The 71,340-nt window shown below is 40.6% G+C and overlaps 4 protein-coding genes across 8 annotated transcripts in view; 3 read left to right on the top strand and 1 right to left on the bottom strand.

The window, feature by feature from the left end:
- Window positions 1-12,302, top strand: part of LOC117506711 (WD repeat-containing protein 82) — a 15,442-nt gene extending 3,140 nt beyond the window's left edge. The window contains exons 2-9 of the mRNA XM_034166276.1: window positions 288-385; window positions 2,603-2,669; window positions 2,792-2,891; window positions 3,027-3,143; window positions 3,275-3,430; window positions 9,609-9,678; window positions 11,551-11,693; window positions 12,081-12,302. Of these exons, the coding sequence (XP_034022167.1) occupies window positions 288-385; window positions 2,603-2,669; window positions 2,792-2,891; window positions 3,027-3,143; window positions 3,275-3,430; window positions 9,609-9,678; window positions 11,551-11,693; window positions 12,081-12,110 (781 nt within the window). The 3' untranslated portion in view covers window positions 12,111-12,302. The remainder of the gene's footprint in view (window positions 1-287; window positions 386-2,602; window positions 2,670-2,791; window positions 2,892-3,026; window positions 3,144-3,274; window positions 3,431-9,608; window positions 9,679-11,550; window positions 11,694-12,080) is intronic.
- An 18,711-nt stretch (window positions 12,303-31,013) lies between these two features.
- glyctk (glycerate kinase) lies at window positions 31,014-46,281 on the top strand. Of its 2 annotated transcripts, XM_034166273.1 has the most exons (5): window positions 31,014-31,088; window positions 43,498-43,899; window positions 43,980-44,131; window positions 44,215-44,390; window positions 45,242-46,281. In XM_034166273.1, exons 2-5 carry the CDS (start codon window positions 43,544-43,546, stop codon window positions 46,133-46,135), a joined length of 1,578 nt encoding a protein of 525 aa, XP_034022164.1. In that variant the 5' UTR covers window positions 31,014-31,088; window positions 43,498-43,543; the 3' UTR covers window positions 46,136-46,281. The 2 variants fall into 2 exon arrangements, with proteins under 2 accessions (XP_034022164.1, XP_034022163.1); XM_034166272.1 differs by lacking the exon at window positions 31,014-31,088 and having other exon boundaries at window positions 43,098-43,899.
- Window positions 46,282-50,787: 4,506 nt separating this feature from the next.
- tcta (T cell leukemia translocation altered) lies at window positions 50,788-59,872 on the bottom strand. 2 transcript variants are annotated; one of them, XM_034166274.1, is made up of 3 exons: window positions 59,535-59,872; window positions 59,398-59,449; window positions 50,788-51,576 (listed from the first exon to the last, which is right to left on the bottom strand). In XM_034166274.1, the coding sequence occupies exons 1-3, from the start codon at window positions 59,743-59,745 to the stop codon at window positions 51,534-51,536; spliced, it is 306 nt and encodes a 101-aa protein (XP_034022165.1). In that variant the 5' UTR covers window positions 59,746-59,872; the 3' UTR covers window positions 50,788-51,533. The 2 variants fall into 2 exon arrangements, with proteins under 2 accessions (XP_034022165.1, XP_034022166.1); XM_034166275.1 differs by having other exon boundaries at window positions 59,365-59,449; window positions 59,535-59,868.
- Window positions 59,873-61,163: 1,291 nt separating this feature from the next.
- On the top strand, window positions 61,164-70,130 carry mon1bb (MON1 secretory trafficking family member Bb). 3 transcript variants are annotated; one of them, XM_034166268.1, is made up of 6 exons: window positions 61,164-61,222; window positions 61,875-61,969; window positions 63,970-64,554; window positions 68,014-68,806; window positions 69,048-69,195; window positions 69,682-69,909. In XM_034166268.1, exons 2-6 carry the CDS (start codon window positions 61,891-61,893, stop codon window positions 69,907-69,909), a joined length of 1,833 nt encoding a protein of 610 aa, XP_034022159.1. In that variant the 5' UTR covers window positions 61,164-61,222; window positions 61,875-61,890. The 3 variants fall into 3 exon arrangements, with proteins under 3 accessions (XP_034022159.1, XP_034022161.1, XP_034022162.1); XM_034166270.1 differs by lacking the exon at window positions 61,164-61,222 and adding an exon at window positions 61,229-61,344; XM_034166271.1 differs by lacking the exon at window positions 61,164-61,222 and having other exon boundaries at window positions 61,891-61,969; window positions 69,682-70,130.
- Window positions 70,131-71,340: the final 1,210 nt, after the last annotated feature.

The following is a 71,340-nucleotide window of genomic DNA, read 5'->3' as shown; positions in this document are numbered from 1 at the left end:
ACACTCACACCAATGTCAGGGTGCTGCCAAGCAAGATGCTCACTACACACCACGAGCAACTTGTGGATTAAGGACCATGCCCAAGAGCTCTTAGTGATTGGCCGGTCAGGCTGGGGTTTGAACCAAGGATCCTATGGTCTCAAGCACAATACTTAACCACTAGACCATTACCTCCCCAGTAAATATCAGATTGTCTATAGAAAGCTTTACCTATTGTGCTAAGCGTTTGTGTCTGCTTCTTGTGAATCCTTACTTAAAAAAATGGCTACTCTTCTTTCTTGTGACAGACCCAAGCGGACTCTGTATAGTAAAAAGTATGGAGTGGATCTGATCAGGTACACACATGCAGCAAATACTGTGGTCTACAGTTCCAACAAAATTGATGGTATGTTGATTCTTACAGATTGCATTTTTGTATTGTTATATAGCATAAATATGTTCCACTTTGTGGAAGAGCGGTATTTATTTGTGTTATGAACTATTGCTAAAAAATACACACTTTTTGGCTTTTTGTTTACTGATTAATATGAGAAATATCTTTCTTAGGTCTTTTATTTCATGAATGTTTGTTGAAATTGTCCTGAACTCTTTTGTGTGCTACATGTTAAGTTTTTGTTACCAGATACAACCTTCTTTTATGCATTTGCCATCTGCTCTGCAGATGTGATCATCTTGTTTGGGCTTTGTTTGAGTCAGCTTTCCACTATGTCAATGCAGTGGTTCTCAAATGGTTTGTCATGCCAAAACTCAAGTTACCCACTGTTCCATTCTCTGAAAAATGGTATATAGTCATTAATTAGGGAATAACCCCTTTGCATCTGATGATTTGCGGATGTTAATGCTGGATTTTTTGCGACCGTAAAATCCAGCATTAACGTCCGCAAATCATCAGATGCAAGGGGGTTATTCCCATTCTAATCCAATTCCAACGTTTGCACGGTTCATTTTTCTGTAAGTAATTTGGTCAGCTCGTCAAAGCTTAAAGGAACAACAGCGTCTTCATGCCAAACTGGAAATTCTGTGAGCAGACCCACAGATTTCTCTATCTCGTCAGCTGCATTGAGTTAAATCCATGGTAAATCCATCAATCAATCCAGTTTAATGCATTAAATCCACGCATTTCTGCATTGTCCCCGCTGCTCTAGTTTCTGTCACTCTCAGGTGACAACACAATTATTTACATCTGTGTAGCAGCGCATGCAGTCAGGGTGCAGACTAATACATTAAATGTGAAACAGTCAAATATTTTGCTAGCGTCCATGCAATATTTTATGGTCTGAAATCTCACACAATTAACCAGTCAGATTCATGCAAAAAATGTAATTGAATTAGAATATATATTGTGGGGCACACTTGAACCAAAGTTTAGTTTTATAATTTAATAAAATTAAATTTTGATTCAAGTGTGCCCAACACTATCACTCCCTTCACTTTTACTAGGAAAGATAGAAATGCAAATTATATTTTGCCCAAGCTGACAGCTTTTTGACATAAAATTTAAAATACTTTGGGGCTGTCAAGATCAAGATCCACTGCATTTCATCTTGGTTTGACTTTAGCTGTTTGTTTGTTGGAGCACTCCCTGCTTGCTTTTCCATCAAATCTCTGTCCTTCTGGTACTTGTTGTTTCACTGTCTGAATAAATGTTAACAGAGTTTGATAACCACTGTGTTGATGTGTAAGTGTAACTTGTTAGGGAACATGTGGGATGTTTTTATGTATTTAATATGCATCTTAAAAAATTGTTTAATGGTGCATTTGAACTTGGGATAAGTGATGTGGTCTTGGAGAAAATATGTACGAGGTCTGTGAGAAAAGTATCCAACCTTTTTATTTTATGCAAAAAATATATGGATTTGATTCATATGTTTTTACGTCAGCCAAGCTTGAACCTTCGTGCGCATGCGTTTTTCGAATGGTTTCCAGCTGCCTGTCTCTAACAGTTTCTGAAAAAATTCTGATGGAAAAAAAGCCCAAATCATTCCGCCATTTCCTCGCAATGAAACGACGACGAGAGGGGTGGACCAGTGCTTAATCAAAGCCTGCCCACAGGCGAATGACGCAACCGACAGGCGTGGAAAAACTCACGCATGCGCACGAAGGTTCAAGCTTGGCTGACGTAAAAACATATGAATCAAATCCATATATTTTTTGCATAAAATAAAAAGGTCAGATACTTTTCTCACAGACCTCGTATATGAATGATGTAGGCATCATTCATTGATCCTCGTCACCACTCAGTAACACTGAGGCAGTTGTTTAACTGCTTTTACATCAGAAGCTCAACATTTTTGTTGCACGACAGTATCGGGATTATCAGATTTGTCTCTGTAATCAGACTGTGCTGACAATGTCAAGTCACTGGACTGTTGCTGAATGAGGGGACACAAAACTGGCTTTGGTCTGAGGTAGTTGTTTGTACAGTTTGAGGGTCTGTGATTCTGCCCCCACACAGGAGCTAACTGTACAAGTGACTGCCTTGCCCAGGGTCAAGTACACTCATCTAACCTGCACCCAGTAATCTTCAGGTTTGATTGCTTGTAAAGAATTTGATCTTTGTATTTTTATCTTCATTTTAATTGTCTCTTTGTTATTGTTGAAGATACTATCCGGTACCTTTCCCTTCATGATAACAAGTACATCCGCTACTTTCCTGGGCATAACAAAAGGTGAGGAGTGGACTTAAATGGTTAGACAGCCATTGCTCTTCCATTTGACTCATTCCAGTTTCTGTGTTTGCTTTACTATATTGATTTGTAATTTGTTCTTTTCATTTTCCCCTTTTGTCCAGAGTGACGTCTCTCTCCATGTCTCCTGTGGATGACACATTTATTTCTGGTTCGTTGGATAAAACAATCAGGCTCTGGGATCTGCGGTCTCCAAACTGCCAGGTAAATAAATGGTCCTTTAAATGTGATTTGATGAACAAGGATTGGTGACATGCAGTTTTGTTTCTTGTTTTTTTTTTTTTTGTTTGTTTGTTTGTTTTTTTGCACTGACCTTGTTTTGCCACCTGCAAATTTTAGGGTCTGATGCACCTGCAGGGGAAGCCAGTGTGCTCCTTTGATCCTGAGGGTCTCATTTTTGCTGCAGGAATAAATTCAGAGATGGTTAAGCTGTATGATTTGCGATCTTTTGACAAGGTAAGAAGTGTGTGTTGATGTGAGTCCACAATCAAAGCTGAGATTAGGAGCAAAACTGTTTTAATGATTCCAGTATGATGTAAACCTTTTAAATTTGATAGCAGGACAATTATGTTTCCTCTTGTCCACAGGGTCCCTTTGCAACCTTCAAGCTTCAGTATGAGCGAACCTGTGAGTGGACAGGACTTAAGTTTAGCAATGACGGGAAACTCATTCTGCTTTCCACTAATGGTGGAGCCCTTCGCATCTTGGATGCTTTTAAGGGTGCTGTGCTACATTCCTTTGGGGTAAGATTCCCTGCACATCATGCACTATAATTTAAAATAAGGCAGAAAGCATTCACTTCTAGTTGACATAAAATAAAATAAAAAGATAACATGCACCTCATGGAGACTTGGGTACCACTGACACAGCTTTGTGTCAAACGAGCGGTTACTTAGTTGGACTCTGATGTGGAGTATCACTTGCACTGTGAAGGAACATCTGCAGTGACATTTTGGCCATGTGGTGCTTTTCTCTGTGCTCCAGTAAGTCAAAAAGACCAAGGGGATGTCCACTTATGGTTAGTTTCAAGAGGTGGGGATGGATCAGTTTTCTGTTAGGGTGGTTGCCATCCAGGACCTAAGACTATTCCATCCGGTTGTTAAGCGCTGACGTAACGCATCACGTGATAAATCTATTTCCGGGTCCAAAGACCTCCAAGTTTAAATCAAATCAAATCAATTTTATTTATATAGCGCCAAATCACAACAAACAGTTGCCCCAAGGTGCTTTATATTGTAAGGCAAAGCCATACAGTAATTACGGAAAAACCCCAACGGTCAAAACGACCCCCTGTGAGCAAGCACTTGGCGACAGTGGGAAGGAAAAACTCCCTTTTAACAGGAAGAAACCTCCAGCAGAACCAGGCTCAGGGAGGGGCAGTCTTCTGCTGGGACTGGTTGGGGCTGAGGGAGAGAACCAGGAAAAAGACATGCTGTGGAGGGGAGCAGAGATCAATCACTAATGATTAAATGCAGAGTGGTGCATACAGAGCAAAAGGAGAAAGAAACACTCAGTGCATCATGGGAACCCCCCAGCAGTCTAAGTCTATAGCAGCATAACTAAGGGATGGTTCAGGGTCACCTGATCCAGCCCTAACTATAATCTTTAGCAAAAAGGAAAGTTTTAAGCCTAATCTTAAAAGTAGAGAGGGTGTCTGTCTCCCTGATCCGAATTGGGAGCTGGTTCCAGAGGAGAGGAGCCTGAAAGCTGAAGGCTCTGCCTCCCATTCTACTCTTACAAACCCTAGGAACTACAAGTAAGCCTGCAGTCTGAGAGCGAAGCGCTCTTTTGGGGTGATATGGTACTATGAGGTCCCTAAGATAAGATGGGACCTGATTATTCAAAACCTTATAAGTAAGAAGAAGAACTTTAAATTCTATTCTAGAATTAACAGGAAGCCAATGAAGAGAAGCCAATATGGGTGAAATATGCTCTCTCCTTCTAGTCCCTGTCAGTACTCTAGCTGCAGCATTTTGAATTAACTGAAGGCTTTTCAGAGAACTTTTAGGAAAACCTGATAATGAATTACAATAGTCCAGCCTAGAGGAAATAAATGCATGAATTAGTTTTTCAGCATCACTCTGGTGGCAGGGGTGGTGGCCAAGTGGTTAATGCACTTGGTTTCAGTTCGGAAGGTTCTGGGTTCAAATCCCACCCCTGCCACATTTCTCCATGTAATGTGGAGTTGCGTCAGGAAGGGCATCCGGCGTAAAACCTGTGCCAAATCAACATGTAGATCCACCTTGGATTTGCTGTGGCGACCCCAAGTGCAAACAAGGGAGCAGCCGAAGGGACTTACTTACTCTGAGACAAGACCTTTCTAATTTTAGAGATATTGCGCAAATGCAAAAAAGCAGTCCTACATATTTGTTTAATATGCGCATTGAATGACATATCCTGATCAAAAATGACTCCAAGATTTCTCACAATATTACTAGCGGTCAGGGTAATGCCATCCAGAGTAAGGATCTGGTTAGACATCATGTTTCTAAGATTTGTGGGGCCAAGTACAATAACTTCAGTTTTATCTGAGTTTAAAAGCAGGAAATTAGAGGTCATCCATGTCTTTATGTCTGTAAGACAATCCTGCAGTTTAGCTAATTGGTGTGTGTCCTCTGGCTTCATGGATAGATAAAGCTGGGTATCATCTGCGTAACAGTGAAAATTTAAGCAATGCTGTCTAATAATACTGCCTAAGGGAAGCATGTATAAAGTGAATAAAATTGGTCCTAGCACAGAACCTTGTGGAACTCCATAATTAACCTTAGTCTGTGAAGAAGATTCCCCATTTACATGGACAAATTGTAATCTGTTAGATAAATATGATTCAAACCACCTCAGCGCAGTGCCTTTAATACCTACGGCATCCTCTAATCTCTGTAATAAAATTTTATGGTCAACAGTATCAAAAGCAGCACTGAGGTCTAACAGAACAAGCACAGAGATGAGTCCACTGTCTGAGGCCATAAGAAGATCATTTGTAACCTTCACTAATGCTGTTTCTGTACTATGATGAATTCTAAACCCTGACTGAAACTCTTCAAATAGACCATTCCTCTGCAGATGATCAGTTAGCTGTTTTACAACTACCCTTTCAAGAATTTTTGAGAGAAAAGGAAGGTTGGAGATTGGCCTATAATTAGCTAAGATAGCTGGGTCAAGTGATGGCTTTTTAAGTAATGGTTTAATTACTGCCACCTTAAAAGCCTGTGGTACATAGCCAACTAATAAAGATAGATTGATTATATTTAAGATCGAAGCATTAATTAATGGTAGGGCGTCCTTGAGCAGCCTGGTAGGAATCGGGTCTAATAGACATGTTGATGGTTTGGAGGAAGTAACTAATGAAAATAACTGAGACAGAACAATCGGAGAGAAAGAGTCTAACCAAATACCGGCATCACTGAAAGCAGCCAAAGAGAACGATATGTCTTTGGGATGGTTATGAGTAATTTTTTCTCTAATAGTTAAAATTTTATTAGCAAAGAAAGTCATGAAGTCATTACTAGTTAAAGTTAAAGGAATACTCGGCTCAATAGAGCTCTGACTCTTTGTCAGCCTGGCTACAGTGCTGAAAAGAAACCTGGGGTTGTTCTTATTTTCTTCAATTAGTGATGAGTAGTAAGATGTCCTAGCTTTACGGAGGGCTTTTTTATAGAGCAACAGACTCTTTTTCCAGGCTAAGTGAAGATCTTCTAAATTAGTGAGACGCCATTTCCTCTCCAACTTACGGGTTATCTGCTTTAAGCTCCGAGTTTGTGAGTTATACCACGGAGTCAGGCACTTCTGATTTAAGGCTCTCTTTTTCAGAGGAGCTACAGCATCCAAAGTTGTCCTCAGTGAGATATAAAACTATTGACGAGATAATCTATCTCACTCACAGAGTTTAGGTAGCTACTCTGCCCTGTGTTGGTATATGGCATTGGAGAACATAAAGAAGGAATCATATCCTTAAACCTAGTTACAGCGCTTTCTGAAAGACTTCTACTGTAATGAAACTTATTCCCCACTGCTGGGTAGTCCATCAGAGTAAATGTAAATGTTATTAAGAAATGATCAGACAGAAGGGGGTTTTCAGGGAATACTGTTAAGTCTTCAATTTCCATACCATAAGTCAGAACAAGATCTAAGGTATGATTAAAGTGGTGGGTGGACTCATTTACATTTTGAGCAAAGCCAATCGAGTCTAACAATAGATTAAATGCAGTGTTGAGGCTGTCATTCTCAGCATCTGTGTGGATGCTAAAATCGCCAGGAGGACGATAGATAAAAAAACTGATTTTTGGGACTTCCAATTTGGATGGACAAGACTAAGAGTCAAGCTTTCAAATGAATTAAAGCTCTGTCTGGGTTTTTGATTAATTAATAAGCTGGAGTGGAAGATTGCTGCTAATCCTCTGCCTCGGCCCGTGCTACGAGCATTCTGGCAGTTAGTGTGACTCGGGGGTGTTGACTCATTTAAACTAACATATTCATCCTGCTGTAACCAGGTTTCTGTAAGGCAGAATAAATCAATATGTTGATCAATTATTATCATTTACTAACAGGGACTTAGAAGAGAGAGATCTAATGTTAATAGACCACATTTAACTGTTTTAGTCTGTGGTGCAGTTGAAGGTGCTATATTATTTTTTTCTTTTTGAATTTTTATGCTTAAATAGATTTTTGCTGGTTATTGGTGGTCTGGGAGCAGGCACCGTCTCTATGGGGATGGGGTAATGAGGGGATGGCAGGGGGAGAGAAGCTGCAGAGAGGTGTGTAAGACTACAACTCTGTTTGATCCTTTTAAGGATTTACAGTTTAAGTTTAGCTTGTGTTTACATCACCAAAATAAACCAGCGCTGGAAACTGATCAACATGATAAACAGTGACATTATACAAATCAATGCATATGTTACATAAATAACACTTTCCTGATTATGCTACATAATAATCAATACAAATCCCGCTTTTGCGGGATTGCTGGTCTATTGAGCATGATCCGTGGCCACAGCGCTGACCGCAAAGAAAGCGCTGCTCGCCTTTTTCTCCAGAGCCTGGAGCCAGAGCAGCTCTGAGCTTAACTTTATGTGGTGTGATCGTTTTAGACAATGAAATTGATAATTACAACTGTAGTGTTGTCATTCCCTTCGCCCGTGCTGCAATCAGGTTTCGTTTTCTCCATTCGTTTGTTACAATAAAATAAATAAAGAAATACATCTTAAGAATAAAGAAATCTGAAAAATTAGGCATGTCTTATTAATTGAGCTAGCAAATATCCACGTCAAGAATTATTGACATGTGAAAAGAGAATACAGTGGTCCCTCGCTATAACGCGGTTCACCTTTCGCGGCCTCGCCGTTTCACGGAGTATTTAGTCCAATTTTGCATGCTTTTTTTTTTTTTTTTTTTTTTACAGTGTTCTGTGTTCTGCGTGTCTGTTTATAAGAATATTCTCGCCCAGAAGGAAAAAGAGCGCCAACAACTACTCATAACTGTGTTTGTCACTTGGAAACAGACACATGCAGCCAGGTGTGAGTGGAAAAAGGCGCAGCGTCAGAACGCAGAGGCGCGATCTGTGAAATACTGGTCAGTCACTATTAATAATTTCTTATGTGTCCAACCTCGTACGTTGATCGTTAAAATTAAATTCGTTAGTTCTAAAAGCCATCATAATTATTTATAGGAAAACGTTCTATTTTTATTTCTCACACAAATGGGCCTGAAAACAGTTTGGTCTTATTTTTCTACTAAGGTTTGAACTTTGAGAGTGTTTACACACGAGAGAAGAGTGAGAAAATGTTCATGCCTGATTGAGAAAAGTGTATAAAGTGGTTTTACAGGGGTTTTACAGCTTTAAAACGTCTATAATAATTGTAAAAAATAACGCTGACTACGTCGCGGACTTCGCTTTTTGCGGACTATTTTTAACTCCCGCGATAAACGAGGGACCACTGTAACACTTTTTTGATTATACTACAAAACAATACGATGGCCGCTTTTGACGCTCTATTGGCACGCGTCGTGATTGGTGGAGTTCTTTTTCTTTGCCGTCCTCCTAACTTCCATGTCGTAAAATGAGGGTGTGTCTGAAGCGGAGTCTGAATATTTATGGGCGTGTTTATTATAATTACGATTGTTTTCACCCGCCGCATTTATCAAGGTCACGTCAGCGTACGCTGGAAATGGGCAGGTGCGCATTGCTTGATACATGTCACACGGCAACTTTGGTGTACTTCAAATTTACACCGTAAATTTACGCCACAAGTGCGCAACGTTGATACATGAGGCCCATTGTGCGCAAACCTCCGTTCCTCCCTTCTCCGCCTCCACCTCCGTTAACCGCATTCGTCTGGCTCTATGGTTGGAACACTTAATAAAAATGTTTTTTCTTTTACTTTACATATTTTATTATGCACAGGTAAAATATACATGTCTGTTTGTTAATAAAAAATTATTTATTACAATAAACAGGATGCTAAAGTGCAAACTTCACTTTCTCCCCAAACGACATGAACAGGAAGCGATCGCAGCTCGCAGCAACTCCCATTGAAAATAACGGAGAAACAACCTGAGCGTCTGACATTTTTACACAAAACAAACACAGTTACAACGTCTAAAAACCCAGTTAATATATCCAGGAGAGTTTTAGGCACAATATACAAAGAGTTTTATGTTGCGATGTTAATGCTGTTGTCCGTGTACAACGGTGTAAGTGCAGCCTGATCAGATCGTCTCAGTGCAGTTCTCAATGTTAATGACAGCGCCTTTTTTGTTTGGAGCTGGAAGTTGAAAATCACATGATGCGTTACGTCACACTTAACAACCGGATAGTGTGTTAGGTATAGTGTAATCATGGTGCTTAAGACTTTTGCACAGTAATGTATTGGTGTTATCACTTTTGCTGTGAATATTGAGTGTAAGTTACTTGTTTGCTCACAGGGCTACAACAACAACAAAGGCGTAACACTGGAGGCGTCGTTCACACCCGATTCTCAGTTCGTCATGATTGGTAAGCATCTACTGCAAATTCTTTTTTTTAAGTTTGTGCTGAACTTTAATATTAATACATCTTGAGACCACTCTATTCCAGTTGATCTGCTTGTTTGGTGCACGTACAGCCACCTGCTGGGTATGAACGGGTACGGTTAGAATTTTATGACAACCAGGATTGATACTCATACTTTTTATTGATGCAGATACATATTGATGTTTCTCCTGAACTTTTCTATAAGTTTAAGAGTAGGCAGAGAAACAAAACCATTGGAGGACAGGTCCACTGTGGCACCAACACCGTGAAAGTGTGCAGTGTACAGTGATGCAACATTATTACTGTTGGGAAATGGGCGAAAGAAAACTAATATATTTCAATGACACACTCACCATTGTCGTTTGGTTCCTTTACTGGTGTACTTTGTGTTAAATGCAGAAGTATTCACCAAATAATTTTAGAATATTGCCCTTCATGTAGCAGCACGGTGGATTAGTGGTTAGCACTATTGCCTCACGGCAAGAAGGTCATAGGATTGATTACCACTTGTGGCCTTTCTGTGTGGAGTTTGCATGTTCTCCCCGTGTTTGTGTGGGTTCTCACTGGGTGCTCTGGTTTCCTCCCACATCCAGAGACATGCAAATTAGGTGGATTGGAAACTTTAAATTGTCCGTAGAATGAGGGCTGTATTTTACATTCTCAACGTATTCTCTGTAGACTGTAACCTGAGCAACATGAAACGTGGAAAAAAAAAGCTTGCTGGTAGAACAAAGTCAGTGTAATAAAACAAAAGTTGGCAGTTTATTCTAGTGTCTGTTTGAATGCATGTTTTTTGTTTTCATCATTAAGTTTTAATGCAAAAATAGTCCTGTACATTAGACCTATATTCTTATTTTGGGCATGATCCAAATATGTACTTGATCGGTATCGGCCTTGATTGGTATCGGCAGATCAAAATTTTAGTGATCGGCCTAAAAAATCCTGATCGGTGCACCTCTGCTTTTTGCTATAAGGTATGTTATTGATATTTTACCATGATTTTCCAAATATTCTACAAGTTTTAGCTGTGGTTTTTGAAATGCTGTAACAGTCTTTTCAGTCTTCATAAATTTCATGTAGTTTAATTGTTCTGAGTTAATGCATAATTTGGTTTACAGTTAAAAGGAGAATCACTCCAGGTCCTACTTCCACGTCATATCTGTTATTTCAACATCATCATTGACAGGTCAAATAAAAGGTTGAATATAGGATCATTTAAATATCCACTAATTTTGAGATTTGTTCTTCCAGGAGATGCTGAAAAAGTATCATTAGATAAAATTTAATTCTGGGGCCTCGGCTCCTGGGGAGCTGTACACCCCCCCCCCCCCCCCCCCCCCGACCCCCTGCAAATTTTCCTCGGATTTCACAATTTTCATTTCACAGCCCTGCAAAATGTTTTGTAGCTGTGCAAAAGAAAAATGTGGGAGGCATGCTGCTGGACTGAACACGGGTAGTGACACGAGGAAGCAGCAGATACGCTGTTCTCTGGTAACTGTTGACAGATTGCAGTACCATTTGTCAGTATTTTGGTGATGTCCAAACAGGAACTAGTATTGGTTTATACAGGATTACTGTTTGACTAGTACACACTCTGTTTTCACAGTGGGCAAGTAAGTTTAATTTATTTGTTTTCCTTGTTTTGTTTTGGGGATTGTTTTTAAGCCTTTATGAAAGTGTTTACATCAGACCATATTTGAAATACTCGACAAGATTAAAAGAAAATTTTGAAATGACGTTAATCAGAGATCCACTTCACCCCCAAATTTTGTCTGCTTTTTCTATTTTTGGAGTTATTATATGCACAGCCAGTCACTTAGTTCTTAATTTTGTCACCTGGTTCTCATATTTCAGGCTCTGAGGATGGAAAGATTCATGTTTGGAATGCGGAGAGCGGTATGAAGGTGGCTTTGTTGGACGGGAAGCACACGGGGCCGATCACATGCCTGCAGTTCAACCCAAAGTTCATGACTTTTGCGAGTGCCTGTTCAAACATGGTGAGACAGCTGTGTGGCCTGCGGCGGTGGTTCACATCTTTTCTAGAATGTTACTTCAATCTGCATCAGGCAGCACCTCGATTCTTTTGGAAGACTTGTAAACGTGCACACATCTGATAACTTTAAACCCCCTTTGTCAGTTTCATGAATATGCATCCCAAAATCTCAGAGTTTGAAACCATATCCATGTTGTGACATCACATGTCTCCCTCAAGTGTCAAACGTGTGCTAAATTTATATTACAGTTAGGCTGCATTTGTGTTTGCTTACGTATCTCATGGTGCAAGTCTGGCATGGGGCTTTGCACTCTTCTTGCAAATGCCTGTGTGGATGTAACATGACAGGAGTCGTCTTGTGTTCATTTTAAAAGCCTTTCTTGTCTTTCAGGCATTCTGGCTTCCCACCATTGATGACTAATGATGGCAGTGAAGACAAAATTAATGCTGAAGGCCCAGGTCAAAGCTAGGTGGCCAACAGGGGTCAGCAGAGACAATAATTTGTAAATCGCTGGAAGCACAGGGAAAAGTTTTGATTGTAAATATATGGTTTGCAGATTTTTTTTGTTTATTCTTTTATACTATTTAACATTAAATGTTTCTTTGTAAGAGATTAGTTTTTTGTCTCCCCTCCGTGATGTTCATCTGTGCAAGTATTACTATCAAATATTACTAGATCATGTAATGGAGATTTTGTCTACAACTGATGCATGAGTTCAACCACTGATTCAACTCTTTGAGATCAGCTCTTGGAGTTCAACCATTGGTTTTTAAGAATAAATTACTTTTTTAAAAAATTGTGTTTTAGGTTAGGAATAAAAAAAATAGTTAATTACCACCCACCTCATTTTGGCTTGTCAGTATCTCACAAATAAAAAGTGAAATTTCCCATCTATGCGATATACAGGCTTAGAAGGGGTTAAAAATGTATAAGATGATACAGTGAACTGTCACTTTTATGAATGGAAAATATTTTTTGTAACGTGTTGGCAAAGTGCATATTCATGGTGCGTTGTAAGGAATCATTCAGATTGTCACCAGTGATAGTGTTATTGGTTCTGTGTGTCTGTGTGTGATCCGATTTGGGTTAGACTTTGTGGAATGATTGAGGGACAGCCAAGGCAAGGAGATTTGAATTTGAGGGTAAAAAATCTGCTCACAGGGTGAAGTCATTTTGGCTCAATGCTTATGTATAGGGGATATTTACACTCAACAAAAATATAAACGCAACACTTTTGGTTTTGCTCCCATTTTGTATGAGATGAACTCAAAGATCTAAAACTTTTTCCACATACACAATATCACCATTTCTCTCCAATATTGTTCACAAACCAGTCTAAATCTGTGATAGTGAGCACTTCTCCTTTGCTGAGATAATCCATCCCACCTCACAGGTGTGCCATACCAAGATGCTGATTAGACACCATGATTAGTGCACAGGTGTGCCTTAGACTGCCCACAATAAAAGGCCACTCTGAAAGGTGCAGTTTTGTTTTATTGGGGGGGGGGGGGGGGGATACCAGTCAGTATCTGGTGTGACCACCATTTGCCTCATGCAGTGCAACACATCTCCTTCGCATCATCCGTGAAGAGAACACCTCTCCAACGTGCCAAACGGCAGCAAATGTGAGCATTTGCCCACTCAAATCGGTTACAACGACGAACTGGAGTCAGGTCAAGACCCCGATGAGGACGACGAGCATGCAGATGAGCTTCCCTGAGACAGTTTCTGACAGTTTGTGCAGAAATTCTTTGGTTATGCAAACCGATTGTTCCAGCAGCTGTCTGAGTGGCTGGTCTCAGACGATCTTGGAGGTGAACATGCTGGATGTGGAGGTCCTGGGCTGGTGTGGTTACACGTGGTCTGCGGTTGTGAGGCTGGTTGGATGTACTGCCAAATTCTCTGAAACGCCTTTGGAGACGGCTTATGGTAGAGAAATGAACATTCAATACACGAGCAACAGTTCTGGTTGACATTCCTGCTCTCAGCATGCCAATTGCACGCTCCCTCAAATCTTGCGACATCTGTGGCATTGTGCTGTGTGATAAAACTGCACCTTTCAGAGTGGCCTTTTATTGTGGGCAGTCTAAGGCACACCTGTGCACTAATCATGGTGTCTAATCAGCATCTTGATATGGCACACCTGTGAGGTGGGATGGATTATCTCAGCAAAGGAGAAGTGCTCACTATCACAGATTCAGACTGGTTTGTGAACAATATTTGAGAGAAATGGTGATATTGTATATGTGGAAAAAGTTTTAGATCTTTGAGTTCATCTCATACAAAATGGGAGCAAAACCAAAAGTGTTGCGTTTATATTTTTGTTGAGTGTAGAATGGATATTATCAGTTATCAAGTTGTTCACCAATGAATATCAGGGTGTAAAAGCCATATTCATTGGTAAACAACTTGATAACGATTTTATCATATACAGTGGTCCCTCATTTATTGCGGGAGTTACTTTCTAAAAATAACCCGCGATAGGCGAAATCTGCAAAGTAGCATTATTTTTTACAATTATTATAGATGTTTTAAGGCTGTAAAACCCCTCACTACACACTTCATACACTTTTCTCAAACAGGCATTAACATTTTCTCACTTTTTTCTCCTGTGTAAACACACTCAAAGTTCAAACCTTAGTAGAAAAAAAAAATGTTTTCCTATAAATAATTATGATGGCTTTTAGAACTAATTTTAACGATCAACCTACGAGGTTGGACACGTAAGAAATTATTGACAGTGACTCACCAGTATTTCACAGTTCCTCTGACCGCGCCTCTTCGTCATGGTGTTGCTTCGCTGTCCGGATTGGCTGATTACTCAGGTGGTATGGAAAATATTAGCCGCCCGCGAAAAGGGCGTATTGCAATTTATTCTTTAGTGTTTTATCCAATCATATTGGCGTATCATTTATAGGTACAGTGAGGAAAATAAGGATTTGAACACCCTGTGGTTTTACAAGTTCTCCCACTTAGAAATCATGGACGGGTCTGAAATTTTCATCTTGGGTGCATATCCACTGTGAGAGACATTATCTAAAAAAAAAAAAAAAATCCGGAAATCACTGTATGATTTTTTTTTTTTTTTTTATTTATCTGTATGTTACTGCTGCAAATAAGTACTTGAACACCTGTGAAAATCAATGTTAATATTTGGTACAGTAGCCTTTGTTTGCAATTACAGAGGTCAAACGTTTCCTGTAGTTTTTCACCAGGTTTGCACACACTGCAGCAGGGATTTTGGTCCACTCCTCCACACAATCTCCAAATCTTTCAGGTTTGAGTTTCAGCTCCCTCCAAAGATTTTCTGTTGAGTTCAGGTCTGGAGACTGGTCAGACCACTACAGGACCTTGAAATGCTTATTACGGAGTCCCTCCTTCGTTGCCCTGGCTGTGTGTTTGGGGTCATTGTCATGCTGGAAGACCCAGCCATGACCCATCTTCAATGCTCTTACTCTGAGGGAAGGAGGTTGTTTGCCAAAATCTTGCAATACCCATCCATCCTCCCTTCAGTACGGTGCAATTGTGTTGTCGCCTTTGCAGAAGAGCACCCCCAGAGTATGATGTTTCCACCCCATGCTTCACGGTTGGGATGGTTTTCTTGGTGGTGTTCTCGTCCTCTAAACATGATAAGTGGAGTTGTTTCTAAAAAGTTCTATTCTGGTCTCATCTGACCACATGACCTTCTCCCATGCCTCCTCTGGATCATCCAGATGGTCACTGGTGAACTTCAAACGTGTCTGGACATGTGCTGGCTTGAGCAGGGGGACCTTGCTGCCCTGCAGGATTTTAAACCATGACAGCATCATGTGTTACTAATGTAATCTTTGTGACTGATCCCAGCTCTCTTCAGGTCATTGACCAGGTCCTCCTGTGTAGTTCAGAGCTTTCTCAGAATCATCCTTACCCCACAGTGAGATCTTGCATGGAATCCCAGACAAAGGGAGATTGACAGTCATCTTGTGTTTCTAACACTTTCAAATAAATAAATCATAACAGTTGTCTTCTACCAAGCTGCTTGCCTGTTGTCCTGTATTCCACCCCAGCCTTGTGCAGGTCTACAGTTTTGTCCCTGGTGTCCTTAGACAGACAGCTCTTTGGTCTTGTCTATTGTGGACAGGTTGGAGTGTGATTGATTGTGTGAACAGGTGTCTTTTATACAGGTAACAAGTTCAAACAGGTGCATATAATACAGGTAAAGAGTGCAGAATAAGAGGGGTTCTTAAAGAAAAATTAACAGGTCTGTGTGAGCCAGAATTCTTGCTGGTTGGTAGGTGTTCAAATACTTATTTGCAGCAGTAACATACAAATACATTATTTAAAAAAATCATTGTGATTTCTGGACTTTTTTGTTTTTAGATTGTCTCTCGCACAGTGGACATGCACCTAAGAAGAAAATTTCAAACCCCTCCATGATTTCTAAGTGGGATAACTTGCAAAACCGCAGGGTGTTCAAATACTTATTTTCCTCACTGTATATGATAAATCAGGAAATTGGTTACAAATGCACACTTGTTAGTAAACACTAATATGAAGTCATGCATCACCTTTGTGTTGACATGACATTTGGCCTTCAAAGGTCAAACTCAAGGTCTTATATGGATATGACAACATTTAACCTGAAAACTGATCCATACTTCACTTTAAATGTATGAGTGGAACATAGAAAGAAATACTGAAGTATAGTGACATGCTTATGTTATGAAATTACAGGGAGAGGGAAATGCTATACATCCACTCATTTTCTATACCTGCTTATTGCAATTAAGGATCACGGGGACTGGAGCCTATCCCTGCAGTCATAGGGCATGAGGCAGGGCAACATGGACAAAATTGTTGGTATCCCAGTGTCCCGAAAATGTTTGCTCCTTTTGATGAATTCACGGTAAATCCCTTTTGCTGCCAGTTTTTTTTTTTTTTTAGACAAGTTGGGATGGAGGCATAAACATTTCCAAGTCAATGACATGGGCGGCACCAGGGGGTGTTAGAGCTCCCCCTGGATTTGTCATAGCACCCCCAAGAAAATAATTCATTTAATTTAATTTCATCCCATGTTTTTAAGGCCTTGTCTACACTGAAACTGAACTTCTGCTATACAATCTTTTTCTTTGTAATTGTCAAAAAGTGTTCCATTCAAGAAATATCTGTTCTCACAGTTGTGTTGTAGTACATATGCCAGGCCTGTATGTAGCGCTATAATACTTCTACAAAAAATGGAGAAGACGACGTGGAGCTAAAAAAATGTAGCAACGAAAGCTAAAACTTGAGAAGCCGGTTTCGCAAATTAGTCCGCCCTAACTCCACTGTGCATGCATCATTTTGCAGCTCAGCTCCTCATCCCAAAGCAATCAAATGGATTAATTGGATTATTAACCATCAAATGACATGGTGAAACCTCTTAAATCATTCTAAAGTCAGTTTTAAGCAGAAATGAGGCGATACTTGGTGATGCTTTGAAATGACGGGGCGGTGAACGAATCAGCTAGCAGCTCGTGTAGCCGCAGCGCTCTGATCACTTCCTCCATTTTTTATTATGAAGTAATGCTGAATTTATATAAAGTTGATTGTTGTACAAAAGCTTCAGATATCTGTCACTGAGATTTATGATGACTGAAGTGCAGTTTTAAGCAGAAAGGCAGGGCGGACTGAATTTTCAGTGGGGACCATTTGGTCAGTGACGCAGGTCATTTCATCTGACCAGGATTCATCATCACAGCTGAAAGTGGAAGTTACTTGTTAAGGTTTTTTTTAAGAAGTCCCTCAGTGTCTGTCTGCACTGGGTGAGTTTCTCAGCTGGACAATAGTATGTGTTTGCAGAGCCGGAAGCTGTTTACGGCTGCACTGTCAGGCTGCACACTGCTGCTTCTACTTAACGTTGATTCAGAGCATTTCTTTAGAGACTGCGCCGCCACATTTGATTTCACTCCAAATACAGTGCTTTGTCCCACCGCAAACAAGAAGAAAACAAAATATGCTAAATTACACTGTTACAGAGGTAAGAGAGTGACATCATACTTTTAGTTTTCCACAGTAAGACACTTCTGGCGTTTTCATATTTATGTGATGAGATAAATATTTCACTCATAAAATAAACGTTCATCAAACTGACTGTTTTATGCAAAATGAGTGTAACATGACATTCAATGACATCATGTTCCACAATGTCATGATGATAAATTTCATTTATAATGCACCTTTCATTAATATAAATTCAAAGTGCTACAGGAAAAAATAAAACCAAGGATAAACAAGAGAATAAAAACAGAAAATCTTAAGATGAAAACAGCAGAACAGAATAAAACCAAAACAAAATAATAGAATAAAATGACTAAGATGCAACAGATTCAAATTATTGAGACCTGTGATGTGATAGGCCTGTCTAAACAGGTGTGTCTTGAGGCTTTTTTTAAAAGCTTCTACAGTCTGTGGAGCCCTCAGATGGTCAGGGAGGGAGTTCCAAATATGAGGGGCAGCTGAACAGAAGGCCCTGTCTCCCATGGTGTGAATTTTGGAGCGAGGGGGACAGAGAAGATTAGTGTTTTATGCACAGAGGGAATGCGAGGATGTGTGAGGAGTGAGGAGGTCTTTGAAGAATCTGGGGGCATTGCCATGGATGCAGTGGTGGGTGATGAGAGCAATCTTAAAATGGATTCTATAGGTGATGGGAGTATAGGTGTGATGTGTTCCTGTTTACGCATGCTCATCAGAATTCTAGCTGCACTGTTTTGAATGTATCAGAGCCTTTGAAGGTTTTTTTTTTTTGTCAGCCCAAAGAGCAGGGAGTTACAGTAGTCAAGCCGAGAGGAGACAAAGGTATGGACAGGTTTTTCCAGCATCAATGATGACATTGTATTGTAGTGAGTGTAGTTTGAAGTTGCTGAAATTGATCGGTTTTTGCTGCCCAAATATCCATGAGTGGAATTGGAAAGAAGTGGAGTTTGTGTCACCTAAAGAACTACCTTAGGAACAACAGTGGGCATAGACAAACCAGTGACTTGGTGTCACTCCTGGCAATTACCCCTCAGAGAACACGGCCTCTGGACAGCGACCAAATCGTTGATGGTTTTGCTTTTAATCACAACAGGCGCATTGTGCTGTTATGAAGACATCAATGGTAGATGAAAAATTTTCTCTCTGCCTGGTGTTACCACTTTTCTCCTGAGGCTATAGGCTACATGTGTAGGTCTGTGGATATTTGTATTGAACAGTAGCCTAGGTGTGCGTGATTTTGGTCATTCTGTATGTAAGGCGAGAGTCCTGTAGCTGAGGATATCTGACTGTTACTCCACCCATGGAAGGTGAATGCTTCAGTCCATCGGGTGAGCAGCTGCATTGCATCTCAGGGTAGTTTCAAGGCTTTGGTGCATTTGGTTTGTCTGTTAGTCTCAGGGTGGAAACCCGAGGAGAGGCTGACCGAGGCCCCCAGGGCATGGAGCACAGAAACATCTCCACACCTGAGAGGTGAACTGGGGAACTTGGTTGGACACTATATCCTGCGGGATGCTATGCAGAGGATGTGGTGAACCAGGAGGTCCACAGTCTCCTGGGCTGACAGTAGCTTTTCTAGGGCTATGAAGTGGGCTACTTCGAGAATCTGTCCACGGGTGTGAGGAATATGGTCTTCCTATGGGAGGCCGGCAGTCCTGTCACAAAATCCAACCCTAGGTGGGACCATGGGCGTCCCAGGAAGGGGAGAGACTGGAGCAGACCGGCGCTGGGCCTATGAGGGGTCTTCCCACGAGCACATTCTGTGCAGGCCTGTAAGTAACTGCAGACATCAGCTTGGCAAGAAGGCCACCAGAAGCGACGGTGAATCAAATACAAGGTTCTATGGACTCCAGGATGACATGCCAATTTGGAGGAATGGAAGAACTGGATCATGGCTGAACGTGCTTCAGAGCGCACGAAAGAGTGTCCAGGAGGTCCCCGCCGGGATCAGGGTGGTGAGCGAGAGCCTCTTGAACAGTCTTGTCGACCTTCCACGCTAGAGCCCCCACAACTGTGGACTTAGGGACAATGAGGTCCTGTGTCTCAGATGTCGTGACAGCAGTGGGCTGGAATCTCTGGGAAAGGGCATCTGGCTTGCCATTCCTCTTCCCTGGTCTATATGTTATTGTGAAGTAAAACGAGGAGAAAAACAGCGCCCACCTGGCTTGCTGGGAATTCAATCTTTTTGCTGTTTTCAATCCGGGGATTGTGCTTCACTACCCAAGGGTGCTCTAGGACCACAGGAGAGGTGGAAGGAATAACAAAGAACTGGATTTGTTCACGATGGTTACCAGAAACAAGCAATGTGACTGGTTCGGTCTGATGGTCACTGACTGAAGCGGGGTTCCGTCTAAGGCGGAAACAGGAAGAGGAACAGACAAAGGAAAAACAGAAATTTGGGCTTTGGTAACAATTTTCTCGCTGAGAAAGTTGCCCTAAGCCCCGGTGTCCACCAGTGCAGAGACGGAAATGGACGACGTCCCAAAAAGGATCATCACCGGGATTTGGGTCCGACCAGATGATCCACCTGTGAATTTAGCCTGACTCACCCATAACCCGGTCTTTACGATTGAGCCTTCCCTTTTGGCCTAAAGGGGCAGTAAATGCAGACATGTCTCTTAGTACCGCAATATAGGTATGCTCCAGCTGCCAGTCTGCGTTCATGTTCTTCTGAGGTCAGTTTGGCCCTGCCGAGTTCCACAGGCTCATCTACAGGGAAAGCTGGTGAGCTGGAGTGGGGAAGCACAGATGAGTACGGCTCAGACGGACCCGGTGGAGTATGAGGAGGAGTCCGAGTGGAGGCTGTCCGATCTGATCTGGCCCTTTTCTCGACATCTTTGTATGCAACAGTCTAATCGAATTACCAAAAAAATAAGTTTATCCGGGTTCTCTGGGCCATCATGGACTACTAACTCGTCTCTAAGTGGATTGCAGAGGCCCCTGATGAAAATGCTTCGAAGAACTGCTGAGTCCCAGCCAACCTCCACAGTGAGGATGCAGAAATCCACTGAAAACTCAGCTGCACTCTCGTGCTCCTGAGAGAGAGAAGACGCTGAGCTACGGAATGAGCCTTCATGGGATGGTTAAAAACGAAACAGAGTTCTCTGGAAAACTCAGAGAAAGAGTTGAAAACAGGATATTCGCTGCTCCAAAGAGCTGTGGCCCAGGCTTGTGCATTACTGCGCAGCAGATTCGTCATGTAAGCGTCTCGGCTGCTGTCAGTGGCGTACCGCAAGGGTTGCTGAGAAAAAAACGAGCGAACACTGCATAAGGAATGCAGCACAAGTTTCTACACAACCGGCAAATGGGTCAGGATGGCATATAAATGGATCGGGAACCGGAGATACAGATGCAGATGCAGGATCTACTTGCGGTGCGGATGGAGACACAGAAGCCGGTGTGGCGGAGGAATCTGAAAGTTGTGCAGCTAACTGTCTGAGGTGTGAGATGTGAGTGTCTGACTGCATGACCTGAGCGGCGAGTTGTGAAATGAATGAGTCTGAGTGTGTGACCTGGACAGAGAGATTCTGGACCTGGTTTCCCATGGAGTCTATGGTCTGCTGGATTTTTCCCAAGAATTGTCCTTGAAGATTGAGAGCCTGCTGAATGGGGTCTCCTGCTGAGTCCATCTTGCTTGGCTAGATACTTCTGTGATGGTTAGAGGTCCAGTTGGGACCAGACCGGTCCGGTTCAGGCTATGGACCTAAATGCTGGGAGCAAGGAACAGAACGGGTTGTGAATGACCAGGTGGGATGCACAGAACCGAAAGCAGGAACTAGAAGAACGGAGGAAAAAGATGGTGAGTGATTGCACTCGTAACACAGGATGCCCTAACAGTTCACAGGAGGCTTAACACAGAAGTGTTCACAGTTATGGAAATAATATTCTACTTTTAAGAAATATGGTATACTGTTCAGGAATCATTCACAGTTCAAGAGTTATCTTCAGAGTAGAGGTGGGCAGATCGATCCTAATATCGATACCAACGCTGGTATTGATATTGAACGATCCTCATATAAAAAGATCGATACTCGAGCTTTTTTCTCTCCCACACGCACTGACTGATCAAAGTCTACTCTCTGTCTGTAAGCGCTGCGCTGTGTCACACAACACGGAGCAGCACATCCCCCCCGGTCTTTTGTTGTTTTATTGTTGCGCCATCACATGGCTCAGCAGCACCAGCCAACAGCCATGCAGGTAGGCTCAGCCTGGCCCGCCCACTCAGCGCTCTCCTCAAGTCATCCCTCTACCTCAGGAGATTTTGTTTTAAGTGTTTAAGGATCAATACCAAAATTCCCGGTATCGCCCACTTTTACTTCAGAGGTCAAGTGCCACACATCTGGAACACAGTTCCAATTAAGTGGGACTTGACAGCTTGGAAAGTTCTTAACAGTTCAATGTCAGAGTTCATACAGTTCTTAGGAAGAGTTCTTTAACATGCACAGTCACAGGCAGGGATGAGTGAGAACAGAATCCCATGGAGACATGAAGGAACTTAACTGGAGCAGGGCAGAGCCGCATGCTCTGAGCTGAGAGCCATAGAGTTCCAAAGTAACATTGCTGTGCAGATAGCCTGGAGCCAGGAACCAGGGCAGCATGGGAGCCATTCACAGTAGTGTCTGGAACACCAGGAAAGACAGTTCGCTCTAATACAGGAATTATAGAGATGGCCAGGTTACCTTCAATTCAATTTAAAAAGGAATTCAACATAAAATTTAAATAAATAATTAAAAATGAATAAACAATTTCAAATCCATAATTAAAAACAGAAGTAAAAGAATAAAACAGATAAGAAATTAAAACTATTCATAAGAAAGAGAATAAAAATGGGTTTTCAGTCTTGACTTAATGTTCACAGACTCTGACTTCCTCACGGTCACAGGAAGACTGTTCCATGGGGTGGGTGCACGATGAGAAAAGGCTCTTTGACCTGCTGACTTCTTCTTCACCCTGGGAACACAGAGAAGTCCCGCATCCTACAACTGCAACGCCCAGGCCAGCATGTAATGTTCCACCAGATCAGCCAGATAAGATGGCGCCAATCCATGAACAACTTTATGTCAATAACAAAACCTTAAAATCTGCTCTCACAGAGACAGGGGGCCAGTGCAAAGATGACAAAATGGGTGTGATATGTTCAGACCTTCAGCTACGTGTCAAAAGTCTGGCGGCAGCGTTCGGAACCAGCTGAAGATCTCTAATGCTGGACTGCGGTAACCCTGAAAATAGAACATTACAATAATCTAGTCTAGAAGAAACAAAAGCATGAATCAAGGTCTCAGCATCAGCCATAGACAGGAGGGGGAGGATCCTTGATATATGTAGCGGGATGAAAGTCCCGGGTCCCAATTGAAGAGACGTTCCCGCTAGCTTGGCTGACGGGGAGTTCCCCTTTGGCTGACCTGGTAGAGGAACAGTCTTTTGTGCGAGCCGCGTGGGTTCGATCCCCACCGTCGTCCCGGCCATGAAGGTCCTGCTGCTTCATATATTTTGCAGATGGAAAAAAGGAGTCCTAGTAACATCCCTGATGTGGAGGTTAAAGGACAACGTGGGATCAGAAATTACCCTAAGGTTGCTCACTTTGCCCGGATGATGTATAATACACGAACCCAGGCCAAGCGCCAGGTGGTCAAACTGATGCCGATGTGTCACTGGACCAAGAACCATCATTTCAGTCTTATCAGAGTTTAAAAATAGGAAGTTACTAGACATCCAACTTCTCACTGATAGAAGAGAGTCCTCCAGGGATTTTATGGGAGTGAGATTTCCCGCAGTTATTGGCATGTACAACTGAGTATCATCAGCATAACAATGAAAGGCAATCCTAAAAGTCTGCAATAAATGCCCAAGGGGTGCTACATACAGGGAGAAAAGCAAGGGGCCTAAATCAGATCCCTGTGGAGCCCCAAATCTCACTAAGGTTAGTGGTAGTGTTATTATACAAGACACATTGAGAATGACTGGACAGATATGACGTCAACCATGCAAGGGCACTTCCAGTAATCCCAAAAAGATTCTCCAACCTATCAAGCAAAATATGATGATCCACGGTATCAAACGCAGCACTGAGATCTAACAACACCAAAACCGTAGAGTCCATTGCTCGCAGAAGATCATTCACTACTTTAGTGAGCGCTGTCTCTGTGGAGTGATATTTCATAAAAGCAGACTGCAGCAGCTCAAAAAGATCAATCTCAGTGAGGTGGTCTACGAGCTGCCGTGAAACCACCTTTTCTAAAATTTTGGAACAGAATGATAGATTTGATATCGGCCAGTAATTTTTCAATACACTAGGGTCAAGATTAGATTTCTTAAGTAATGGTTTAATCACTGCAGATTTAAAACATTTCAGAACAGATCTAGAGGTTAATGACAAATTGATCATTTCCAGCACAGTCGGCCCACAGGTCCTGAAACTGTTTTGTTGTTATGGGATCAAATAAACAGGTTGTGCTTTTTGTAGATGCCACGAGTTTCGTCAGCATGCCTAATGAAATACGTATTAAAATCTATAAATCGTGGTAACTCCTCAGTGGTAGCACCCACATCCATAGCAGGTTTTAATGGCTGGGCCGAGGTATCCTGAGATATGCTCAGCCTAATATCTTCTATTTTCTTCTCAAAATAATCCAAGAAATCCTGCACTGAAAAAGGAGAATGACTAACAGGTGGCTGCCCGTGAATAAGAAATGCGACCGTGTCAAACAAGAACTTTGAGTTATGTTTGTTTTTACTGATCAAATCAGAGTAATAGGCCTGCCTTATGGCCAGTAGTGCATGCTTATAGTCTAGAATAGCATCACGCCACGCAAGGCGGAGCACCTCTAATTTGGAACTACGCCATTTCCGTTCCAAACCTTTAGCCTTCTGCCTGAGATCATGCAAGTAACCATTGAACCAAGGTGACTGTGCCTTGGGAGGGCGTGGCTTCAAAAGAGGAGGCGCAATCTTATCAAGTGTAGTTTTAAGTGCTAAATTTAAACTATCCGTAAGGCTGTCTACTGATTTAGCATTCTCCAAACTCTAATTTAAAATATCAGGTAGTCTAGCCTCAAGTTCAGTCATAGTTGAGGGTTTAATACGATGCCGGCCGCAGTAGCAGACGAGGTTGTTGTTCCACTAAAGGCAGTAGTGTAAATGTAAACCTGAGAAGTGAGTGGTCTGAGACCATAGATGTGAGAGGCAAGATGTCGATATTCGTGACAGCAAACCCACGTGCAAGAACCAGATCCAGGGTATTTCCACTAATGTGTGTTGGGTCCTGAATGCATTGCTGGAATCCTCATGCTTCCACAATTTGCAAAAATGATTTGCTAAGGGGATCAAAGGCCTTATTTATATGAATGTTAAAGTCACCAATAATCAAAATGTTATCTGCACTAGTTGACAAACTAGAGATGAACACACCAAATTCATCTAAGAAATCAGAGTATGGGCCAGGGGGCCTATAAACGGTGACAAAATAACAGAGCCGAGCTCCAGTTTTATGACCCTGACAGTACTTAACATTATGGGTATAACGGAGAGTGAGATGCTCAAACGAATTATATTTGTGACCCCCAACACCTAATAAAGAAAACCTAGATTTATAAATAAAAGCAACACCCCCGCCTTGCTTCACACCACGAGACACGTGACTAAAAGTGTACGCCGGTGGGCAGGTCTCAATCAGAGGAAGGACAGTTTTGGGTTGGAGCCAGGTTCACATAAGCCAATCATATATAAATGATGATCCATAATTAGATCATTAATCAACAAAGATTTTGAGGACAATGATCTGATGTTAATGAAACAAATATTTACACAAAAAGTCTATCACTTTGAACATTCAATATCTTGTCTTGTGGTGTATTCAACTGAATATAGGTTGAAGAGGATTTGCAAATCATTGTATTCTGTTTTTATTTACATTTCACACAACATCCCAACTTCATTGGAATTGGGGTTGCACATGAGAGACGCAAACCTAGATTTGAAGTTTTGTATTTCAATTTCAATTTTCAATTTATTTTCATTTATATAGCGCCAAATCACAACAGAGTTGCCTCAAGGTGCTCCACACAAGTAAGATCTAACCTTACTAACCCCCAGAGCAACAGTGGCAAGGAAAAACTCCCTCTGAGGAAGAAAGCTCAAGCAGACCAGACTCAAAGGGGTGACCCTCTGCTTGGGCCATGCTACAGACATAAATTACAGAACAATTCACGGATGAATGTACAAGAAATGCTATTGGCGCACAGGACAGGAGGATCGCCAACACGAATACAACTCCCATCTCTGGATGGAGCTGCACCTTAAACAGAGAGAAAACAGAATCAGGCATCAGAAAGACAAGAAATACTGTATATTTTGCCAGCATTAAACAAGAAAAACAGGAAATCCTAAGGTGATCGCCAGCCACTAGCCCTACACTTCACTAAAAGACCCAGAATTTAGGTAAAGTTGAGGCCGCGGCACACTTCATTTCCTAATAAAATGAATTAAAACAGTAAAAAGCATAGAACTATACTATGCCAGTAAGCTAGCCATACGAAAGGGAAAATAAGGGCATCTTAAGTCTGGAACTGAAAGTCTCCACAGAATCTGACTGTTTTATTGATGCAGGGAGATCATTCTACAGAACAGGGGCACGATAAGAGAATGCTCTGTGACCCGCAGACTTCTTATTCACCTTAGGGACACAAAGTAGTCCTGCACCCTGAGAACGCAAAGCCCGGGCCAGTACACAAGGTTTAATTAGGTTAGCTAGATAGGGAGGTGCCACTCTGTGAACAATTTTATAGACTAGTAGCAGAGCCTTAAAATCTGATCTCACTGGGACAGGAAGTCAGTGAAGAGACGCCAAAATGGGTGTAATGTGGTCGAACTTTCTGCTTCATTTCAAAAGTCTGGCTGCAGCATTTTGAACCAATTAGAGAGCCCTAATGCTGGACTGCGGTAAACCAGAAAATATAACATTGCAGTAGTCCAGTCTAGAAGAGATAAACACATGGATCAGGGTATCAGCATCAGCCATAGACAGGATGGGACAAATCTTCGCTATATTTCGCAGGTGGAAGAAAGCAGTCCTTATAATATTTCTAATGCGGAGGTCAAAGGACAATGTAGGATCAAAAATTACCCCAAGGTTCTTCACTTTGTCAGTGTGATGTATAACACACGAGCCAAGGCTAAGCGTTAACTGGTCAAATTGATGCCGATGTCTCACTGGACCAAGAACCATCATTTCAATCTCATCAGAGTTTAAAAAGTAGACATCCAACTTCTCACTGATGCAAGGCAATCTTCTAAGGATTTTATGTGAATGAGATTACCTGCAGTTATCGGCATGTATAACAGTATCATCAGCATAGCAGTGAAAGATAATCCCAAAATGCTGCAATATGTGCCCAAGGGGCGCTATATAAAGGGAGAAAAGCAGGGGGCTTAAGATGGACCACTGTGGAACCCCAAATTTCATGTCACTAAGGTTAGAGGTAGTGTTACTGTGCAAAACACAGTGAGAACAACTGGCCAAGTATGACGTCAACCATGCAAGGGCACTCCCAGTAATCCCAAAATGATTTTACAGCCTATGAAGTAGAATATGATGATCCGCGGTATCAAATGCAGCACTGAGGTCTAACAGCAACAGAACCGTAGTGGTGTCCAAATCGATTGCAAACAGAAGATCATTCACCACTTTAGTGAGAGGTGTCTCTGTGGAATATTTTCTAAAAGCAGACTGCAGTGGCTCAAACAGATTATTCTCAGTAAGATAAGAAGTTAAAGAAAGATGAATCATTTCCAGCACAGTCGGTCCAAGAGTGGGCCACAGTTCCTTAAACAATTTTATTGGTATAGGATCAAATAAGCAGGTTGTGCTTTTTGTTGATGTTATGAGTTTCATCAGCATGCCTAGAGAGATACTCTCACATTCTGTAAATCTATACCTCGGTAGTGGCGCCCACCTCAATAGCAGGGTGTAGTGGCTGGGTTAAGGCATGCTGGGATATGTTCAACCTAATGTTATCTATTTTCTTCTCAAAGTAATCCAGGAAATCTTGTGCTGTAAAAGGAGAGCGAGCTACAGGTGGTTGTCCATGAATAAGTGTTGCCACCGTGTCAAACAAGAACTTTGAGTTATGCTTGATTTTGTTGATCAAATCAGAGTAGTAGGTCCACTTTGTAGCCAGTAATGCATGGTTATAGTCTAAGATAGCATCACGCCACGCAAGGTGGAATACTTCTAATTTTGAACTATGCCATTTCCATTCTAGACCTCTAGCCTTATGCTTGAGGTTATGCAGATAATCATTGAACCAAGGTGACTGTGTTTTGGAGGAGCGTGGTTTTAACACAGGTGACACAATCATGTCGAGTGTAGTTTTGAACACTGAGTTTAAACTATCCACAAGTCTGTCTACTGGTTGGGTATTTGTATGAAAATCCTTCTTTGCTCCACTTCACTATGAGGCTGTGGGTGGTGGTGCAACAGACAAAAGTTGCATTATACATTTTCTCCCAATCACAGCCACAGTAGCCTATCGCTTCTTCAGAGATGTCTTGGTGGCTTCCCTCACTAGTCTCCGCCTTGCACTGTCACTCACAGATTTTGTTCCTCTAGATTGGGTAATGTTTATAAAATAGGTAGCTGACATTTTTCAAGGGTGGTAATAAATTAAGCAAAGCTTGTATAATGAGTTGGAATGGCATGTGAGTCCAGAATGTTTTCACAACCTTAGAGGTTTTGACTGAAAGAAATTGGGTTACAATTGAAAATTGAGCTAAAATTGCAAATATCTGTCTGGATTTCTGTCTAGACACTTATACGGCCAAAAAGAAAAAAACATTCAATTTTTGGTCAGAATGGCATTCATTTGGTCCTTACATGAGTAATAATGGTTTTGGGCAAAAAATATTGCAATTTAATTAAAAATCGGGCTGAAATTATGAATATGTGTCTGAATTTTTTTTTCAGTCAAAACCTACATTACTCAGAGAGACTTAAGTAACGTTTAAAGACTCATTTGTTTTCCTTGTTTTATCATTACTTTTATTGTGTTATGGTGTGTTTTGATTCTTGTGTTCTTTCATGATTTTGTCTTTTTATTGTGTTTTAGAATTTTGAATTCAGTTTTCTCTGTTTTTATTATGCTATGTGAAATGCCTTGAGGCGATCTCATTGCGATTTGGCGCTATATCAATTAATAAATTTGAATTAGAATTTACTCATGTCATTTGACCATTCTGACCATTCCACCATTCTGACAAAAAAATTTTTAATTATTTTTTTTCCCAGAAAAATAAATGTCTGGTCTGGACTGTACAGAAATCCAGACAGATATTCACAGGTTTTGCCCAATTTTCGATTGTGACCAATTTTTTTTTTAAGTCAAAACCTATATTACTCATGTATTTGGACTACATGAATGTCATTCTGATTAAAAATTGAATTAAATTTGTTTTTGGACTGGACTGGACAGAAATTCAGACAAATATTTGCAATTTCAACTGAATTTTCAATGGTATTGCCATATTTTTGCCCCAAACCTATATTATTCATGTCTTGGGACCAAATGAATGCTATTCTGACCAAAGATTTTTTTTTTTTCGGCTGAATGAGTGTCTGGACTGGACTGTACAGAAATTTAGACAGATATACCAATTTCAGTCCGATTTCCTATATTGTACATCTCTGTGGATACATTGGATGTCATTCATACCAAAAATTATATTATATTATATTATATATATATATATATATATATATATATATTTTTTTTTTTTTTTACCTCCACCAAGGAGGTTATGTTTTCAGTCATGTTTGTTTGTTTGTCTGTCTGTTTGTCAGCAGGATAACTCAAAAGGTTTTGAATGGATTTTGATGAAATTTTGTGGAGTGGTTGGAAATGGCAAGAGGAACAAGTGATTAAATTTTAGTGGTGATCCGGATCACGATCCGGATACCGATGCTAACGCGTTAGCATGTCTATGGCATTTTCAATGTTAAAAGTTAGCATTAAGCAGTTGCAGCTGTCATCACGTTCGGGTGCATTTGTTTTCAAATTGTAATGTTTCTTAAATTTATTTTTGTTTATAGAAATTTTGTGGAGTGGTTGGAAATGACAAGAGAAACAAGTGATTAAATTTTAGTGGTGATCCGGATCACGATCCGGATTCCGATGCTAACGCGTTAGCGTGTCTACGGCATTTTCAGTGTTAAAAGTTAGCATTAAGCAGTTGCAGCTGTCATCACGTTCAGGTGCATTTGTTTTCAAATTGTAATATTTCTTAAATTTATTTTTGTTTATATATTAATAATCTAAATGATTATTATATTCAATTTTAGAGAAAGAGACAAAAAGAAATAGATCACTGTGCCAAGGAGGGAATCTCTTTAGGGTCAGTGACCCTGTGGCCTTGTTTAGAGAAGTGTTTCATAAATGTTAAAAAATTCATATATTTGCAGTTTAGTTGAATAATAAATTGAATTTTGTCTCTTATTTGTTTTTGTCTATAAGCACATGCAATATCAATATCTGCTCAGATGACAGTAGCTTCTGGGAAAGGTGCAAGTTGCAATAAACTGTGATGCCAAGCGCTAAGGATACATGCTATCCAGTCACAGCAGATGAAACTTTTTTACTACTGAACAAACATCATTGTTAGACTTTTTTAGGTTCAATGATTCCACGGCGTGTAGATGTTATGGCGTCAGTGACCCCATGGCCTTGGCGGAGGTTTGCACTCTCTGAGTGCTTCTAGTTGTGAATGTAACTAGTAAGTGGTAACCAACTTCACTATGGTAAAGGACGACAAGGTTTTAGGGCAAAATCATCTGACTCTGCCTCAGGATGAAGTGTCATGTACATGGACACAGGCAGCATGAGCAGGAATGAAACCCAGGTCTATGTACAGGTACTCTAACTCCTTATACTCACCCATTACGTCACATAGGTGTGTGATTTAACGTCACTGGTAGTATGAACAATTGAAATTACACCCCAGCAAAAAAAAAAAAAAAAAACCCTAACAAAAACACACAATTAAATGCTGTCCCGATGCCAACTCCCCAAAGCAGATTATCTACGACATAATGAAACGCGGACCCGGCGCCACGAGGGGACGTTTGGGGGCGACGCCCCCTCACGTCATCAACCTCGCTCCCTCGGATGTAACGCTTCCCAAGTTAACGTCACAGACTTCTGTGCTTTGAGCGGGTTCGAAACATCCAAAACAGTTGTTCAATGAACGTTTCAAAACCTACTGATGTTAGCGCACCACCTCCTGGTCAGAACTGCGTACTGCAAATGAAATGACAGTTGACCACGTGACTGACGTTTTGAAACTGTTGTCTGTAAACCGTGTGTCGAATCCCGAGCTCAGGAACGGGTGTACGTTTGGAACTACTGATCTGACGGATTGAGCGTGAGTTTTGACATTCCAGTGTGCTCAGTTTAATCATGGGTGACCAAAGGCATTCTTAGTTATTGTAGAAGTCACCCGACTAAAGGTTTTGGGCGAAAATATTGCAGTATAATTAAAAATCGGGCTGAAATTGCGAATATATGTCTGATTTTTTTTCCCAGTCAAAACCTATGTTCCTCATGTCATTTGACCAAATGAACACCATTCTGACCAAAAATTCAACGTATTTTTTTCAGCCCAATAAGTGTCTGGACTGGACAGAAATCCAGACAGATATTCGCAGTTTTGGCTAAATTTCCGATTGTCACCATATTCTTCAGTCAAAACCTATATTACTCATGTATTTGGGCCAAATAAATGCCATTCTGCCAAAAAAAAAAAATATTTTTTTTTTTTTTTTTTTTGGCAGAATAAGTGGACTGAGCTGGATAGAAATTCAGACAGATATTTGCAATTTCAGCCTAATTTCCAGTTGTAATGCAGTTTTTTCAGTCAAATTGCTCATGTCATTTGACCCAAAGAAAACCATTCTAACCAAAAATTGAATTTGAATTGAACCAAATTTTTTTTTGGGCCGAATAAGTGTCTGGACTGGACAGAAAAATTCAGGCAGACATTTGCAGTTTCAGTCCGAGTTCCTATATTATGCATCTCTGTGGCTCCATTGGATGCCATTCATAAAAAAAAAAAAAAAAAAACAACTTACAAAAATGCATAATTAAATACTGCTGTGGTAACTAGTGAGAACTCCCCAAAGCAGATTATCCACAACATAATGAAACATCACAGCCTTCTGTGTCAGGTTTTGGTCCTGTTGGTGTTCCTGTTTTCATTTTTTAATTTCAGTTTTCGTTTCCCACCATCTGCCCCGGCCTTGATTTAATTGCTGTTTTATATTTGTCACCTGTTAATTCTAATTCTAATTTGGTATTGCTCATTCCTTTTCTCTGTATTATTCTCTAGTCTCTGGTTTTGGTTTTCTGTTTAAATTTTAGTCATTTTTTGCATATCTGTTATTCATTAGTCTCGGGTTTTGTTTTTCATGTAGTTACTGTTTCACCTTGACTTTGTTAGCCATTTAGTTATCTTTTTCAGTTTCAGTTTTTCAGTCCTGTTCTAGTTTTGTATTGCCAGTTTGTGTTTTCTTTGTGTAATCATTAGTTGTGTCATTCCTTTTGTGCTTTATACGGTTATTCTGTAGTCACTGATCGTACTGTCTGTTTTCATTGTTAGTAATGTTTTCACTTCTCACACCTGCCTGTCTCATCCTGTCTTCGTCTGCCTCCTTCATGTACTTATGTACTCCTGCACCAGCCTGTTTCGTCTTTGTCTGTCTGCCATGTTCACTCCCTCTCTCTCTTGCCTCTCTTTTCTCTTTTTGGATTCACCTGACCACACCTCCTTTCCTAGGTCCTTCTCGGCTCATTATCCAATCACCACCCTCCTTATTTAAGCTGCTTATGTTCACTTCTTCCTTGCTCATTTGTAACTTTGTCACTTACCAGCTCTCCATCACAGTTCTTTTGTTTGCCTCTTGTGTTGTTGACCCTGCTCTGTTTTTTGGAACCACGTCTGTTACTTTTGCACCGTGGACTGCTTACCTGTGTACCGTACCCTTGCCAGCATTAAAGGTCCTACCGTTTTACTCATACGCCTCGCCTGTCAGTTTGCATGTTGTATCCAGCCTCTGTCAGTGCCTCACTTCCCCTCACACTGACATTCTGTGCTTTGAAGCCGGTTTAAAACATCCAAAACAGTTGGTTATAAACATTTCAAAACCTACTGATGTTAGTGCACCACCTCCTGGTCAAAACTGCATACTGTAAATTAAATGAAAGTTGACCACGTGACTGACATTTTGAAACTGTTGTTTATAAACCGTGCTTCGAATCCTGAGCACAGGAATGGGTGTGTGTTACTTTGGAACCACTAATCTGACGGACTGAGCGTGAGTTTTGGCATTCCTATCTGCTCAGTGTAATCATGGGTGACCTAGTTATTGTAGAAGTCACCCTACTAAAAAAAGTAACACTTCGTGTTGTAATCCTGTGCTCCTGTTTGGAAAACACAGCTTGCTGTGTTCAGTTATGTAGTTGTGAGACTTGGTTTAGTACATTTAATGCTTAATTTGGTACTTGGAAGCTTAATTTGGTGCTCTGATTTGGTCCATTTCTGGAAAGAAATAGGTGTCTCTCACTGAGAACTACACCTGCTCCTGACTTCCACCATCCACGTGTTCAGCAGGTGACAGGCAGATCTATAGAAGGGAACGCCGTTGTTGTTTACTTCCGACTTTCCCACGCATGTGCATGGACTGGCAAGCAGAAAACTCCAGACTCCATGCAGATGCGGTGAGAAAATGCACGGAAAGATGACCTCAGATTGCTTGTCAATTCTTGATCATGAAGATCGAAAGCAATATTGGGAGAAATTAAATCTTGGAGATGATGCCCATGAAGGCTTTCACGTTGGAGGCGTACAGTTATTTTATCAGTGGTCACGTGAGGTGACGCCTTTAGGGGCCTGTTGATGTCTGTCTGAGCTCTTTCTACTGTCTGGTTCCGTGTTTGTGGGCCGACTGAGTGCAGCAGCAAGACGTGCTTTGAAGTTGAGGAACTTTTTAAACGCAGTCCAAAAAAGACACTCGATCCCGCAAGTCCGACCGGTGTGCACATCCGTGCATCAGGCTGCAGTTCACTTATGTTGATAAGCGTCATTAAATGCAGCACTTCTGCTTGTGCACCCAGCACAAAAAATGATGGAGGAAAAACAATGAGCCAAAGGTTTATTTATTTTCCCAAATTTTTCTTCTGTTCAGATCTGAAGAGAATCTGTACATCTTGAAGCCCTTGCTGTGTGTATTTGTGCCTCCAATTGCACAACAACCCGGCATTTTCAGCGAATAAATAAATAAAATAGCTGGATTTACATGCAGACAGATTAACAGCGAACGCTATTTTGAACCCAAAATGGCACTACGAGTCATGTGACCGATTTTTTTTTTTTTTTTTTTTCCCCAATCATCATGTCGTTACTCTCTCAATCCAGGGATTCTACCAGTGTGCCCCCCCCCTCCCCCCCCGCCCAGGCGCAGGACGTCATCGCGATTCCTTCTATTAGCATATTATACAGAAAGCAAAGCTGCTTTTTTTTTTTTTTTAATCCAAAAAGAAAACACTAATTTATAAGGGGGATGTCTTTATGCATAAAAATACGGCATAATTGCTGCAAATATATATGTAGTTTTGCAGATATAGCTACTGATTCACTGTGCCCCGTGATTCACCGTGCCCTGGTTTCCCCTATTCCGGAGTAAGAAATTAAGATCAAGATGTGCATACAGATGGGCAGTGAGTGCTTTTATGTGTCCTGCGGCTAAGTCTAGTAAATCATTAAACAACTGGTACACAGCTTCGGTCAGTATCTGATCTGATTTTGATTCACCGTGTGACTATTCAGCTCGAGCACAGACAGAATCCACAGGCTATTAAAGTCCAAAAACCTCACAGGTAGGCAAAGCCATGATTGCTGAGAAAGAACTGTTTCACGGGGAAAAACTGCATTGGACTCTGGAGCTTTTTGGATATTGTCGAAGTAGAGTTTTGCATGATACAGATAGATGAAGGTGTGTACACTTTTTGTTTTAACCCTTTAAAAAGAAGTTTTACTTTGAGAAATCCTGGATGTATTATGTATGCATTGACCTCAATACGACCTGGAAAACATTTGTTAATATTTGGGATTAAATGAACAGCATTTAGAAGTTACCTTGCAGCAATGGCAGCTGGACATTAAGACTTTGGTACAGAAATAGTTGACAAGAGTGCAGAGTGGAGGAGGGTGTTTGGACTTTAGTATTACAAAAGAATCAAAGCCGGGGGTAAAGGTCATTTTTGGAAGACAGTGGTAAGACCAGCAATAATGTACGACCCCAAATAGGAAGAAGTTGCAACAGTGTATAAAAAAGAAGCAAACAAATAAAGCAGTGATTCATATGTTTACTTTGGCTTTTATTTCATTGCCGTCATGAATCAAAGTTATTTCATGTTTTGTGTGGTCAACTTCATTTCATTTGTTAATATACATCTATTACTGCAATTCAGGCCTGAACACATTTCCAAAAATGTTGAGATGCTACAGCATTTACCACTTTATAATGTAGCTGGACAGGTATGTGTAAAATATGACGGCGGTTGTGCATTTTATGGTAAAATGTATGGATTCAGTGTGAAAGAAAACATGGAAAACAACACAACACATGTCAAACACACACAAAAATGAAGTGTCATTTTCTGCAGTGCACCTGGAAAGTATTCACGGCGCTTCACTTTTTACTATGTTACTATGTTACTATTTTATTATGTTACACCCTTTTATTTAACCTTTTTTTAACCAGGTTAGTCCCATTGAGATCGAGACCTCTTTTCCAATTCACCTAACCTGCATGTGGGAGGGAACCAGAGCACCCTGAGGGAACCCACGCAGACACGGGGAGAACATGCAAACTCCACACAGAAAGGCCACAGGTTTGAATCGATGACCTTCTTGCTGTGAGGCAACAGTGCTAACCACTAAGCCACCCTTATCAGAGAATCGATGAAACGAATTTTTTCCTCTCAAAATTCCACACATAATATCATAACATAAGGCTGAGGTCTAACAGGGTAGAGGCACATCCTCTGGGTGGCAGATAGGGAACTCCTTTTCCTTTGGAGGTTGGGAGGGCTTCCTCTGGCTGCCTTGGGCTGGGACTGGCTGTGTGGGCAGGACCTGCTGGCCTTGGTGGGTGAGTGACTGGGCTTGGCTGGATGGCCTGCGTGGCTGGTTATGGTTCGAGGCGTCCTGGGAGGCCACCTCTTGGTTCTCTTTGGGGTTGAGGTGGCTTCCTCTGGTTGCCTTGGGCTGGGGCTGGCTGTGTGGGTGGGTCCTGCTGGACTTGGTCAACAACTGGGGCCAGTGGACTGGATTGCATGGCTAGTTCTGATTAGGGGCTTCTGATGGGAGGCTTCTTCTTAGGGATGGGAGAGCTGCCTTTGCTTGCCATGGACTTGGCTGGCTGTGCGGGCAGGCCCTGTTGGCCTTGGTTAACGATTGGGGCTGGCGGGCTGGCCTGCATGGCTGGTACTTGTTCGGGGCTTCCCAGGAGGCCATGGACCAAAATGGCCAGGTAGGTGGAACCCGTTAGTCTTAGTTGACCACCCATGTAGGAGATGGAAAACTCCAAAGTCAAACCCGGATGTAGTCAGCATTCATTTGTTGTGGGTCCCGGCCTGTAGCAAATTGACTAACATTATCATGGGTAGCAATTCAGAGACCGGCCCTCAGTCCTGGTGAATGAGGGTTCTAAAATCACTGGGGGCCCAGCCCAGGGTATGCAGGGAGCAGGCGCCCTGGGTGGTCATACATTTGAGCCTCTGACTTGTCCAGTAGGGAACCCAGCTGGGCCTGTCAGTAATACTATGGGAACATCTTGTGCCCTGCATGCGGGGAACTCAGAGCTGGAAGAGAGTGCTGCAACTTTGGCTTCAGCTTCAGATGTTGTTAACTCTGACAGCATTTCTGAAGGGGATGATATCCGTCCATTGTCTGAAGGCATGGAAGGACTCTACCTGGAAGATAGTTTTTCCGCCTCTTCAGGTGGCAGAAAAAAAAGCAGAAAGCATAAGAAAAAGAAAGGACAAGGGACTGGGAATGGCGCATCAGTACCTGCTTCTTTGGAGGCGGGAGCTGAACAAGCGCATATCTGGACATAAATAGAAATAAACAAAATCTGTAGTTTTTGTCAAAAGCATTTCCTTTCAGGTATAAATGAGAAAATTTAACTCCATACCTCTGGGCTGCGGTCTTGCAAACGGCTGTGCTGCACATCAAGATCAGTGTAATTCATAAAGAATGGAGGACATCTCATTTTGGGAGAAAAAAAAACTGTTTTGGTTGGTTGTAGTTTATTGTTTGTATTACAAGATTTGGAAAGAGGTGTAATTTGATTTAAAACAGAGATTCACGCTGAAGTTATTAATTCTGTCTGAAATCTATGTTTCCAGCTTTACTCGTCAGAGAGCCGCGCAGTGTTTGGAGCTGTGCAGCTAGTCCCACAAAACAGAGGATACTATTATTATTATTTCCTTTGCACGAGGGACAGTAACTTCAGTTTACGAACTGACGAAATGGGTCCAGCTCACACCAGAGAATCATTGCGTGCCCCTGCCCCACGAAAATTTAATAAGGAACAAATAAAAACTCTGGTGTGGAACAAAAGGAGGACGATTCTTGTTTTTGCCCACAACAAGAGAAGAGTCCCAGTTAGTGACTTTGATCAGCACAAAGGTGACTCACAATTGACATCTTTAAATGGCTTTGAGGGGTGTTGATAGAGAAATTGCAGACCTGCTGTTTTGCAGCTTGTGCTGCGACCTGCTGCTTCACTTTGCAGGTCCTAGAGAAAGAGCGGGCCCACAATCAATGTAGAGATATTATTTTCCCAATACACACCCTCAGAAGCAGTAGCCGCTCCATCGTTAAGTGAACTGACAAACCAATAAGGGAAGCAAAAAGGCTATTGATGGCGGTGGATCGAATAATTTCTTATTGATTCTTAACAGGAACTGGTTTTCAATACTCATCTAAAACTGTACATGACATAGAAACTGAAGTTTACAGAAGACTGTGTTGACGGTGACCTACAAGACGGCTTGTCCGCAGAAGACCTGTAAGCCTGGTAAGAAGCCACCATGGTGGACACCAGAGCTAACAGGACTCCGGCAAAGAAGTCAGGGCCAAGTGGCACAGATCTATATCTGTGCCAGCTCAGATATCTGGAAAAGGATGGGAGCAATATGTTAAGACTAGAAATATTTTGAAAGCAGCCATTAAGAAAGCCAAAAGACTAGTGCTGTACTCTTTAATTGTGATTGTCACCAAGTTTGTAAAATGGCTATCACAAAGCACTCTTTGTTTTTTACAACATCGTATAAGTTTTATAAAACCACGGACACTGATCTGTAAGATCAGTGTCCGCGGAGTTCCACGGAGTAACATGTCTCACTCAAAGCATGAGATAAAACATTAAAAAACGAAAAGCGAAATGCCATCTTGTGCCATCAGGAAACATGGTAAGAATTTTTCTGTCTGGAAAATAAACATTGTGCTGTTCAAACAGGATTTCAGACAAGATTATGTGACTTTTTAATTTATGTAGATTTTCTTTCATTGCAAAAAACAAAAAACAAAACAAAACTGGCTTTTAATGGATTTACAGTAATTCACACAACAATAAGTGACTTTTGTATTATAATGTATGTTATTGATATTTTACCATGGTTTTCAAAATATTCTACAAACTTGAGCTGTGTTTTTTTTTAAATGCTTTAACAGTCTTTTCAGTCTTCATGAATATCATGTAGTCTGTTCTGAGTCAATGCATAATTTGGTTTACAGTTAAAAGGAAAATCATTCCATGTCCTACTTACATATATTCTGTTATTTCAACATTATCATTGGCAGTTCAAATGAAAGGTTGAATCTAGGATCATTTAAATATGTACTTCTTTTGAGTTTTTTTTCTTCCAGGAGATGCTGAAAATGTCTCATTAGTACAAAATTAATTTGGTTTCTGGGGTCCCGCGGGCCCTAGACCCTGGCTCATGGGGGGGCTGCGTCCCCCGGACCCCTGTAAATTTTCCTCGGTTTTCACAATTTTCATTTCACAGTCCTGACAGACACAGGATAGTAATGAGACTCCAATAGGTCAGTACATGTACAGCTTGTGGGGAGGAACCTGGGACGTCTCTCCATTTTTTGGGCCAGTGTCCAGTATGAGGTAGACTGACGCAGAGGTTTTTGGGTTCCGTTATCTTCGAACCTGACCAGATTAGGAAACTATAAAGCTAAGAAACCTGGTATCCTTTATCAAGGGTACCAAAAGGTAACTAAGAAGGTTTATTTTGGAGGGAGCAATGGGCCCATTTGTGGGCTGATAGTCCACCCCCTCTTTCCTAACCTATTCTACAGTACCCCATAATGACAATGTGTAAAAAGGTTCTTTTTTTTAAAGATTTTTCCAAATTTATTAAAAATAAAAAGCTAAGAAATCACATGCACATACTGTAAGTGTTCACAGCCTTTGCCATGAAGCTTAAACTTGAGCTCAGGTGCATCCTGTTTCCACTGATCATTCTCGAGATGTTTCGACAATTGGAGTCCATCCATCCATCCATTTTCTTCCGCTTTATCCGGAGTCGGGTCGCGGGGGCAGCAGCTCAAGCAAAGCTGCCCAGACCTCCCGATCCACACACACCTCCCCCAGCTCCTCCGGGGGAACCCCAAGGCATTCCCAAGCCAGCCGAGAGATGTAGTCTCTCCAGCGTGTCCTGGGTCTTCCCTGGGGCCTCCTCCCAATGGGACGTGCCCGGAACACCTCTCCAGCGAGGGAGGAGGCCCCGGGGACAATTGGAGTCCATCTGGGGTAAATTCAGTTGATTGGACATGATTTGGAAAGACATACACCTGTCTACATATAAGGTCCCGCAGTTGACAGTGCATGTCAGAGCACAAACCAAGCATGAAGTCAAAGGAATTGTCTGCAGACCTCAGAGAGAGGATTGTCTCGAGACACCTGTCTGGGTAAGGGTACACAAGCATTTCTGATCCTTTGAAGGTCCCATTGAGCACAGTGGAGTCCATCAGTTGTAGGTGGAAGATGTTCAGATCCAACAGAACTCTTCCTAGAGCTGGCCGCCCGTTTAAACTGAGCAACTGGGAGAGAAGGACCTTAGTCAGGGAGGTGACCAAGAACCCAATGGTCACTCTGTCATAGTTAGGTTCTATTTTCAGATAAGTAGATTGCCCAAGGTATTTTCTGTTAAAAGCAGATAACAGGCTGATTCTTATGTATTTTGACCTGCTGAGTTCAAAAATTGCTCTTGGCATGCTGTATCGTTACTCTTTCACCTTCTAATTTAAACAAAATAGTCATCCATTTCATCAAATTTCCCACAAGTTTACTTTTGTTTGATTTAGAAACAGAAATAAAAGTTCTATTCTTATGTATTTTGACATGCAGAATTAAAATGTTGTTTTTAGCATGCAGTATCTCTACTCCTTCACTGTCTAATTTGCATAAAATGAAATTGCGGCCCGGTTTTTACATGTTTTCCCAAAGTTTACTTGTTTTTGCTCAAGAAAGGCAATGAAAACTCTTATGTTTGTGTTATTTGAACTGCTGAGTTCATAGTTTCTTATTTGCAAGCTGTATCTTCTCTCCTTCATCCCTAATATGCATGAAACAACACAGCCGTCTGCTGTTTTCATACTTTGTAGAAGCTTGTTCTACAAAAGACATTGATAACAAAACCAATTTTCCCCATTCCTGTGCTGCACAATCAGGCCTACAAATGCATGTATTTGTCAATCTTACTTATACTGGCCTGTTGAAAAACATCTCCTGTGGATATCAAAATCACAATATCATTATAGTCATTCCTTGGTGGCATGTGAATGACTCGTGTATTTTTTCATCACAAATACTGAACAATATAATGATAATACTATGTGAAAACCTATATAGTTGACTCAGTACAACACAGATAATACAGCTTCAACACCAGAGAGCTACTGCTTTCAACACCAGAGTCAGGCCTCACTGGGCAGTGGCCAGGCACATGGTGTCACAGTGACTCAACACCAGCAACAGCAGCCACAGCATAGACGTGGTCAATCAAACTGCATTGTTCCCTGATATATTTGTGGAGTTCATCCTTTCACACTCATGTTAAGGAGACTCTGAGATACTTTGTTCATCTACAGTGAGGAAAATAAGTATTTGAACACACTGCGGTTTTGCAAGTTCTCCCACTTAGAAATCATGGAAGGGTCTGAAATTTTCATCTTAGGTGCATGTCCACTGTGAGAGACATAATCAAAAAAAAAAAAAAAATCCGGAAATGACAATGTATGATTTTTTTAATAATTTATTTGTATGTTACTGCTGCAAATAAGTATTTGAACACAGAGGTCAAACGTTTTTGTAGTTTTTCACCAGGTTTGCACACACTGCAGCAGGGATTTTGGTCCACTCCTCCATACAGATCTTCTCTCGATCTTTCAGGTTTGGAGTTTCAACTCCCTTCAAAAATTTTCTATTGAGTTCAGGTCTGGAGACTGGCCAGGCCACTCCAGGACCTTGAAATGACACCCCTCCTTAGTTGCCTACGTGACCTTCTCCCATGCCTCCTCTGGATCATCCAGATGGTCACTGGTGAACTTCAAACGGGCCTGGACATGTGCTGGCTTGAGCAGGGGGACCTTGCTGCCCTGTAGGATTTTAAACCATGACAGCATCATGTGTTACTAATGTAATCTTTGTGACTGTGGTCCCAGCTCTCTTCAGGTCATTGACCAGGTCCTCCTGTGTAGTTCTGAGCTTTCTCAGAATCATCCTTACCCCACAAAATGAGATCTTGCATGGAATCCCAGACTGAGGGAGACTGACAGTCATCTTGTGTTTCTTCCACTTTCTAATAAATAATCATAACAGTTGTTGGCTTCTATCAGGCTGCTTGCCTGTTGTCCTGTAGTCCATCCCAGCCTTGTGCAGGTCTACAGTTTTGTCCCTGGTGTCCTTAGACAGCTCTTTGGTCTTGCCTATGGTGGACAGGTTGGAGTGTGATTGATTGAGTGTGTAAACAGGTGTCTTTTATACAGGTAACAAGTTCAAACAGGTGCAATTAATACAGGTAAAGAGTGCAGAATAAGAGGGCTTCTTAAAGAAAAATTAACAGGTCTGTGTGAGCCAGAATTCTTGCTGGTTGGTAGGTGTTCAAATATTTACAGCAGTAACATACAAATAAATTATTAAAAAATCATACATTGTGATTTCCGGATTTTTTTTTTTTTTAGATTATGTCTCTCACAGTGGACATGTACCTAAGATGAAAATTTTAGACCCCTCCATGACTTCTCAGTGGGAGAACTTGCAAAACCACAGGGTGTTCAAATACTTATTTTCCTTACTGTATATCTGTGCATGTTCATGTTCTAGCGTTTTGGTTTATGTGGACAAGTTCCAGTCTTGTGATATTGATATTGGTTTTGGAGTATAACATATTATACTTAGTAGCATTAGATTTGTGTTGTCTCTTGTCTGCTGATTCTCTTTATATACACTGTGTTGGGTTGCCAGTGCCCCTTGTCACTAGATTGATAGTCAGACCATGAGAAACAAAATTCTCTGGTCTGATGAGACAAAGAAACTCTGGTGTGAATGGCAGGCATCATGTTTGGAGGAAACCAGGCACCATCCCTACAATGAAGCATGGTGGTGGCAGCATCATGCTATAGAGATGTTTTTCAGTGCAGGAACTGGGAGACTAGTCAGGATTGAGGGACAGATGAATGCAGCAATGTACAGAGACATCCTGGATGAAAACCTGCTCCAGAGCGCTGTTGACCTCAGACTGGGGTGACGGTTCATCTTTCAGCAGGATAATGACCCTAAGCACACAACCAATTATATCAAAGGAGTGACTTCAGGACAACTCTGAATGTTCTTGAGTGGTCCAGCCAGAATCCAGACCTGAATCTGATTGAACATCTCTGGAGAGATCTGAAAATGGCTGTGCACCGACGCTTTCCATCCAACTTGATGATGCTTGTGCGCCAAGCTTGTGGCGCCATACTGACGAAGACTTGTGGCTGTAATTGCTGCCAAATGTGCATCAACAAAGTATTGAGCAAAGTCTGTGAATACTTACGTCCACGCGTTTTCTTAGGTTTTTATTTTTAATAAATTTGCAAAAATTTCATTTTTTTCATATTGTCATTATGGAGTGTTGTGTGTAGAATGTTTGAGGGAAAAAAATGAATTTACTCCATTTTGGGAAAAGGCCGTAACATAACAAAATATGAAAAAAGTGAATCACTCTGAATACTTTCTGGATGCACATGTTGTCTTGCACACTGAATCCATTCCAACCACAATTACACGGATAAAAAAAAAAAAGAAAAATTGAGCTGGGCATGATATCTAATTTTTTTTAAATTACATGTCAAACAATGTCTGTTACAAATTTAGTGCTTTTACCATAAAATGCACAATTTTATTGATACACCTGAAGTGCAGTTTAAATGGTGCAATATTCATTTTAGAATGCAAAAACTGTTACGGGCTAACCGGTGAGATATTATTGTATGGGACAAGCAAAGAACGCTCACAGTAAACTGCTTCTTTTCACGGATGGTTTGCAATATTCCACCTTACCACTACATGTCATCAGAAAATCTGCTTTGAAAAGATGGAAAATTTTAGGTATCGTGTGCCAGAAGGCACATGGGAGATGAAAGCTAAGACTTGACATTTTCATGTTTGAAAAGCCTTACTTTTTGTGATGCTTGTATTATGTTTTTAACACAGGTTTTCTTCATTTATTCAAATCTTGCTGACACCCCTTTAATTGGACATGGCTCATATTCTCTCCCTGCTCCACCTTCGGCCATTTCTGGCACTTGCGGGACAAAGGAATCTTACATTTTGCAGAATGTCTTTGGACTCACGGGCACGAGAAATATTTGCTGCAGCAGTGGAGGCAGTGCAGCCAGACATTGTGGTCCAGCGGAGTATAGAGCGCAGGGAAGACACCGTCCATATCAACGGCCATAAATTCACGCTCAAACAGAATCTGTACTTGGTGGGTTTTGGAAAAGCTGTACTGGGCATGGCTGCAGAGGCAGAGAGGATTATGGGTGATCACTTGGTGAAAGGTATCATCAGCGTGCCCCATGGGATTCAGCAGACATTACAGCAACACGGAAAACAGTAAGAAAACACTTCAATTTGTTAAAGTTTTTAAAAGGAAGCAAAGTAAAGCAAGATCATTTTTCTCACTTCCATCCCAGCCATCTGTTGCTGAAAGAAAACAGCCGCATCAAAGTAATGGAAGGTGCGAAGCATAACTTACCCAATGGTGATTCCCAGAAATCAGCGGAAGCCATCAAGGTGTTAGCCAGTGGACTAACGGAGAAAGACCTGCTACTTGTACTGATTTCAGGTAAAAGTTCTCTTGAGACTTGTTCCTTATGTAATCACACCTTAAAATGAACATTTCTAACAAAAGGTACCGACTCTTTTCAGGTGGAGGATCTGCGCTGTTACCCGCACCAATCCCACCAGTCACTTTGCAAGAGAAACTGGATATCACCCGCAGACTTGCAGCTGCTGGTGCCACTATTCAAGAGCTGAACACTGTACGTCGAGCCCTTTCCCTGTTAAAGGGTGGGGGGCTTGCACGGTGTGCTCATCCAGCCCAGGTATCATTTATTTTTTTAATTTGTATTATTTGGAAAGAAACTCACATCAATTAGGGAGTAACCCTGTTGTGTCTGATGATTTGCGGACGTTCGTGCTGGTTATACGATCGCAATTTGAGCTTTATTGGCATTGCCAATAAAGCTCAAATTCACCCACTTTGGTGGCGGCGGCGGTACGCGACTTTCTCTCGCTTTCAGCGCCAATATGACATCTGCGTACCAGCACGCGCAGCCGGTGTTCTGTCAAATTGTGTGTCTCGTCGCATAAATTGACAGTTCCGCGTCCCGACAATATTGCGCATGCTCAGTTGCGCGGAGGGCTGGCCTATCAACAGGATTGACATCTCGTCAGAACACTGGTCAGGGCACGGAGTAATACATCAAATGTGAAAATCTATCAAATTCATCAAATGTGAAACGGTAATTCTGTGTCAGAATCCATATCAATACTTACGTATCGTATCTTAAATTCACCCATTTTGGCGGTGGCGTCAGTACGTGACTTTCTCTCGCTCTCAGCTAACAGCACCATTATGACATCTGCATAACAGTGAGCGCAGCTGGTGTTCTGTCAAATTGTGTATCTTGTATATCTCAGTTCCGCGTCCCGACAGTATTGTGCATGCACAGTTGCGCGGAGGGCTGGCCTGTCAACAGGAATGACATCTCGTCACAACATTGGTCAGGGCGCGGAGTAATACATCCAAATGTGAGTCGAATATTTTGCCATCGTTACCCCAAAATTTTACGGTCTGAAATCTCACACGATTAATCAATCAGATTTGCAGAAAAAAATGTAATTGGATTAGAATAAGACTTGTCGGAATGTCACTTCTCTTACCACTTCACAGGTTGTCACGCTCATTTTGTCCGATGTGATTGGGGATCCCCTTGACTTGATAGCCAGTGGCCCCACTGTGCCATATGAGGTGGAGCCTGAGAAAGTATTATCTGTGTTTGAACACTACAAGATGTTGACCTCTCTACCAGCCTCAGTAAAGCAGGTCCTTGGGAGACAAAGCCAAACAACCACAGAGGAGCACAAGGATAAATCAGATAAAGCACCGAATGCTGTTAATGTTGTGATTGGCTCCAACAGCACTGCCCTCAAGAGTGCTAGTCGCCAAGCACGAGAGCTAGGATTTCGCCCCGTTATCATGTCACCAGGAGTGTGTGGGGATGTAAGGTCAGTGTGTCATCTTTATGGCCTCCTAGCCCACTTTGCCTGTTCTCGAGAAGAACCTCCTCCTGAGCTTACTACTAAGTTATTGAATTTGGGGCTAGATGTTGGTGTAAAGTCTTGGGACTTGTCCCGTACCATGCAAGTCTTGGGTGAAGGCCGTAAAGAAGGATGGGGCGCTACTTGTCTGCTAGCTGGAGGTGAGCCCACTGTGGTGCTAACTGGCAAGGGTCGAGGTGGTCGAAACCAGGAGCTGGCTCTGCGAGTGGGAATAGAGCTGAGAGACCTGGAGCTGCCACCAAAAGGTCCAGTCTTCCTTAGTGGTGGAACCGATGGACAAGATGGACCTACTGAAGCTGCAGGGGCCATTACTGATGCTGGTTTGTTGGAAGAGGCGAAAACACAGGGAGTAGACATTGACCAGGTCCAAGCCAACAATGATTCTTTCACTTTTTTTAAAAGCCTTTCTGCTGGGCAGCGCTTGCTTGTACCTGGCCTAACATGCACTAATGTGATGGATGTGCACATCCTCCTTATTCCACCAATTCCCATTAACATAGAATAAATTACATCAGAGGTGCATGTATAGACAGGTGTGTGTGTGTGTGTGTGTGTGTGTGTCATATAAAACCTGAGGTTATTACTTTCTGGAATAGAGTCCAGTTGGGTGCTTAAACTCAAAACTATTTTAGTCTAGTGGACATTATTTTACAAAGTCCAACAAAACAAAGTGGCCTTATTGGCCATTAGGACCCTGCAATTAGCAACAAAGCTTCACAGGCAACTTGAAGGCCTATCAGAATCAGAATATCTTTCATTGTCATTGCACAAATACAATGAAATTGAGGTAGAGACTCTCATATTCAGTGCTGTTTAAAAGACACAAAAAACAAGCAACAAACAAAAATGAACTGAGTCTATGTATTTTTATTTTATGGTCATTTTGCATGATAAGAGATACTAACATTTCTTATAATAGAAAGTTCACCCTTTGTCTGTCAATACAAAATTTCTTATCTGAATATTTATCAGTTTTTGCAATTACTGAAATTTTGTGCACCTACTTGGTCCCTCACTGAGTTATCGACTCCGTTAAGCCTACACTTTCCTTGCTAATTGGAGGAAATTTTACATTTTAAAAATGCCAACCTGATCCAAAATGCGAGGTTCACTGGTTCTCACCCATATCTGTCAGAACCCGAAATATCAGAGCTGAATTTACAGTAGTTTTACAGTTGCTTCAAAGTATAGGGCCACTGAGCTTTTTAAGATTTAAGGCATAAATAGAATTCTCACTGGTACCACTATAATTTTATTAGCCTTTAAGTAGGGGATTTATAATATGACGTTACCAATATGATTAAAATTCAAAATTCACGTTGTGCAGAAAAAAAATGTATAAAAAGTTCCCCTCAAGGTAAAAATTTCAGAAGAAAAGACAGACTTGATGTACTTATGTTTGAGACCCATACAGTTGAAGAGAGTGAAGTAGATCACATGAGGGCTTCCCCAGACTTGCATGAAGCATTATGGGAAGCATACAATGGCAGCCAATCACAGTAGAGAGGTACAGTGATGTGTGCTGGGTCGCCTCAGTCTGACTCCTCCTCCACTATTGCAGAAAACGCTCTGAAACTGCGGCGTTTATGTGTAAATCTAAGTTGTTTTGCATATATTATATAAAAGCTAGTGAGAAATAAACATTTACGAGATGTCACGACGTCAGCATTACGCATCACATCAAGGTAACTTAGTCTTTTCAAAAGCTCATGTATGCCCACATACTCGCCCTCCTGCAGATGCCGTTAAAAAAGGCTTTAAAAATTACAAATATTATATTTTTAAAGGGTGCTTTTTGAATGTAGACTGCAACACTTTTAAAATAGAATGCAATGCTAAAATGTCCTCGGCCGTATGAGCGTTGTTTTTTTTTTATAATTTACAGTTTAATTATTAAGATCCTATTGTCTTACGTACAATTTATACATGTTTAAATCAAATCATCAATTGTACAAATCAAGGAATATTTGTAGATCACCCTCTGTGCATTTGCAGGTATTAATGAGAGAACTTTAACTCCATATGAAGTTAGCATGCATGCTAATTTCTTGTAAATCACTGCAGAGGTGTTATCAGGTTCCAGAAACAGCGTTTTCAGTTTTAGAAATGTTTACTTCTCGCTAGCTTTTGCATAATATATGACACAGAGGTTATATTTACACATAAATGAAACAGAGTTTTGCAGCTAGCTACCAGCATATGACATCACCATGCTAACGTCTGCAAAATGGCTTGTAAATATGTTCAGAGGTGTTATTGGAGTCCAAAAACACTGTTTTTAGAAGTGCTTATTTCTCTCCAGCTTTTACATAATATGAGAAACATGCATATGCACTGAACTTGTGCTGAGCACAGACGGATGGAAGGACGGACGGACGGAAGCAAAGCCTTTGCGATACCCGATGGCCATATTTGATGGCCTCTGGTAAAAATTGAGATTATTGTAACTATAAGGATTACATAATCACTTTTACAGTCAGTTTTCTTGAGACGAGTCAGGAGATGGATACATGAACATCTCCAAGTTACCGAATATGTCTCGGACTTCATTTACGTTAATCATTGAGAAATACAAACAATATGATACTGTTTGGTAAATCTGTGTCAAGTGGATAGCTCTTAAAAACTGAGTGACCATGTTGGAAGGAGACTTGAGAGAAGCTACCAAGACACCCATGACAACTCAATTATTGGCTTCTGTGGATGTGAATGAAGAAACTGGTGACAGCACGACATTTGCCTGTTGCATTCCCATTCGCAGCTTCATGTCGGAGTGAAGTAGAGAAGGAATGTAAAACAGGTCAAATCTATGGGTTTGCCATGTGACTTCTGGCAAACGTCAGCTGAAATTTTGCAATTTCTTTGTAAGAAAAAAAATCCTTATTCTTTACCACTTCCTCATGAAGCGGTATACAAGTAACTGGTCACGCAACAGACAAAAGTTTCACCATGCAGTTTCTCCAACCACAGAAGCCTATAACTCTGTCAGAGTTGTCTGGGTGTCTTCCCTCATTTGTGCAGCAGTTAAGAGAATATTTAGAGGAATCCTTCAAATGGTGATGCAAGCACCAGATTTGGCACAAACACACCTTAGACATTACCCTTTTGAAAAGGCAGAGTAATTTTAGTAAAAAAAAAATAAAAAAAAATGGTGCAAATTATTGGTTGAGCTAACAGAATTAATAAATGGAAAAGTTTTAACTGTTTGAGTGCTTGGTTTGCAAGGTCAAGGTTAAACAATGTCGATGTCCATTGGATTCTATGACATGTGACATATGTGACCACATATGACCGTGATGTGGCCGTGCTGGGCACGCGTCATGTTTTGCACGCTGTCCCGATCCGCCGCCAAGCCACGCCAACCCGTCGGTTGCGGATATCAGCGGATGACAGGGGATGTATGTCCTGCGTATGTCTTCAGTATGTGTTCAGACAATGATGCGGCTCAAAAATCCTGGCTGCGGATATGCGTGCCTCTGCGGATGATCACGGACGTGTTCGGATGGCGGCCAACTCATACAGGAATGTTACACGGTTATTCCGGTTGTTTGGCGGATGTGGGCCACTTTTGTGCGCATTCCATCCGCAAATCCTCCTAAACGCCAGTGGGACAGGGCCCTTAGGGAACTCCTTACTGGGCAGATTTACCATACAGTACTATACTGTTTGTATTTCGCAATGATTAATGTAAACAAAGTTCAAGACATATTCAGTGATTTGGAAATGTTCATGTATCCATCCTCTGACTTGTCTCTAGAAAACTGACATAATTCATACGGCCTAATATTAAACTGATCTGAAAGAATCACAACCCCTCACCCCCAAACACATACAATGGTAGGCAGGAAGGGGGCAGTACTGGGGACAATGGAGGGTGGATAGGCTGTAGTCTGATCTGTCATGTGCAGAGGACAAAGTCTCGCTGCAGTCCTTATTGACTTTGCTAGGGTGAGACATTTAACAAAATGACTTATTTCAGCCACAAGTCCAGCCCTCTCTCATGAAACAAATGCATTAAAAGCACTCATTCTCACCCGTTTGCTGGCTTTAGCAGGACTCTTAATTCTGTTAAATATTACTTTTATTGTGTGTGTGTGTGGGCGCGTGTGTCAATCCCAAAACCCGTGTGCTGATTGGACACGTTTGACATTCATGGGTGGGGTGAATCACCAAATATGGTATTCTGGGGAGTTATTTGCAATAATTCACTGTCCTTGTGAATGTGCCTCAGGTTTATATACAAGTAGCATTCAACAATGACATTAACATAATCTTGAATATACAATTCATTTGAGAATACCTAACAATGGCAGCTATCATAGCAGTCTATACTTGCATCATGAGTTAAAAAATAGCAGTATATTTGCTCATTGTTTTGATTCTTTATTAACAAACGGTATTAAGCTGCACCACATTTACATGTAAAAACAAGTAGCAACTCTGACTTATTCACTGGTAAATAGAGTGCTTTTGATGGTCCCACAAAAGGCACCTTGACTGCCAGTGAAGTTGTGTGTACATGTATGTATACACACACACACACATATACATATATATATACACATATATATATATATATATATATATATATATATATATATATATATATATATATATATATATATACACACACACACACACACACATATATAAAGTCACAAAACATGGGAAAAAAAAATAAATTTATGTACCCTGTAAAATACATTGAATAAAATGATAAATGAGCCCATCTCATCCAGTTTAACATAATAAATCAAAAACAATAAATTATATAATCTTGTACAAATTAAAAGGGGATATAATAAGGATAACACTTTAAAATATATTCAACATTGATGTGCCAGATCAATGAAGGAGACAAAAAAAAAAAAAACCTTTTCTTTTGCTTATGTAATAACCCATCAACCAGCCTCCCACCTGCTGGATGGATGATGGAGTGTGTGGTTGAATTGTGGTGGAATTTGGATGCAGCTTGCCTGCCAGCTGCTTGACAGGAAATATTTTCATTAAATGCATGAAAAGAAATTAGGAGCAGGTGTGGTTGAAGTTGCATTTAGATTGAAATTACCTTGTTTTTCAGTTTCTTTCATTTCCACAGCCTATGTCTGGTGGCCACCAAGGCCACCACTGCTTGTTTGTAAGTTGTCATATTTCTTTATCACATAGCAATGCCACATGTTTGAGATATTGAAATGATTGAAAACATGCTTCACTGTTCTGACACTTGATTACACTTTCTGCATGGTCCATGTTTTAGAAAAAAACAGTTGGATAGGCATTTCCTTTTGAAATGATTGGTTATAACTAGATTAACTAATTTTAGCCACATAGGCGACAGTCTTAACAGTTGTAGGGTTATTAATATACCCTATGAAATGTCTATATGTGAGGGGGCATGCTGTAGTACAAAGGATGAATGTGCTATTATTGTGGATCATGTGAATGTCATGTTGAAAATGGATTCACATCAAACTCTGACTTCAGATTTGAAAAAAAAAAAAAAATCAGAGGTCTGACTTTTCTTTAACTTATCCTACTGGGTGACGATGTTGTTTGCAAACAATGATGGTGTAATCAAGTGTTTAATCAGCTACTAAAATATTTTTATAGTTGTGTTTTGGTCCATATATCAGCAGGTTTTCAGTGTCAAATGTTCCAGACTAATGTTGTGTGTTTTGGTGCAGGACTAAACTGACTCTTTGCATTCATAACTGATTGTACTTTAACACCATGACTGTTGGTATGCATGGAAAATGGTCATTCACCGTGCAGTTGCCAATATGTTCATCCACTTTGAAAACAATAAAGCCAGTTTCCAAAAACCTCACTGGTGCAGCCATTAACGCTTAACACTTTGGCTATCATCTTGGGGGGGGGGGGGGGGGGGTGTTCATCTTGTCTTGTTAATCTCGATGAGTCTTCGGAGTATTGTCTGTTGTGCCTTCCCTGGAAGAACAACAAAATGTTATATACAATAATAAAAAATATATGAGGCCATTTAAAGTGCATATCACTGGTAAATGAAATGCTAAATGGTCTTACTATTCCTAATACATAAAGAATTATGACAATATTGGTGTATTATGTTTTATTATTGGTGTCATATTATGTCCTGAGATATTAAGCAATAAACATGGGGAATTTAATTTGATTTCATCTTCTGTTTTTCAACGCTCAGATATGTTAGCAGGAAATGTTGGTTTTTTTTGAAGTCACGTGCACCTCCCTCCAGGTCCATTTTATTTGTATAGCACCAAATCACAACAAAGGTGCTTCACACAAGTAAGATCTAACCTCACCAACCCCTCTAAGCAAGCACACAGGCAAGCATGGTAAGGAAAAACTCCCTCTGGTGTTATTGATGAAGAAACCTCAAATAGACCAGGCTCAAGAGGGCTGACACACTGCTTTGGCCATTCTAACAGTTACAAGGTTTTTAGAAAAGATTGGGGGGGTGGGGTGGGAAGACAAAAACAGTCTGTTATTGATCTTCTTCGTGCTTAGTCTCTGTTTCCAGGTCTTGAATAGGCAGGGTGCCCTGAGGTCAGTCCAGCGCCCTAGGGTTCAGGGCTAGCATCCATTAAAGTGCTCATCAGTGCCTCGAACAGAGCGAAAAAGAGCAGAGTCAGTTGGCCAGAAATAACTGCACCTAAGGCATTAATTCACCAAGAGTAAGTCAACAGGGAAGCAAAGAGATTAATAGTGTTCACTGGCAGATAGCCCTGGGCTTCAATAACAGACCCAGAATTTAGATATAGTGAGGCTGAGGCCTGTTAATATGGATTAAAAGGAGAGGAAACATAATTATGTATTATACTGGTATGCTAGCCATATAAGGGAGAATACATGCATTTTTAGTCTGGACTTGAATGTTTACGGAATCTGTTTCATCTCTGCACACATTCAACAAGATCATTCAACAAGGCAGGCACACGATAAGAGAATGCCCTGTGCCTGGCGACAATTTTTTTAATGTTAGGGACACAAAATAATCCTGTGTCCTGAGAACGCAGAGCACGGGCCGGTACATAGGGTACAATTAGGTCTAGTAAGGTGCTAGTCCATGAATAATGTCATAAGTTAGTAACAGAACTTTAAAATCAGACCTCACAGAGACAAGAAGGCAATGAACAGGTGCCAAAATTGATGTAATGTGATCAAACTTTCTGCTTGTGAAAATGCTGGAATCAGCATTATGAACCAATTGGGCCCTAATGCTGGACTGCGGTAAGCCAGAGAATAATTTTGACACATGTGTTGAAAGTGATGGGAAGAACAGAATTTTTTTACAGTAGGGATTAGGTGTTTTTGGTGGGGTTTTATAATAAATATGTTGAAATGGTGAACATGTGTATTGTAGGGATGGTCCAGCAATACCAGCCATGATGGCTATTAGGTGCACAGTTTTCCCCAGGTTAAGATTTTTGAGGGAGAAGTGGCAGCGTTTCGTCCGTGCCTCCCAAAAAGGCTACAGAAATGCAGCCAGCACAGTATGAGAAATAAACTCCAAGAAACACTTGGAAAGCATGGAACGGGATGTTTTTCCCCCCGATATCACATACTCTCCAACACTATGCTGAGAGCTAGTGAGTCTAGTGGAGAAATCTGCACAAGTTTATTCCTGGGTTTATAAGCATGACCACAAAGAGTAGGTAACAATGTGACAGTAGGTGATGAGGGCAGATGGCTCTGATCGCAAACAGAAGAGCTGTGACATGGACCAGCTCACAGCCATTTGTGTTACTGACGTGATTGTTTACCAGAACATTGACTGTGAAAGGACAAATGAAAGAAGGAAGAAACACTGGGGAGGTAATGCTCTAGTCCAGGGGTCACCAATGCTGTAACCTGGAGAGCACTTGCCCTGCATGTTTTCCATGTATACCCATTCAAGTCATACCTGATTTTTTTTAAATTGGTGTTTTCCAGCTCTTGATAGGTTGAGAACACCTGATAGTGTAAATTCCCTGGGAGTGGGACAGGGATTGTTAGAAAACATGCAGGGCAGGCACTCTCCAGGAACAGGGTTGGTGACCCCTGCTTCCAGTGTTTAAACCTTGGGCTTGAGACCAGAGGATCCTTGGCTCAAACCCCAGCCTGACTGGAAAATCACTAAGAGCCCTTGGGCAAGAACCCTTAATCAAATCAAATCAATTTTATTTATATAGCGCCAAATCACAACAAACAGTTGCCCCAAGGCGCTTTATATTGTAAGGCAAAGCCATACAATAATTACGGAAAAACCCCAACGGTCAAAACGACCCCTTGTGAGCAAGCACTTGGCGACAGTGGGAAGGAAAAACTCCCTTTTAACAGGAAGAAACCTCCAGCAGAACCAAGCTCAGAGAGGGGCAGTCTTCTGCTGGGACTGGTTGGGGCTGAGGGAGAGAATCAGGAAAAAGACATGCTGTGGAGGGGAGCAGAGATCAATCACTAATGATTAAATGCAGAGTGGTGCATACAGAGCAAAAAGAGAAAGAAACACTCAGTGCATCATGGGAACCCCCCAGCAGTCTAAGTCTATAGCAGCATAACTAAGGGATGGTTCAGGGTCACCTCATCCAGCCCTAACTATAAGCTTTAGCAAAAAGGAAAGTTTTAAGCCTAATCTTAAAAGTAGAGAGGGTGTCTGTCTCCCTGATCCGAATTGGGAGCTGGTTCCAGAGGAGAGGAGCCTGAAAGCTGAAGGCTCTGCCTCCCATTCTACTCTTAAAAACCCTAGGAACTACAAGTAAGCCTGCAGTCTGAGAGCGAAGCGCTCTATTGGGGTGACATGGTACTATGAGGTCCCTAAGATAAGATGGGACCTGATTATTCAAAACCTTATAAGTAAGAAGAAGAATTTTAAATTCTATTCTAGAATTAACAGGAAGCCAATGAAGAGAAGCCAATATGGGTGAGATATGCTCTCTCCTTCTAGTCCCTGTCAGTACTCTAGCTGCAGCATTTTGAATTAACTGAAGGCTTTTCAGGGAACTTTTAGGACAACCTGATAATAATGAATTACAATAGTCCAGCCTAGAGGAAATAAATGCATGAATTAGTTTTTAAGCATCACTGTGAGACAAGACGTTTCTAATTTTAGAGATATTGCGCAAATGCAAAAAAGCAGTCCTACATATTTGTTTAATATGCGCATTGAATGACATATCCTGATCAAAAATGACTCCAAGATTTCTCACAGTATTACTAGAGGTCAGGGTAATGCCATCCAGAGTAAGGATCTGGTTAGACACCATGTTTCTAAGATTTGTGGGGCCAAGTACAATAACTTCAGTTTTATCTGAGTTTAAATGCAGGAAATTAGAGGTCATCCATGTCTTTATGTCTGTAAGACAATCCTGCAGTTTAGCTAATTGGTGTGTGTCCTCTGGCTTCATGGATAGATAAAGCTGGGTATCATCTGCGTAACAATGAAAATTTAAGCAATGCTGTCTAATAATACTGCCTAAGGGAAGCATGTATAAAGTGAATAAAATTGGTCCTAGCACAGAACCTTGTGGAACTCCATAATTAACCTTAGTCTGTGAAGAAGATTCCCCATTTACATGAACAAATTGTAATCTATTAGATAAATATGATTCAAACCACTGCAGCGCAGTGCCTTTAATACCTATGGCATGCTCTAATCTCTGTAATAAAATTTTATGGTCAACAGTATCAAAAGCAGCACAGGTCTAACAGAACAAGCACAGAGATGAGTCCACTGTCTGAGGTCATAAGAAGATCATTTGTAACCTTCACTAATGCTGTTTCTGTACTATGATGAATTCTAAACCCTGACTGAAACTCTTCAATAGACCATTCCTCTGCAGATGATCAGTTAGCTGTTTTACAACTACCCTTTCAAGAATTTTTGAGAGAAAAGGAAGGTTGGAGATTGGCCTATAATTAGCTAAGATAGCTGGGTCAAGTGATGACTTTTTAAGTAATGGTTTAATTACTGCCACCTTAAAAGCCTGTGGTACATAGCCAACTAATAAAGACAGATTGATCATATTTAAGATCAAAGCATTAATTAATGGTAGGGCTTCCTTGAGCAGCCTGGTAGGAATGGGGTCTAATAGACATGTTGATGGTTTGGAGGAAGCAACTAATGAAAATAACTCAGACAGAACAATCGGAGAGAAAGAGTCTAACCAAATACCGGGATCACTGAAAGCAGCCAAAGAGAACGATATGTCTTTAAAATGTCGTTAAAATTTTATTAGCAAAGAAAGTCATGAAGTCACTACTAGTTAAAATTAAAGGAATACTCGGCTCAATAGAGCTCTGACTCTGTCAGCCTGGCTACAGTGCTGAAAAGAAACCTGGGGTGCTTATTTTCTTCAATTAGTGATGAGTAGTAAGATGTCCTAGCTTTACGGAGGGCTTTTTTATAGAGCAACAGACTCTTTTTCCAGGCTAAGTGAAGATCTTCTAAATTAGTGAGACGCCATTTCCTCTCCAACTTACGGGTTATCTGCTTTAAGCTGCGAGTTTGTGAGTTATACCACGGAGTCAGGCACTTATGATTTAAGGCTCTCTTTTTCAGAGGAGCTACAGCATCCAAAGTTGTCCTCAAAGAGGATATAAAACTACTGACGAGATAATCTATCTCTCACAGAGTTTAGGTAGCTACTCTGCCCTGTGTTGGTATATGGCATTGGAGAACATAAAGAAGGAATCATATCCTTAAACCTAGTTACAGCGTTAATCCCCAAGTTGCTTCCAGAGTGTAGTGAGCGCTTTGCATGGCAGCACCCTGACATCGGTGTGTCTGTGTGAATGGGTGAATCTGAGGCATCACTGTAAAGTGCTTTGAGCTTCTGATTCAGATGGAAAAAGTGCTGCATAAATGTAGTCCATTTACCATTTAACACAAACGTGACGATTGCCGACCAGATGTTTACTGACCTTCATGTGGATCAGTAACCATTTGGTACTTCCAAATGTACAAAGGTACTTCCATTTGGTACTTCCAAATCATATGATTTGGAAGTACCAAAAGGAGATAAGAACTTTGTTCACATGTGGAGGCGTGTGGAACCGGAGCAGCGCAGACAGCACGATATTCTACATGGCTGCTGTGTGCGAACACAGGAGAAATAAAATGAGCAGATGCAGATGTCTTTCAGGGCATGTAATTATTATTAATTACATAACCTGAAAGAAAGTTTGTACTTATTTAGATTTAATTAATGTTTGTTTTCTACTCTGAATATACTATGGGTTACAAAGGAGGCGACAACGGAAATACATTGATCAGGAAAATACAAGAATTTGACTTCAATCAATCAATCAATCAATCAATTTTTTTATATAGCGCCAAATCACAACAAACAGTTGCCCCAAGGCGCTTTATATTGTAAGGCAAGGCCATACAATAATTATGTAAAACCCCAACGGTCAAAACGACCCCCTGTGAGCAAGCACTTGGCTACAGTGGGAAGGAAAAACTCCCTTTTAACAGGAAGAAACCTCCAGCAGAACCAGGCTCAGGGAGGGGCAGTCTTCTGCTGGGACTGGTTGGGGCTGAGGGAGAGAACCAGGAAAAAGACATGCTGTGGAGGGGAGCAGAGATCGATCACTAATGATTAAATGCAGAGTGGTGCATACATAGCAAAAAGAGAAAGAAACAGTGCATCATGGGAACCCCCCAGCAGTTTACATCTATAGCAGCATAACTAAGGGATGGTTCAGGGTCACCTGATCCAGCCCTAACTATAAGCTTTAGCAAAAAGGAAAGTTTTAAGCCTAATCTTAAAAGTAGAGAGGGTGTCTGTCTCCCTGATCTGAATTGGGAGCTGGTTCCACAGGAGAGGAGCCTGAAAGCTGAAGGCTCTGCCTCCCATTCTACTCTTACAAACCCTAGGAACTACAAGTAAGCCTGCAGTCTGAGAGCGAAGCGCTCTATTGGGGTGATATGGTACTACGAGGTCCCTAAGATAAGATGGGACCTGATTATTCAAAACCTTATAAGTAAGAAGAAGAATTTTAAATTCTATTCTAGAATTAACAGGAAGCCAATGAAGAGAGGCCAATATGGGTGAGATATGCTCTCTCCTTCTAGTCCCCGTCAGTACTCTAGCTGCAGCATTTTGAATTAACTGAAGGCTTTTTAGGGAACTTTTAGGACAACCTGATAATAATGAATTACAATAGTCCAGCCTAGAGGAAATAAATGCATGAATTAGTTTTTCAGCATCACTCTGAGACAAGACCTTTCTGATTTTAGAGATATTGCGTAAATGCAAAAAAGCAGTCCTACATATTTGTTTAATATGCGCTTTGAATGACATATCCTGATCAAAAATGACTCCAAGATTTCTCACAGTATTACTAGAGGTCAGGGTAATGCCATCCAGAGTAAGGATCTGGTTAGACACCATGTTTCTAAGATTTGTGGGGCCAAGTACAATAACTTCAGTTTTATCTGAGTTTAAAAGCAGGAAATTAGAGGTCATCCATGTCTTTATGTCTGTAAGACAATCCTGCAGTTTAGCTAATTGGTGTGTGTCCTCTGGCTTCATGGATAGATAAAGCTGGGTATCATCTGCGTAACAATGAAAATTTAAGCAATACCGTCTAATAATACTGCCTAAGGGAAGCATGTATAAAGTGAATAAAATTGGTCCTAGCACTTGAAAGCCATATTACATTTATATACAAAAAAACAATCTGGCCTGACTGGATGTACTGGCATAAGTCCAAACACAAAGTGGACTGCAACTGGCTGCAGGCTCAGCTTCAGGCAGCTAAAAGTTGGTCCACAAGGTTATCACAATTCTGGATCAAAATGGCTATGGATTAGAGGGCTGTATTTGGAGTGGGTCCTGTGGGACCCAATGCAAATCTTGTGGGAGCAGGCGGTCAGAACTTCGCTGCGGACAGGAGGGGGCAGCTAAAAATAAACACTGTGGGAACAGAAGCGACACGATGACTCAGTCAACAAAGAAGAACAGTGTAAAGTATACGTGTCCACATGCTACTTTCATCTTAAATAAATTAACAGGAGCAGCAGACAGAGAGAGACACAGCAGGTCACCTCTTTGAGTCTGGTCTGCTTGAGGTTTCTTCCTCAGAGGGTGGTTTTTTTTTTTCCCTTACCACTGTTGCCTGTGTGTTTGCTCTTGGGGTTGGTAAGGTTAGAATTTACTTGTGTGAAGCACCTTGAGGCAACTTTGTTGTGATTTGGCGCTATATAAATGAAAATAAATTGAAACTGAAATAGTCCCATGCAGGGCTCTACTGTGGATCTGCTTTGTATTTTTAAGACGCACTCTGTGTTATTCTAGTTCAGGGGTGGCCAAGTTCGGTCCTCGAGAGCCACATTTCTGACACTCTTAGTTGTCTCCCTGCTCCAACACACCTGAATCCAATGAAAGGCTTATTAAAAGTCTGCTAACGAGTCTTTCGTTGGATTCAGGTGTGTTGGAGCAGGGAGACAACTAAGAGTGTCAGAAATGTGGCTCTCGAGGACCGAACTTGGCCACCCCTGTTCTAGTTTTATCAGCTATATCAGGGTCTGCACAAGCTACTAAAGACATGGAAGAAATGATTTATAATCTGGTATAGATTTTTTTGTTTGTTTGTTTCAAGGGTGTTGACTGGTTTGAGATGTTCCATTTAAATATGATTCAACACATAGCACTATCAGACCTCATAATCGGCAGAATATTAACGTGGACTAAGTGTATTATTCTGATAAGCTATAACATAGGGTTGTAGTAAGAGTGTAAGTGTAAAAGCTACCTGACTGAAGCCACAGGATGCTGGAACACCTACCATCCAGTCAGGGAAGGTGCAGCATCAGCCGTTCCTCCATTCTGTCCGGTCCCTGAACACATCACAGCGCGCACATAAACAATGCTATGAAACCAAGCTAATGCGGCTAACTCCAGCGCCTTGACAGAAAAACTCACCTTGTCTGTAATACATATCGTTCACTGTATTCCCGTAAACTTTCCACGCAAAGTGAATAGCGACAAGACTGAAAATTAACCAGCTAAGTAAGATTTTGAATATAGAGACCCTCATGTCATTGGCCAGCCAGTCGTCCACAAAATCGGAGAGAAACGATAAACAGCCGTCTGCGAGACGGGACAAAAACTCAAAATCCCACGGTTCCTCCATAGTCTCTTACGAACGAGCAGATGTGAAATCCCCCGAGTCAGAAGAAGCTTCTATCTGTAAAACATTTTACAAAGCGTTGACGTCCTGTTGACCATCGCCGACGTAGTGACAACTTTTGACGTAATGACGCAACGATATATACACCAATGAACCAGAGGCTCATACCCGCCACGTCATGACTTTAACCACAGACGCAACAACATTTAGAACATGATTATTAATTATTAATTAATATTAAAATCCTTCATAACTTTTTTCCTCTTTAAATAGTGATGGAAAAACTGGGAATATATTTCCATCATGCTTACACACACACACACACACACACACACACACACACACACACACACACACACACACACACACACACACACACACACACACACACACACACACACACACACACACACACACACACACACACACATATGAGAACTTGTAATATAATATCTCATATTATGTGACAAACCACATTTCTGAAGAAATGTGACCTTTTATTGTAGTTTTTACTCATTATAATATTATATTTATATATTATATAATATTATTTTTACCTTATTTGTGGGTATATAATATATTTTTAAATAATATTTAGTTATTGTTCACTATGTATAAGTAATATTTTATGTTTATGTAATATATTTATAGTTTATTTAAAATAATCTGTTTAATTGTTTAAGTAATAACTGATTTTCTCCAAACTGTAAAGCAACACAAATATCCCCTGAATTTCTGGCAAAATATGCTTAATCATTTTGGTTTTGAAGGGAGCAACTGTGCCCTTAATGGCCAACATTAGCAAGACTACTTGGTAGGGTTGTCTCTCTCTTTATTTATTTTTTTTCTATTTTCCATGTTAAACGATGCCAACATGGCCCAAACTAAGAAGTTCAATGAATGGCTTTCCGGTAAGAACTCAAAATTTTAGAGCTGAACATAGTTTTTGTGGTGTTGCTTACAGAAATTTTGCAAACTGAAAAACTGACTCTTTTAATCCAATGCATAGCCTTTAGTTCACTGGACACCAACAAATAGCAACAAGTCCTGAACCAGCTCAGACATGCCAGACTGTGCCAAAATTCTATTTTAAATGAATATATAAAGTAGAAGAATAACTGAAAATCCTTATGCTAAAACATGTCCAAAATAGGAGGATTGTTGGTTTTCACCCTTATCTACAGAACCCAAACTTACTGACTCAAAGTCAATGCATAACCTGAAAGTCACAGTCAGCGAAAATATCTTCTGCTGCAATTTATGTGATCTCATTATCACTTTTTTGTTCACAACTCAGCCAAATCTACGCTATATTTCTTAGGTGTGGTGGGCTCCAAACTACTGTGTTGAAGAGCTGACGCCACATTTCCACCACAACAGCTCGTCTAGACCCTCCCCCCGGGGGGCGGGACTCTGTAACTGTTAAGCAATCTGATTGGCCAGTTGATTTTACCGTCAGAGATTCCGGATGTCTGCTCTGGTAAGAGGAAAATTTGTTTTCTGTTTTTCATTCTTGTCAGCTTGTGTGTGGTGTGAGTGCCGGTGAAAGTTAAGGCAGCAGAGGAGGTATTCAGCCGAACATTTCGAGAGCACAAAAACATTGTAAGTTTTATTCTTGCCTGTCTAATTTTAGTTGACCGCGGCGCCGAGGCCGTGAAATCGATCTGTGTTGCTTGCTAACATGTAGTAGCGTTAGCCACTTAACTAGAGCGAATGCAAAAGAAACGTTTCGTGATAGACAACGTCGTAACTCTGGTGGTTTGATAAGACTTTGTATACTGTTAGCATTTGGAACTATTTTTTTAAATTCCAGTCTGTGTCATAGCGTCCTAATTGTGTTGTGAGATTTTGTCCCCAGAAGCCATATTACCTGAAATGTAGTATCACTACTCCAGTTATTCGTATTGGAAAAGTGACACCAAACTTTATGCAGTTTTTCACCACCACCGTAGAGTTGACATGATGAATTCAAAATCTGTTAGTAGTGTAGACTTTCAGGTTTAATTCAAGGTTTTTAGGAAAAAGACAGTGGCAACAGGTACAGGAGACTGAATCCAGGAGACTTGACATTGAATGTGCTGATTCTGTTTTGTTTGGTGTGAGCTATTGAGCTAATCTTTTTCCATGTGCAGTAACTGGAATGCTATCATGGAGAGAGAGTGTCATCAAGTAGAAGAGAAGCAGGGAGTCAATATTTGTGATCCAGCTGTGGAGAGTAATCTACCAGGTAATTAAATTACCATGTTCACTGCTTTTTAAAAGTTTCAATTGCTTTTGTTGAGTGCTTGCAAAATTAACTTGCTAGTTCAGTGACAAAAAAAGTGCTTCTTAATTTTGGTAACGGACTTGTCACTTTTGTTTTAATAAATAAAAGCCAAACTTGCACTTATTCCATCTTCTCAAATTATGTTTTCTTTTCCTTCTGTTTTAAAATGAAGTGTCTTTCACAGTTTATGGGAGTTATACACAAAGAATAAAGCCTTGTTCTCACTTTGATGGCTGTGTATCCTGGAAGGCCACTGTGTATAACTCTGTCAAACTGGTGTGGAAAGATCATGGTTGCCCACAAATGTAAGACAGTCAGGTTCTGTGGAGACATTCAAGACAAGACTTAAGATACATGTCTTTTCTCAGTCCGATGGTTAGCATATTGTGTTCGCATCCTTTTTAATTCTTTTAATTTTTACTACTTTGTGCATTTTTTAATCTTTTAATTTTTTTATTTATTTTTTAAATTTTTTTTTAAATTCGTTTTAATTTGTTTTTGAATTGATTTGTGTGAAGTGCCTTGGGGCGACACTGTCGTGAGTTGGCACTTTATAAATTGAAAAATAAATTGAAATGTGATCTAGTCCAGAGTCTGATGACAACATGCTGTGCTTGTATCATGTGAATTCTAAAACAGCTGCAGCATAGTATAACTTTAGCACAACCTTGGCATGTCTGGAAAACATCCCAGTGATGTTTTAGCATGTACGACAATGTTACGGGTTGCACCTAAATGCAAGGGATTATCAAAGTATGTCAAAGCTTGTGTTGGGGGACTTCTTTTTTTGTCTTTTTCAGAACGTCTTGAAAATTTGGCCACAGTTAAAACAAGACCACTGTACAATGATATCTAGGTTCACCATGTACACTGTCCCAGACCCTCTAGTTTTTTCCAGGTATGGAGAGGGTTTTAAACTCTGACATTGTGGTATACATATCTGTGAAAGTGACAGTGCTTATTCGACTTAATTAAATGGGTTTTATATATATATATATATATATATATATATATATATATAAATCTCCTTTTATTGTGGCCAGCATAAGGCACATCTGTGCAATAATAATGCTGTCTAATCAGCATTTTGATATGCCACACCTGTGAGGTGGGATGGATTGTCACGGCAAAGGAGAATTGCTCACTAACACAGATTTAGAGGGATTTGTGAACAATATTTGAGAGAAATGGGTCGTTTGTGTATATAGAAAACGTTTTAGATATTTGAGTTCACCTCATGAAAAATGGGAACAAAAACAAGTGTTTATATTTTTGTTCAGTGTGTCTGTGTTCATATATATATATTGTCATGTGACTGCATCCTTGCAAAACACACATTTTAACCTTCTTGTTGTATTCACTGTCATGGTCCACAAAAACAGTCATTCCACACTGTAAAAACTTATGTTTCCCCCATTCATTTTATGGCCCAGTCACACGGCACTTAACGAAGGGTGACGAAGCCCTGACGAAACAAGAAATCTGGACTTTCGTTGACTGTCGTTGGCATCGTTTAACCTTCACGCAGCTTCGTTCCTGCAGCTGGTGCTTCGTCAGGATTTTTAAGGTTGTGACCTGAGATGGTGTCACCAAAATTCAAATTGTTGACAACTTGAGGCTTCTGAGCTTTTATCAGAGGCAGGTGAAATCATGCTAATGTCCCCATGCTTATGACTTAGTTTCTCTGGCACCAAAAATATAATGAAATGCATCAATATTTTCGCAATTCTTTCTTTTTTTAGAATAGTCAGTTCATTTGACATTTTATTTATTAGTGATATGCACTTTAAATTGAAGAAACTGGTTGTCAGTGGCCAGTTGAATTTATTTAGTAGTGTTTGCTCATGATAAATTTTAAAACAAACATCTTATTGGGTTCTGGCAGTTGTGATAAACATTTTACAATGCAATACCTTTTTAAATTCAATGATCTTTTTCACTTCACTCTTTCTCTTTGCCAGCTGTCACCTTGGCGACCTCTCTCTCCCTCTTGGGAAATCACATGTTTCCTGATACTGTGGACAGAAATGGCAGTCCAGCTGTTAGTAAAGAGGAAACTGCTAATTTGGTCCTGTCATATGTTACAGTAGAGGAGGACAGTCTGAATGCAGAGCCCCTTTTTAACCAGGTAACAAAGCTAGAAATTGAAGAGGCGGAAACCTCTGTGTTTGAGGACGTGTCTGATCCACAACATGATGGAGTAACTGATGATGCTGCCATCGATGATGAGCAGGGTGAGTTTGTTGTTACAATGTTGGCCAAAGCCAAGCTGGAGGAGCAAAGTTTAGGTGTGAAAGGAAGGTCGTCTTCCCTGTTGGAGGCCGAGACAGAAGAGACTTCTGCGTTTCCATCCCATCGTGAAGAAGATGTAACGGCTGACAGCTGGCGGCAGCACAGGAAGCATGTTTTTGTGCTAAGTGAAGCAGGCAAACCCATATATTCCAGATACGGCAGTGAAGAGGCTCTTTCTTCAACAATGGGAGTCATGATGGCGCTCGTGTCTTTTGTACAAAGTGGAGATAATATCATTCGATCAGTGTATTCAGGTAAGAACTTGACTGTGTGTGTGTGTGTGTGTTTTTTTTGTTTTGTTTTTTTCTCCAGTTTTATAAATATATGTGAATGTCACAAGTGTTAGTTTCTGGTCACATAATGATGGAAAATATACACAGTGCACAGATGATTATGGGAAGGAGAGCATCTGTTACTTTCAGGCAGCTTGCTATAGAGTCAGTCTCTCTCCCTCCCTCTCCCTGTGTGTGTGTTGTTGACATATTAAGAGTAGGTTTTGTTCAGCTTCAAATAATCAAGACAGAATGTGATGTGTAAATGCATGAAAGGATGTTCAAACATTTAGTGTAAAACCAGTATGGTATTCATTTTAAATAATTTTTTTTGTTGTGAAATATTGCATATACAGTCCTCCTTTATAATAATGTCCAAGATTGTCTGTCAGCCGGAGAGTCACTGGTCCAAGTGGTTATCTTTTTGTTTTCCACATCAAGTACAGGATGAAAAAAATGGAATCATTCAGTATTTTTTTTTTTTTTTCTGGGGGTTGAATCCGACACCAATTTTATAATTATTACCCCTTGCCCCTCCTCTGGTCTTTATGACAGCATGGACTGCACTAAGTAAAACTACTGATGGAGAGAGGAGTTTAGAAATGTACTCTGGTGAAAAGGACTTTAATTGATTTGAAAGAGAAGACAAGTTATTATTTTGATTATCTGATGAATGCTCTTAACTTGGGTTTGCTCTGAAATCTAGAATCTTTCAAAATGTCTGAAAATGCAAATGAGGTATTTTACATTTTTTTTTTAAGTCTTTAAATGTTTCTCTCTCTTTAATGGCTCCAAACAATTGGAAATGTTTAAAAGGGTAAATTTTTGGGTAACTGGATTTGACTGGCTGGTAAAAAGAAATTGAAACTGCATGTTTTGGGGGAAATGTGAAAGTGTCTTTGGGTTCTGGACCAAAACAAATGCCGTGCTGTAAAGTTAGTTTTCAGATATGAATGAATGAATTAATTAATTTATTTGGCACACAAACTCAACAATAACAAAAAACTGATACACAAGACAATTCAGTGACGTGTGACCAAAAGGGGGTGAGCAGAAGTAAAGCTTATAAACGCCCACCCCTTATATACATACATACTCATTATCAACCCCCAGAGCAAGCACACAGGTGACAGTGGTAAGGAAAAACTCTCTGACATATTGAGGAAGAAACCTCAAGCAGACCAGACTCTAAGGGGTGACCCTCTGCTTGGGCCATGCTACAAACACATTCAACACATCTCAAGTCCGTCATCATAAACACCTGTAGTGTAGATACATACATATGCAGTGCGTGTGATTTTATACTACATATGTACAAGATAGAAAAACAAAGTGCACACAACTAAATGATCAACAAAACACCCTAACCCTCAACACCCTTCCTCCTCCTTATACCTAGAAAAAAACCATGTGCCTATACCGCTGCTTAAACTGGTTCATGCTTAGACATTGCTTGAGCTCCACCCTCAATCTGTTCCACATCCTCACTCCACAAACAGAAATATAAAAACCTTTTAATGTTGTATGTGCCCACTGATGTTTGAAGTTAAACTCCCCCCTCAGATTATAATCCCCTACTCTATTAAAGAACATGTTTTCAATATTTCCAGGAAGCAAATTGTTTATTGCTTTATACACGATTTGTACTGATTGAAAATGAACCAGATCGGTACATTTTAACATTTTTTATTTTAAGAATAGTGAATATGTGTGGTCTCTATAACCAGTATTATGAATTATTCTTATAGCTCTTTTCTGCAGTATGAATAATGGTTGTGTTGTACATTTACATTATTGCCCCAGACCTCTGCACAATAGTGTAAATATGGTAAGATCAGTGAGCAATACAGAATGCGGAGTGAGTTGTGGTCCAGAATGTATTTAACTTTGTTCAGAACTGAAATGCTTCCTGACAGTTTGCTCTGTATATGTTTTATATGAGACTTCCAGTTTATTTATTATCAATTATCACCCCAAGAAACTTAGTTTCATATACTCTTTCAATATCCACCCCCTGTACTTGTAACTGTACTTGTGTCTTTATTACAATTGCCAAATAACATATTTTGTTTTACTTAAGTTTAATGATGATTTGTTTCTGTCAAACCACATTTTCAGCTTTCCCATTTCTGTAGTGATGTTCCTTAGTAGTTTCTGCAAATCCCCCCCAGAACAAAAAATACGTATCATCTGCAAATATTAATTTTAATATCTTGGACACATTAAAAATATCATTTATATAAAGTGTAAAGTTTCGGACCCAATACTGACCCCTGTGGGACACGACAAGCAATGTCCAAGCATGATGATGTATATTCCCCCAACTTCACAACTTGTTTTCTGTTACTCAAATAACTTCTTACCCAGTGCAGCACTAATCCCCTGATCCCATACCGTTCAAGTTTATTGATTAATATATCATGATTGATTGTGTCGAAAGCTTTTTAAGGTCTATGAATATTCCAACTGAATGTCATTTATGATGTATGGAATTTGTGATCTCCTCAACTGATTCTATTAATGCCAGTGATGTTGAACTATTTGCTCTAAATCCATATTGACTGTCAATAAATTTGTTTGTTTATGAATTTATCTATTGTTGAATAATTTTTATAATATTTTGGAAAATTGTGGAAGCAAAGAAACAGGCCTATAATTTGTGAAGTGGTGTCTATCCCCAGTCTTATACAGCGGTACAACCTTGGCTATTTTCATTTCATTGGGAAATTTACCGGTTTGAAATGACAAATTACAAATATATGTTAGTGGTTCTCAAATCCCTTCAATGACCTGTTTTACAACTATCATGTCAATTTCATTTGAATCAGTAGATGTTTTGTATTTGCAATTGTTAACAATATCTATTATTTCCGTTTCTTCCACTGCTGTGAGGAACATTGAACAGGGATTCCTCTCTATAAAATGATCATTCCAGTCCTCAGATAACAATGAATCAGGAATCTTTTCTGCCAAGTTAGGGCCAACATTTACAAAGTTATTAAAGCCATTAACCACCTCATCCATATTTTCCTTTCTAATATTATCAATGAAATATTGATGATAGCTCTGCTGTTTTGTACCATTTTTAATAATGCTATTTAATATATCCCATATTCCTTTATTATTTTTATTATAGAATATCTTACTACAGTATTCCTTCCTACATACCCTTATAATATTAGTTAAATTATTTTTACATTTCTTATATCTATTTTCTGCCTCCATACTCCTTAGTTTTATGAATTCTTTATATAGTGTATTTTTCTTTTTACATGCATTTTGTAATCCTTTCATTTTAATAGACCAAATAGATTTTTTTAATAGACCAAAAGAAAATGGTAAAAACAGCCACTTGATGATGATGATGATGTTAATAATAATAATCTGCAGCTGTAAGATATTCTTCACCCCATGCAGTGTTTTGTTTCTTCCTGCCATCAGAGGAGCACACTGTGGTGTTCCTACAGAAGGGGCCTCTGGTGCTGGTGTGTGTCTCCAGCAGTCGTCAGTCTGAGCAGCAGCTGCGTGACGAGCTCCTCTACGTGTACTATCAGATCATCAGCATGCTCACCCAGGCCAGCATATCCCGTATCTTTGAACACAAGAAAAACTACGACCTGAGAAGATTACTGGCTGGCTCAGAGAAGATCCTGGATGGCCTTCTTAACCTGGTGGACTCTGACCCTAGCTTTCTGCTATCAGCAGTACACTGCTTGCCACTGTCTTCTTCTCTCAGGGACTCTCTCAGCCAGATTCTTCAAAAAGCTATCACCCCCAACCTGGTTTTCTCCATCCTTATCGCCAAGAACCAACTGCTCACTATTGTGCAAGAAAAGACTGTGATTGAGGACACCAGGCTGGAGCCTGCTGATGTCCACCTCCTGCTCAACCTCATCGGAGCTTCTTCGGCTTTCCAGGCTGGAGAGATCTGGACTCCAATCTGCCTGCCTCTGTTTAACCCTGACTGTTACTTTTATGCATACATATCCTACCTGGACCCTCCAGACTGCACTGTCTGTCTGTTGCTGCTCTCAACGGACAAGGAGGCGTTCTACGCTGTGGCTGAGTGCAAGAGGAAGATAGAGGAGGCCATGGTAGTTCAAAACTCTTTGAGTCTGATTGCCAAAGCCCAGCTGTACAGCGTGAGCCAGGTTGGCGTTTCAGACCTCAGACACTTCATGTACAAGCCCTTTGATGTGCCAGATAATTACCGCCAGCTAACCCAGTTTTCCAGGTGTGTTAATTTTTGTCTTTGCTGCAAACCTACGGCTTATTCTGGACCTTCATGTTGATAATCATCCCTTTATCACAGCCTGGAATGATATAAAGAACAAAACAGTAATTCTAATGATAATAATAAAAGGGCTGTCTGTATTTGCTGGCTTATCACCATAAATATTTTTCACTGTGTAGTCTGTATGTAGCTGCCCTTTTAGTCATGTGAGCTTTGATTTTTGGCTTGTTGCTCCATGTAGTCCAGAGATGGAGGCACCATACAGCAGTGAGGAGGAGAAAATGAGACTGTTGGACCTTTACCGTTACATGCATAGCCGCATCCACAGCACCTCCCGACCGCTCAAGCTCATCTACCACGTCGCAGAGAGGGAAACTCTGTTAGCCTGGGTATGTAGCGCTGCTTTGGGATCTTTTCTTCATACAGTTTTACTGTACATGTGTTACCTTATTGGGTTATTACTTAAAATGTGTACCATATTTTCTGGAGTAGAAGTCATATCTGTCCAAAAAAAAATGTCACACGAGTATAACTCTTTATCACTTCTTGCGACTAGAAGCAAAATGAATTTGATCGCAGCATTATTTATAAAGTGCACATGGTGTTAAGAAGCACAGCTAACGAGCTAATTAATGTCACTGTACTAGGTACAAAATGCGAGTGAACTGCTCCTTTCAGCCATTGAATGGATGATCATATGGGAGGTGAACATGCAGTGCAGTTAAACGTTTGAAAACCTGGTGCTCTTAAACTTGTAAAAAACAAAACAAAAATCATGGATTGTGCTCCAGAAAATATGGTACATCTGAATATTGCTTGACTGTTGCGGTTTGGAACAGCTCACATCTGCGCTTAAAATGTTCTTTTTCCTGCAGGTGACGAGTAAATTTGAGCTGTACACCTGCTTCAGTCCCCTAGTTACAAAGGCCTGCGCCATCACTGCTATTACTAAACTTCTAAGATGGATAAAAAAGGAGGAGGACCGTCTCTTTATCAGATATCCCCCAAAATATTCAACCACCCCAAACCCCAGCAAAAGCTCTCGAAGCGGAAAATCGGAGCAGCCCGACTCCACAGATAACGGCTTCCTATCTCTTCTATAGGACCCTCATAGCTGGACCATAGTGACTCTGCTTCACCCAGCAGTAGTTTGTACACTGGATACCTTGAAGACCCCCCCCCCCCCCCCCCCACACACACTTTACACTTTTTTTTTTTGGACACAGCAGAGATTAAACTACTGGAATCAAACACTACATTTTACAGTATTTAAAAATGAGCAACCTCTGTGAAACTAGTGTTCTTTGTTTTTCCCATGTACCTTTAAGAAAAGACAGCGTCTCATTGCTTTCAAGCAGAAATAGTCAGGGCAAAACACTTTTAAATTGACCTGTGGTAGAATATAATTACAATAATATTTAAATGTTTTTATATTGTTTTATTGCTGCAAGCAGTCCCTCCATTCATGGGCAGTGAATGTATCATTTTGAAGAGAGCTGACATTTGCTGTTACTGATCACCATTTTAGTTCTGTCTTTTTCTTGAATAGGACAAGGTGAGGGGGGAAAAAAACTAGAACTTGAGCTCATTAGATTTAGTTTTCATGATAAATGCCACAGAACAGGATATGGATTAAATTGAGGCTGGGCTATCACAAAAGGTTTAAATAATAATAAAAATAAAGTGCAGATGTAGTCTGCTCATCAGCAACCTTATAAACTTGATAGTGAAAATAAAATCTGATTGTTGTCCCTTCGTGAATACGGCTGCACACTGCTATTACAGAGCTTCAATGCTGTATTGTTTCAGAAAACTCTGGCTACATTTGATTAAACTCAGGTTTCTTTCATATTCTTAGCAAAGAAGTTAAATATATTTTGTCATTGTGGGTGTTGCATTTAGTCATCAAGCTAAGAAGATGCTATTGATCTCAAGTTGTTTAATATATATATATATATATATATATATATATATATAAATTAAATAAAAATGTGTAATATATTTATTTCAGGCCACTTGCCTTTCTGGGTCTATAAGCAGTACCCTCATTCTTGTCCTAGGAATAATGTTCTGTCAAGTCTTAAGCATATGTCTATAGTATTATGAAATAAATCCCAGGTTGCATAAATATACAGTTGTCACAATTGTTTTTGTTTTCAAGATAAGTTTTGCGCTATTGATCAATGTAAATATTTCAGATCTATTTCGTTTATTCTTACCGGCCTATAAAATAGGCCAAACGTACCAAGGTGGAGATGGCTGATTGACTTTTTTATTATGCTGTTTGTTTATTGGCATAGTCTAACAGCACCACTAAATTGCACTTTGTTAATGATATTTTCTTTTTCCTTTAGGAGTCATTTTTGAGGTGTGTTCGACCTCATCATCCTCTGATAATGGAGAAAGTTGTATTCACACAAACATCTTCATAACAGTTGGTTTTAAATGATTAGCCATAACACCTGTGTTTGAGGAGACAACATTTGGCATGCCAGAATGTCCAAATGATTGTTTGGACAAATGATTATTGTTGC

This window comes from Thalassophryne amazonica, chromosome 3, assembly GCF_902500255.1.
Source record: "Thalassophryne amazonica chromosome 3, fThaAma1.1, whole genome shotgun sequence".
In the NCBI taxonomy this organism is placed as follows: domain Eukaryota; kingdom Metazoa; phylum Chordata; class Actinopteri; order Batrachoidiformes; family Batrachoididae; genus Thalassophryne; species Thalassophryne amazonica.
The sequence above is the reverse complement of the archived record's forward strand: the minus strand, read 5'-3'. Positions and strand labels throughout refer to the sequence as shown.

Excerpts from the sequence above, each read along its gene's own strand:
- glyctk (XM_034166273.1), top strand. The coding sequence starts at position 43,544 with ATGGCTCATATTCTCTCCCTGCTCCACCTTCGGCCATTTCTGGCACTT. Across the intron at positions 44,132-44,214 it reads GCTACTTGTACTGATTTCAG|GTGGAGGATCTGCGCTGTTA; the intron begins GTAAAAGTTCTC and ends GACTCTTTTCAG. Across the intron at positions 44,391-45,241 it reads GGTGTGCTCATCCAGCCCAG|GTTGTCACGCTCATTTTGTC; the intron begins GTATCATTTATT and ends ACCACTTCACAG.
- mon1bb (XM_034166271.1), top strand. The coding sequence starts at position 61,891 with ATGGAGAGAGAGTGTCATCAAGTAGAAGAGAAGCAGGGAGTCAATATT. Across the intron at positions 61,970-63,969 it reads TGTGGAGAGTAATCTACCAG|CTGTCACCTTGGCGACCTCT; the intron begins GTAATTAAATTA and ends TCTCTTTGCCAG. Across the intron at positions 68,807-69,047 it reads CAGCTAACCCAGTTTTCCAG|TCCAGAGATGGAGGCACCAT; the intron begins GTGTGTTAATTT and ends TGCTCCATGTAG.
- tcta (XM_034166274.1), bottom strand. The coding sequence starts at position 59,745 with ATGGAGGAACCGTGGGATTTTGAGTTTTTGTCCCGTCTCGCAGACGGC. Across the intron at positions 59,450-59,534 it reads CGATATGTATTACAGACAAG|GGACCGGACAGAATGGAGGA; the intron begins GTGAGTTTTTCT and ends TGATGTGTTCAG. Across the intron at positions 51,577-59,397 it reads GCACCTTCCCTGACTGGATG|GGAAGGCACAACAGACAATA; the intron begins GTAGGTGTTCCA and ends TTGTTCTTCCAG.